This window comes from Leuresthes tenuis, unplaced genomic scaffold (genome assembly GCF_036924035.1).
Source record: "Leuresthes tenuis unplaced genomic scaffold, fLeuTen1.0.hap1 SCAF_18, whole genome shotgun sequence".
Classification (NCBI taxonomy): Eukaryota; Metazoa; Chordata; class Actinopteri; order Atheriniformes; family Atherinopsidae; genus Leuresthes; species Leuresthes tenuis.
In genome coordinates this window covers 26879396-26951484 of record NW_027325372.1, presented here as the reverse complement: position 1 = coordinate 26951484, position 72089 = coordinate 26879396, and the positions used below count along the sequence as shown (strand labels likewise).

Here is a 72089-nt window from a genome sequence, read left to right as displayed (position 1 = left end):
GTGAAAAGCAGGTGAAGCAAGGTCTGAATTCCCAACCTTACATCATCAAAAGCGAGATCAGAGGTGTTTGGCTGCAAGAAGGCCATAGTTTGCCAAAAGCGGGTAAGGTGCGAATGTCCGACTAAATATCAACAAAATTTGGGGCGGAGGTCTTCGGATGCAAGTGGGTGTGAATGTCCGACTATATTTGGTGAAAAGCAGGTGAAGCAAGGTCTGAATGCCCAACCTTACATCATCAAAAGCGAGATCAGAGGTGTTTGGCTGCAAGAAGGCCATAGTTTGCCAAAAGCGGGTAAGGTGCGAATGACCGACTAAATATCAACAAAAGTGGGGGCGGAGGTCTTCGGATGCAAGTGGGTGTGAATATCCCACCATACAAGTATGGTGGAGAGGAAGCTGTGAATGGCCGACCATAGTAAAAGGCGGGTGAGAGAAGGTGCGAATGTCAAACCATACATAATCAAAACAGGGAGCGGAGGTGTTCTGCTGTAAGAAGGTGTGAATGTCCAACCATAGTTGGTAAAAAGCGGGTAAGAAAAGGTTAAAATACCCGACTGTACACAATCAATAGCGGGAGCGGAGTTGTTCGGCTACTAAAAGGTGTGAAAGTCCGACCATGGTTTGTAAAAAGCGGGTAAGAAAAGGTGCGAATGCCCGACAGTGTATGATCAAAAGAGGGAGTGGAGGTTTTCGGCTGCAAGAAGGTCTGAATGTCCAACCATAATTTGTAAAAACCGGGGAAGAAAAGGCTCGAAAGCCCGACTATACACCATCAAAAGTGGGAGCGGAGGTGTTCAGCTGCAAGAGGGTCTGAATGTCCATCAATAATTGCTAGAAAACATGAAAGAAAATTTTCGAATATCAAACTGCACATGATCATAAGCGGGAGAGGAGGTGTTCAGCTGAGAGAAGGTGTGAAAGTCCGACCTTGGTTTGTAAAAAGCGGGTAAGAAAAGGTTCGTATGCCCGAATATACACCATCAAAAGCGGAAGCGGAGGTGTTCGGCTGCAAGATATTGTGAACGTCCGACCAAAGTTTGTAAAAAGCAGTTAAGAAAAGGTTCAAATATCTAACCAAACATAATCAAAAGCGGGAGCAGAGCTGTTCGACTGGAAGTAGGTGTGAATGTCAGATCATAATTTGCAAAAAGCTGATGAGAAAGGGTGAGAATGCCCGACTATACACCATCAAATGCGGTAGCGGAGTTATTCGGCTGTGAGTAGGTGTGAATCTCCAACCATAATTGCTGAAAAATGTGTTAGAAAAGGTAAAAATGCCGGTCCATACATCATCAAAATCGGGAGAGGTGGTGTTCAGCTGCAAGAAGGTCTAAATGTCCATCAATAATTGCTAGAAAACATGAAAGAAAATTTTCGAAAATCAAACCACACATGATCATAAGTGGGAGAGGAGGTGTTCAGCTGCAAGAAGGTGTGAATGTCCACCCATAATACCTGAAAAATGGGTAAAAAAAAGGTGCGAATGCCCAACCATACATCATCAAAAGCAGGAGTGCATGTGTTCGGCTACAAGAAGGTGTGAACGTCCAACCAAAGTTTGTAAAAAGCAGTTAAGAAAAGGTTCGAATATCCAACCAAACATAATCAAAAGCGGGAGCAGAGCTGTTCGACTGCAAGTAGGTGTGAATGTCAGATCATAATTTGCAAAAAGCTGATTAGAAAGGGTGAGAATGCCCGACTATACACCATCAAATGCGGGAGCAGAGTTGTTCGGCTATGAGTAGGTGTGAATGTCCGACCATAATTGCTGAAAATGTGTTAGAAAAGGTAAGAATGCCGGTCCATACATCATCAAAAGCGAGAGAGGTTGTGTTCGGCTGCAAGTAGGTGTGACTGTTCGACTAAAGTTTGTAAAAAGTGGGTAAGACAAGGTGCGAATGCCTGACAATGTATGATCAAAAGCGGGAGCGGAGGTGTTCAGCTGCAAGAAGGTCTACATGTCCATCAATAATTGCTAGAAAACATGAAAGAAACTTTTCGAAAATCAAACCGCACATGATCATAAGCGGGAGAGGAGGTTTTCGGCTGCAAGAAGGTCTGAATGTCCACCCATAATTACTGAAAAATGGGTAAGAAAAGGTGCGAAAGCCCAACCGCACATGATCATAAGTGGATGAGAAGGTGTTCGACTGCAAGTTGGTGTGAATGTAAGATCATAATTTGTAAAAAGCGGGTAAGAAAAGGTAAGAATGCCCAACCATAAATTATCAAAAGCGGCAGCAGAGTTTCGGCTGGTATTTATCAATGTCTAGATAGATTTCAACAAAAAACAACGTTGTACTTTGCAGTAAAAGAAAGTGCAAATCAAAAGTTTTCGGAATCCGAGAATAAGCTTATTTTCTGCACGATTTCGGATTTTATGTATAAAATTAATTTCTTCACGCAAACTAAGTTAACACTGCTTTGTCCTTCATATGTACCCATTTCTACATATATTTCAAGCATAAACTTCCTCATATTACCCTGAATGAGAAAGAGCCACACTTGTGATTAAGCCATACCTCCCTTTTGAGGAGTTCTGCATGATTTGGGATTTTATCTATAAAATTAATTCCTTCACTCAAACTATGTTAAAACGGCTTTTACCTTCATATTTATCAATGTCTCGATAGATTTAAACAAAAAAACAACGTTGTACTTTGCAATAAAAGAAAGAGCAAATCAAAAGTTTTAGGAATCCGAGAATAAGCTTATTTTCATGAGTTCTGCACGATTTCGGATTTTATGTATAAAATGAATTCATTCACTCAAACCAAGTTAAAACTGCTTTTTCCTTCATATTTATCAATGTCTAGATCGACTTCAACAAAGAACAAAATTGTATTTTGCAGTAGAAGAAAGAGCAACACTGAAGGATCAGGAATCCGAGAATAAGCTTATTTTCTTATGGGCAAGTGGGAACTGCTTTGTCCTTCATATTTATCAATGTGTAGATGGATTTCAACTTCTTCTACTGCAAAGTCCAATGTTTTTCTTTGTTGAAGTCGATCTAGACATTGATGAATATGGAAGGACAAAGCAGTTTTAACTTGGTTTGAGCAAAGCAATTCATTTTATAGCAAAATCCGAAATCGTGAAGAACTCATGAAAGCAGGCTTATACTCGGATTCCTGAAACTTAAGATTTGCTCTTTCTTTTACTGCAAAGTACAACGTTGTTTTTTTTGTTTAAATATTTCTAGACATGGTAAATATGAAGGACAAATCAGTTTTAACATAGTTTGAGTGAAGTAATGCATTTTATAAGCAAAATCCCAAATCATGCAGAACTCACGAAAAGCTTTTTCTCGCTTTTCACTGCTTTTTACAAACTTTGGTCGGACATTCACACCTTCTTGCATCCGAACACCTCCGCTTCCGCTTTTGATGATGTATATTCGGGCATTCGAACCTTTTTTTACCCGCTATTTACAAACTATGGTAGGACATTCAAACCTTCGTGTATCCGTAAACCTCCGCTCTCTCTTTTGATCATACATTGTCGGACATTCGCACCTTTTCTTACCCGCTTTTTACAAACCATGGTCGAACTGTCACACCTTCTTGTAGCCGAACACATCCGCTCCCGCTATTGATTGTGTACAGTCGGGTATTTTAACCTTTTCTTACCCGCTTTTTACCAAGTATGGTCGGACATTCACACCTTCGTACAGCGGAACACCTCCGCTTCCTCTTTTGATGGTGTATGTTCGGGCATTCAAACCTTTTCTTACCCGCTTTTTCCAAACTATGGTCGGCTATTCACAGCTTCCTCTCCACCATACTTGTATGGTGGGATATTCACACCCACTTGCATCCGAAGACCTCCGCCCCAAATTTTGTTGATATTTAGTCGGACATTCGCACCTTACCCGCTTTTGGCAAACTATGGCCTTCTTGCAGCCAAACACCTCTGATCTCGCTTTTGATGATGTAAGGTTGGGCATTCAGACCTTGCTTCACCTGCTTTTCACCAAATATAGTCGGACATTCACACCTTCTTGCAGCCGAACACTTCCGCTCCACCTTTTAGTGTTCTATCACACCTTTTTTTTCACCGCATTTTATACATTATGGTTGGAAATTTTCAACCACTTTCATCCGAAGACCTCTCCTCCCGCTTTTGTTAATATATTTGAACTTTAGTTTGACATTCAAACCTTCTTGCAGCTGAACCACCTCCGCTCCCTGTTTTGATCATATATGGTCTGGCAATACTACCTTTTCTTACCCGTTTGTGAGTAATTATGGCTGGACATTCACACCTACTTGCAGCCGAACACAACCTCTCTCGCTTTTGATGATGTATGGACCGGCATTTTTACCTTTTCTAACACATTTTTCAGCAATTATGGTCGAAGATTCACACCTACTCACAGCCGAACAACTGCGCTCCCGCATTTGATGATGTATAGTCGGGCATTCTCACCCTTTCTCATCAGCTTTTTGCAAATTATGATCTGACATTCACACCTACTTGCAGTCGAACAGCTCTGCTCCCGCTTTTGATTATGTTTGGTTGGATATTCGAACCTTTTCTTAACTTCTTTTTACATATTTTGGTTGGACGTTCACACCTTCTTGTAGCCGAACACTTCCACTCCTGCTTTTGATGATGTATGGTTGGGCATTCACACCTTTTTTTTGCCCATTTTTCAGGAATTATGGGTGGACATTCACACCTTGCAGCTGAACACCTCCTATCCCACTTATGATCATGTGCGGTTTGATTTTCGAAAAGTTTCTTTCATGTTTTCTAGCAATTATTGATGGACATGTAGACCTTCTTGCAGCTGAACACCTCCGCTCCCGCTTTTGATCATACATTGTCAGGCATTCGCACCTTGTCTTACCCACTTTTTACAAACTTTAGTCGAACAGTCACACCTTTTTGCAGCCGAACACCACCTCTCCCGCTTTTGATGATGTATGGTCCAGCATTCTTACCTTTTCTAACACATTCTTCAGCAATTATGGTCGGACATTCACACCTACTCAGAGCCGAACACCTCCGCTCCCGCATTTGATGGTGTATAGTCGGGCATTCTCACCCTTTCTCATCAGCTTTTTACAAATTATGATCTGACATTCACACCTGCTTTTGATGATGTATTGTTAGGCATTCGCACCTTTTTTTTTACCCATTTTTCATGAATTATGGGTGGACATTCACACCTTCTTGCAGCCGAACACCTCCTCTCCCGCTTATGATCATGTGCGGTTTGATATTCGAAAATTTACTTTCTTGTTTTAAAGCAATTATTGATGGACATTCAAACCTTTTTTTTGATGGTGTATAGTCGGGCTTTCGAGCCTTTTCTTCCTGGTTTTTACAAACCATGGTCGGACTTTCACACCTTCTTGTAGCCGAACAACTCCGCTCCCGCTATTGATTGTGTACAGTCGGGTATTTTAACCTTTTCTTACCCGCTTTTTACCAACTATGGTCGGACATTCACACCGTCTTACAGCGGAACACCTCTGCTCCCGCTTTTGATGGTGTATAGTCGGGCATTCGAAGCTTTTCTTACCCGCTTTTTACAAACTATGGTGGGACATTCAAACCTTCTTGTATCCGAAAACTTCCGCTCTCTCTTTTGATCATACATTGTCGGACATTCGCACCTTTTCTTACCCGCTTTTTACAAACCATGGTCGGACTTTCACATCTTCTTGTAGCCGAACACATCCGCTCCCGCTATTGATTGTGTACAGTCGGGTATTTTAACCTTTTCTTACCCGCTTTTTACCAAGTATGGTCGGACATTCACACCTTCGTACAGCGGAACACCTCCGCTCCCTCTTTTGATGGTGTATGTTCGGGCATTCAAACCTTTTCTTACCCGCTTTTTCCAAACTATGGTCGGCTATTCACAGCTTCCTCTCCACCATACTTGTATGGTGGGATATTCACACCCACTTGCATCCGAAGACCTCCGCCCCAAATTTTGTTGATATTTAGTCGGACATTCGAACCTTACCCGCTTTTGGCAAACTATGGCCTTCTTGCAGCCAAACAACTCTGATCTTGCTTTTGATGATGTAAGGTTGGGCATTCAGACCTTGCTTCACCTGCTTTTCACCAAATATAGTCGGACATTCACACCTTCTTGCAGCCGAACACTTCCGCTCCACCTTTTAGTGTTCTATCACACCTTTTTTTTCACCGCATTTTATACATTATGGTTGGAAATTTTCAACCACTCTCATCCGAAGACCTCTCCTGCCGCTTTTGTTAATATATTTGAACTTTAGTTTGACATTCAAACCTTCTTGCAGCTGAACCACCTCCGCTCCCTGTTTTGATCATATATGGTCTGGCTACTACCTTTTCTTACCCGTTTGTGAGTAATTATGGCTGGACATTCACACCTACTTACAGTCGAACACAACCTCTCTCGCTTTTGATGATGTATGGACCGGCATTTTTACCTTTTCTAACACATTTTTCAGCAATTATGGTCGGAGATTCACACCTACTCACAGCCGAACAACTGCGCTCCAGCATTTGATGATGTATAGTCGGGCATTCTCAACCTTTCTCATCAGCTTTTTGCAAATTATGATCTGACATTCACACCTACTTGCAGTCGAACACCTCTGCTCCCGCTTTTGATTATGTTTGGTTGGATATTCGAACCTTTTCTTAACTTCTTTTTACATATTTTGGTTGGACGTTCACACCTTCTTGTAGCCGAACACTTCCACTCCTGCTTTTGATGATGTATGGTTGGGCATTCACACCTTTTTTTTGCCCATTTTTCAGGAATTATGGGTGGACATTCACACCTTGCAGCTGAACACCTCCTATCCCACTTATGATCATGTGCGGTTTGATTTTCGAAAAGTTTCTTTCATGTTTTCTAGCAATTATTGATGGACATGTAGACCTTCTTGCAGCTGAACACCTCCGCTCCCGCTTTTGATCATACATTGTCAGGCATTCGCACCTTGTCTTACCCACTTTTTACAAACTTTAGTCGAACAGTCACACCTTTTTGCAGCCGAACACCACCTCTCCCGCTTTTGATGATGTATGGTCCAGCATTCTTACCTTTTCTAACACATTCTTCAGCAATTATGGTCGGACATTCACACCTACTCAGAGCCGAACACCTCCGCTCCCGCATTTGATGGTGTATAGTCGGGCATTCTCACCCTTTCTCATCAGCTTTTTACAAATTATGATCTGACATTCACACCTGCTTTTGATGATGTATTGTTAGGCATTCGCACCATTTTTCATGAATTATGGGTGGACATTCACACCTTCTTGCAGCCGAACACCTCCTCTCCCGCTTATGATCATGTGCGGTTTGATATTCGAAAATTTACTTTCTTGTTTTAAAGCAATTATTGATGGACATTCAAACCTTCTTTTTGATGGTGTATAGTCGGGCTTTCGAGCCTTTTCTTCCTGGTTTTTACAAACCATGGTCGGACTTTCACACCTTCTTGTAGCCGAACAACTCCGCTCCCGCTATTGATTGTGTACAGTCGGGTATTTTAACCTTTTCTTACCCGCTTTTTACCAACTATGGTCGGACATTCACACCGTCTTACAGCGGAACACCTCTGCTCCCGATTTTGATGGTGTATAGTCGGGCATTCGAAGCTTTTCTTACCCGCTTTTTACAAACTATGGTGGGACATTCAAACCTTCTTGTATCCGAAAACTTCCGCTCTCTCTTTTGATCATACATTGTCGGACATTCGCACCTTTTCTTACCCGCTTTTTACAAACCATGGTCGGACTTTCACATCTTCTTGTAGCCGAACACATCCGCTCCCGCTATTGATTGTGTACAGTCGGGTATTTTAACCTTTTCTTACCCGCTTTTTACCAAGTATGGTCGGACATTCACACCTTCGTACAGCGGAACACCTCCGCTCCCTCTTTTGATGGTGTATGTTCGGGCATTCAAACCTTTTCTTACCCGCTTTTTCCAAACTATGGTCGGCTATTCACAGCTTCCTCTCCACCATACTTGTATGGTGGGATATTCACACCCACTTGCATCCGAAGACCTCCGCCCCAAATTTTGTTGATATTTAGTCGGACATTCGAACCTTACCCGCTTTTGGCAAACTATGGCCATCTTGCAGCCAAACAACTCTGATCTTGCTTTTGATGATGTAAGGTTGGGCATTCAGACCTTGCTTCACCTGCTTTTCACCAAATATAGTCGGACATTCACACCTTCTTGCAGCCGAACACTTCCGCTCCACCTTTTAGTGTTCTATCACACCTTTTTTTTCACCGCATTTTATACATTATGGTTGGAAATTTTCAACCACTCTCATCCGAAGACCTCTCCTGCCGCTTTTGTTAATATATTTGAACTTTAGTTTGACATTCAAACCTTCTTGCAGCTGAACCACCTCCGCTCCCTGTTTTGATCATATATGGTCTGGCTACTACCTTTTCTTACCTGTTTGTGAGTAATTATGGCTGGACATTCACACCTACTTACAGTCGAACACAACCTCTCTCGCTTTTGATGATGTATGGACCGGCATTTTTACCTTTTCTAACACATTTTTCAGCAATTATGGTCGGAGATTCACACCTACTCACAGCCGAACAACTCCGCTCCCGCATTTGATGATGTATAGTCGGGCATTCTCACCCTTTCTCATCAGCTTTTTGCAAATTATGATCTGACATTCACACCTACTTGCAGTCGAACAGCTCTGCTCCCGCTTTTGATTATGTTTGGTTGGATATTCGAACCTTTTCTTAACTTCTTTTTACATATTTTGGTTGGACGTTCACACCTTCTTGTAGCCGAACACTTCCACTCCTGCTTTTGATGATGTATGGTTGGGCATTCACACCTTTTTTTTGCCCATTTTTCAGGAATTATGGGTGGACATTCACACCTTGCAGCTGAACACCTCCTATCCCACTTATGATCATGGGCGGTTTGATTTTCGAAAAGTTTCTTTCATGTTTTCTAGCAATTATTGATGGACATGTAGACCTTCTTGCAGCTGAACACCTCCGCTCCCGCTTTTGATCATACATTGTCAGGCATTCGCACCTTGTCTTACCCACTTTTTACAAACTTTAGTCGAACAGTCACACCTTTTTGCAGCCGAACACCACCTCTCCCGCTTTTGATGATGTATGGTCCAGCATTCTTACCTTTTCTAACACATTCTTCAGCAATTATGGTCGGACATTCACACCTACTCAGAGCCGAACACCTCCGCTCCCGCATTTGATGGTGTATAGTCGGGCATTCTCACCCTTTCTCATCAGCTTTTTACAAATTATGATCTGACATTCACACCTGCTTTTGATAATTTATTGTTAGGCATTCGCACCTTTTTTTTACCCATTTTTCATGAATTATGGGTGGACATTCACACCTTCTTGCAGCCGAACACCTCCTCTCCCGCTTATGATCATGTGCGGTTTGATATTCGAAAATTTACTTTCTTGTTTTAAAGCAATTATTGATGGACATTCAAACCTTCTTTTTGATGGTGTATAGTCGGGCTTTCGAGCCTTTTCTTCCCGGTTTCTACAAACCATGGTCGGACTTTCACACCTTCTTGTAGCCGAACAACTCCGCTCCCGCTATTGATTGTGTACAGTCGGGTATTTTAACCTTTTCTTACCCGCTTTTTAGCAACTATGGTCGGACATTCACACCGTCTTACAGCGGAACACATCTGCTCCTGCTTTTGATGGTGTATAGTCGGGCATTCGAAGCTTTTCTTACCCGCTTTTTACAAACTATGGTGGGACATTCAAACCTTCTTGTATCCGAAAACCTCCGCTCTCTCTTTTGATCATACATTGTCGGACATTCGCACCTTTTCTTACCCGCTTTTTACAAACCATGGTCGGACTTTCACATCTTCTTGTAGCCGAACACATCCGCTCCCGCTATTGATTGTGTACAGTCGGGTATTTTAACCTTTTCTTACCCGCTTTTTACCAACTATGGTCGGACATTCACACCTTTGTACAGCGGAACACCTCCGCTCCCTCTTTTGATGGTGTATGTTCGGGCATTCGAACCTTTTCTTACCCGCTTTTTCCAAACTATGGTCGGCTATTCACACCCACTTGCATCCGAAGACCTCCGCCCCAAATTTTGTTGATATTTAGTCGGACATTCGCACCTTACCCGCTTTTGGAAAACTATGGCCTTCTTGCAGCCAAACACCTCTGATCTCGCTTTTGATGATGTAAGGTTGGGCATTCAGACCTTGCTTCACCTGCTTTTCACCAAATATAGTCGGACATTCACACCTTCTTGCAGCCGAACACTTCCGCTTTTAGTGTTCTATGAGGCATTCACATATTTTTTTTCACCGTATTTTATAGATTATGGTTGGAAATTCTCACCCACTCTCATCCGAAGACCTCTCCTCCCGCTTTTGTTAATATATAGTCGGGCATTCGAACCTTTTCTTACCCGCTTTTTACAAATTATAGTCGAACATTCACACCTACTTGCAGCTGAATACTTCCGCTCCACCTTTTAGGTATGTATGGTTGGCATTTGCACCTCTTTTTATACTGATTGCTGAAGATTAAGTTGTACTTTCTCAAACTACAACATTTTTTTATTTGTTGAAACTTGATTTGAAGTGGATAAATAAGGAGGACAAACAGTTTTAAGTCAGGCTGATAGAAGGAATTAATTTTATAGCAAAATCTGTACTTCGTCATATGTCGAGAGATGCTTTTTGCTGAAGAAGTTCTTTCTCATTCTACAAAGTACAACGTTGTTTATCGTTGAAACTTGATTAGACATGAATAAATATGAAGGACAAAGCAGTCTTAACTTGGTTTGAGTTAAGGAATTCGTTTTATAGGAGAATCCGAATTCGTGCATAACTCATAAAATAGAGCTTATTTTCGGATTCCTGAAGAATGATTCTGGTTCTTTCTCATAATACAAAGTTTGTTGTTTATTGTTGAAACTTCATCAGAAGTGAAGAAATAAATGAATGCCTATCAACAAATGTGGGATCTAAACTCTAGTGCTTCCTCTAAAATAATTTCCTTTCTCAATTTAGAAATGTGTGTGTGTAAGTCACAACACCCGTGACACCAAAACGGCTTTCTTTTCTCTACACTCTGCACTATGAGCACACACACCAAATCAGAAAGGCTTTTTTCTCTCTTTTCTACATTATGGACTGTGGGGACACAAAACCGCTCTCTCTTTTTTTTTTTGATTGTGTGCCAGGGCGTTGTCTCACGTATTAGATTATGCTTACGATACGAATGGGTTTATCAGTCACTTCAGAATCCATACATACTGATCCTCCCGTAATAAAATGGTCGGATCTTATCAAACACACTTTGTTTCTTGTGACAATCAAGTCAGCGAAACAGCGTATACACGTCAAGACACTGAATCAAGTTTGCCACAAGAACTCATAAGTTTGGCAGTATTGCTCTGCCATCAGCAATGATACACCCATTTTATTTTCGTGAGACATGTGCAAGCACCTGTTCATCTACTGTTCTATCACTATGAATTAGTGATCTATTATCAATAAGGATACTTCTACAACTACTATCAAAGTATGTCCGGACTTCTTATGTTGTCAGTTGCTATATATGAATAAGTGGGTAGCTACTGACAAGCATTAAGCATGTCACACAGCCCAAACATATAACATTTCAGGACACACCACACAGTTAACAACCACAGTGAAGCGTGTCAAAGCCCAAACATGTAACATTCAACAGGACACTTACACAACACATTCAAATCAAACAGTCAGACCACATACAAGAACATATACCCCAGCCGGCATTGCTCCCTGCCTATTTTCGTACAGCACACTATGTGTGCGCACACCTTTATTCACAAACTCTTCAACTTATACTCTTTTACCGAAGCTGCTACAGCTCGATTACCACCTTTTAGGTATGTATGGTTGGCATTTGCACCTCTTTTTATACTGATTGCTGAAGATTAAGTTGTACTTTCTCAAACTACAACATTTTTTTATTTGTTGAAACTTGATTTGAAGTGGATAAATAAGGAGGACAAACAGTTTTAAGTCAGGCTGATAGAAGGAATTAATTTTATAGCAAAATCTGTACTTCGTCATATGTCGAGAGATGCTTATTGCTGAAGAAGTTCTTTCTCATTCTACAAAGTACAACGTTGTTTATCGTTGAAACTTGATTAGACATGAATAAATATGAAGGACAAAGCAGTCTTAACTTGGTTTGAGTTAAGGAATTCGTTTTATAGGAGAATCCGAATTCGTGCATAACTCATAAAATAGAGCTTATTTTCGGATTCCTGAAGAATGATTCTGGTTCTTTCTCATAATACAAAGTTTGTTGTTTATTGTTGAAACTTCATCAGAAGTGAAGAAATAAATGAATGCCTATCAACAAATGTGGGATCTAAACTCTAGTGCTTCCTCTAAAATAATTTCCTTTCTCAATTTAGAAATGTGTGTGTGTAAGTCACAACACCCGTGACACCAAAACGGCTTTCTTTTCTCTACACTCTGCACTATGAGCACACACACCAAATCAGAAAGGCTTTTTTCTCTCTTTTCTACATTATGGACTGTGGGGACACAAAACCGCTCTCTCTCTTTTTTTTTTTTATCGTGTGCCAGGGCGTTGTCTCATGTATTAGATTATGCTTAAGATACGAATGGGTTTATCAGTCACATCAGAATCCATACATACTGATCCTCCCGTAATAAAATGGTCGGATCTTATCAAACACACTTTGTTTCTTGTGACAATCAAGTCAGCGAAACAGCGTATACACGTCAAGACACTGAATCAAGTTTGCCACAAGAACTCATAAGTTTGGCAGTATTGCTCTGCCATCAGCAATGATACACCCATTTTATTTTCGTGAGACATGTGCAAGCACCTGTTCATCTACTGTTCTATCACTATGAATTAGTGATCTATTATCAATAAGGATACTTCTACAACTACTATCAAAGTATGTCCGGACTTCTTATGTTGTCAGTTGCTATATATGAATAAGTGGGTAGCTACTGACAAGCATTAAGCATGTCACACAGCCCAAACATATAACATTTCAGGACACACCACACAGTTAACAACCACAGTGAAGCGTGTCAAAGCCCAAACATGTAACATTCAACAGGACACTTACACAACACATTCAAATCAAACAGTCAGACAACATACAAGAACATATACCCCAGCCGGCATTGCTCCCTGCCTATTTTCGTACAGCACACTATGTGTGCGCACACCTTTATTCACAAACTCTTCAACTTATACTCTTTTACCGAAGCTGCTACAGCTCGATTACCACCTTTTAGGTATGTATGGTTGGCATTTGCACCTCTTTTTATACTGATTGCTGAAGATTAAGTTGTACTTTCTCAAACTACAACATTTTTTTATTTGTTGAAACTTGATTTGAAGTGGATAAATAAGGAGGACAAACAGTTTTAAGTCAGGCTGATAGAAGGAATTAATTTTATAGCAAAATCTGTACTTCGTCATATGTCGAGAGATGCTTATTGCTGAAGAAGTTCTTTCTCATTCTACAAAGTACAACGTTGTTTATCGTTGAAACTTGATTAGACATGAATAAATATGAAGGACAAAGCAGTCTTAACTTGGTTTGAGTTAAGGAATTCGTTTTATAGGAGAATCCGAATTCGTGCATAACTCATAAAATAGAGCTTATTTTCGGATTCCTGAAGAATAATTCTGGTTCTAGCCTTTTGGCTAAGATCAAGTGTAGTATCTGTACTTATCAGTTTAATATGTGATATGTCTATGCAAGGACTACATATTAAATGGATTTTTATCAATAGGAGTTGAAAAAGGAGCTTGCTCCGTTCACTCCAAGCATCGACCCAGTACTGCAGTGCCGCTGGGAACGGTGCGCTCTTCTCTGCTCTTGTGAAAAAGCAAACAGCGGTGCAGGATGGAAGTTTCAGGGAGCCCAAGATGAAACTTTCTTTTAATCTGCTGAGAAAAGAGAGTGAATGCGAAGTAGACTTTAACACAGCTCTGGGAGCGAGCCGAGTGTGGGCTAACCGGAAGAATTGCTTGAAAGAAACGCGACACCGAATGAGTGGTCAGAACAAAGCCTCAATACGGTGTTCCCGTGGTGTTTGTGGCTGCCTTGTCTTTTGCACAGAGTAAAAGACAAGGCAGCCATCGAATAGGGCCCGATTGTTCCTACTTGGTCAGCCGAGGAGCAAGGGGGGGGAGCAAGCGTCTCAACCAAGCAAATCTCACCAAGTAGGAACAATCGGGCCCTATTCGATGGCTGCAACACCTGAAAGAGATATTGATGCGAGACCCGATCAAAAGCTTTTTCAAAGTCTAAATTTAAGATGACAAGCCGGGTGTTTCTGTCTCTAGCGTAATCAATGATGTCTCGAATCAGTACGAGGCTGTCGGTGAGTTGTCTCTCTGAGATGGCACAAGCCTGGTCTGGGTGAATTACCTCCTCTAAAACAGAGGACATCCGTGTCGTAAAAACCTTGCTAAAAAGTTTACAGTCAAAGTTTAAAAGTGTGATGGGCCTCCAATTCTTTAGGTCAGTCTTATCATTTTTATCAGAAGTGAAGAAATAAATGAATGCCTATCAACAAATGTGGGATCTAAACTCTAGTGCTTCCTCTAAAATAATTTCCTTTCACAATTTAGAAATGTGTGTGTGTAAGTCACAACACCCGTGACACCAAAACGGCTTTCTTTTCTCTACACTCTGCACTATGAGCACACATACCAAATCAGAAAGGCTTTTTTCTCTCTTTTCTACATTATGGACTGTGGGGACACAAAACCGCTCTCTCTTTTTTTTTTATCGTGTGTCAGGGCGTTGTCTCACGTATTAGATTGTGCTTAAGATACGAATGGGTTTATCAGTCACATCAGAATTCATACATACTGATCCTCCCGTAATAAAATGGTCGGATCTTATCAAACACACTTTGTTTCTTGTGACAATCAAGTCAGCGAAACAGCGTATACACGTCAAGACACTGAATCAAGTTTGCCACAAGAACTCATAAGTTTGGCAGTATTGCTCTGCCATCAGCAATGATACACCCATTTTATTTTCGTGAGACATGTGCAGGCACCTGTTCATCTACTGTTCTATCACTATGAATTAGTTTATCTATTATCAATAAGGATACTTCTACAACTACTCTATCAAAGTATGTCCGGACTTCTTACGTTGTCAGTTGCTATATATGAATAAGTGGGTAGCTACTGACAAGCATTAAGCATGTCACACAGCCCAAACATATAACATTTCAGGACACACCACACAGTTAACAACCACAGTGAAGCGTGTCAAAGCCCAAACATGTAACATTCAACAGGACACTTACACAACACATTCAAATCAAACAGTCAGACAACATACAAGAACATATACCCCAGCCGGCATTGCTCCCTGCCTATTTTCCTACAGCTCACTATGTGTGCGCACACCTTTATTCACAAACTCTTCAACTTATACTCTTTTACCGAAGCTGCTACAGCTCGATTGGCCGAATACCGAATAATCCTAATTCGGTGAATTTGACATCTGCCTTACATGTAACAGATTAGCGGTTTAGCAGTTTTAATTTAGTTTGAGTGAAGGAATTCATTTTATAGCAAAATCCGAAATCGTGAAGAACTCATGAAAGTAAGCTTATTCTCGGATTCCTGAAACTTTAGATTTGCTATTTCTTTTACTGCAAAGTACAACGTTGGTTTTTTTGTTTAAATCTTTCAAGACATGGTAAATATGAAGGACAAAGCAGTTTTAACATAGTTTGAGTGAAGGAATTCATTTTATTGATAAAATCCCAAGAGTCTGCTGAGAAAAGAGAGTGAATGCGAAGTAGACTTTAACACGGCTCTGGGAGCGAGCCGAGTGCGGGCTAACCGGGAGAATTGCTTGAAAGAAACGCGACACCGAATGAGCGGTCAGAACAAAGCCTCAATACGGTTTTCCCGTGGTGTTTTTGTTGCTGCCTTGTCTTTTGCACAGAGTAAAAGGCAAGGCAGCCATCGAATAGGGCCCGATTGTTCCTACTTGGTCAGCCGAGGAGCAAGGGGGGGGGGAGCAAGCGTCTCAACCAAGCAAAGCTCACCATGGGGAAGGTGGCTATGCCAACTAGCCTGATGCCCTGCTCCCGCAGTGACGGATAATCGTACTCTGGTTTCTCTTCATAACGTACAAGTCTTTCGCCTTTTACTAAAGACTTCTGTGGAGAGCAGCACTAATGAGTTGTTTCTATTTTTGGCAGGCTTTACCTTTGCGGGTGAAGCCCTTTCTGTCTGTGCAAAAGAAATCTTGTTACTGTGCAGAGTGACTTCTCTGAGTAGAGTCGCCTTACTTGTTGCGACTGTGCCAATGTTCGAAGCTGGAGTGCAAAGTTGTTGCTTGAATGGTGCTTGCTGGAGCGTGCGGGAGTGCAAAGTTATACCATTTAAAAGGGCTGAAGAGTGCTCAGTGCAGCGGGTGGGCGGAGGTGCAACGTGACACTCTGGCCACCTATGGCCATAAAAAGAACACTGCTACAAGTGCGCATTGTGCCAGCAAGGGCCCTCGGACCTGAAACAGTGGACAGTTATCGCTTCTCGGCCTTTTGGCTAAGATCAAGTGTAGTATCTGTTCTTATCAGTTTAATATGTCCTCTATACGAGGACTACATATTAAATGGATTTTTAAGAATAGGAGTTGAAAAAGAAGCTTGCTCCGTTCACAAGCATCGACCCAGTACTGCAGTGCCGCTGGGAACGGTGCGCTCTCCTCTGCTCTTGTGAAAAAGCAAACAGCGGTGCAGGATGGAAGTTTCAGGGAGCCCAAGATGAAACTTTCTTTTAGTCTGCTGAGAAAAGAGAGTGAATGCGAAGTAGACTTTAACACGGCTCTGGGAGCGAGCCGAGTGCGGGCTAACCGGGAGAATTGCTTGAAAGAAACGCCATACCAAATGAGTGGTCAGAACAAAGCCTCAATACGGTGTTCCTGTTGTGTTTTTGTTGCTGCCGCTGTTTGCTTTTTAACAAGAGCGCACCTGTTGAGGGGGGGCCTGGGGGGGCCTGGGTGATGGTGGGTCTCAGGCCCGGGCTGCTGCGACTGGTGTGACCGGGTGGTTTGTTTGTTTGTTTTTTGTTGTTGTTTGTTTGTTTTTTGTAGAGGTCCTCCGGAGTGGGGTTGGGTTGAGTGGGGTGGGGCGGGATGGGTACCTTCTGGGGGTACAGTAGCTCCCAGAATATGGTCGCTGCAGGCCCCGAGCCTGGTGGACATCAGGCCCTCCTGTCCTGTGTTGGCTCCCTTTTAAAAAGTACAGAACTTAGAACAGGTCTAGTCCCTGGCTTTCGGCAGAACTGTCTTCTTTACTTTTTTTTTTTTTCCCCTTATCGTGTTCAGCATTATGGCAGCAGAATTGTAGTCTGAATACCTTTGATGCCAAACAGATTTGCTTTGCCAAGGGAAGTTTTATAAATGTAAAGCTCCCCTTGATGCCCATTTATTTATTTCTGTTTACAATATATGACATGTAATAGAACTGAACCGGACCGGGGGACAAGGAAAGAAGAAGAGGAAAGAAGAGAAAAACAGAACATACATCGCATACAACACAGCTGGGGATATAGATGACCTGAGACGACATGATAATACATCAACTGCTTGGCGACCATGCTACTGGACTAATGAATGTGGTTGTGTGTGTGTGAGAACATGCAACACCCATGGCACAGGACCTACATAATAACCGTGCTTAGTTATGAGTGTATAAGCGTACAGGGCCACAATCCACAGCCCCCCCAAGCAATCAGAAGCAGGCAGAGAGGGCCACAATACCCAGGCCACCAGCAGCCCCCACAGAGCACAGAACCCAGGAAGCCCACCGCAGGGGCAACCACGCATCCACCCAGAAGACTGCAGAGGAAGCCCCCGGAAAGAGCCCCCATAAGCATAGGGCAGAGGCCCTCCGGGAGCCAGGGGCAACAGCCCACCGACGTCGCCAGGTCCCAGCCGCCCAGACATGGGCCGTGCACTGGATCCGGGCCCCAGGAGCCCGAGCGCCCCCAAACCCCCCGGCAGAGGCCCCACCCAATACCCAGGAGGGCCAAGCGCCCCAGACAGCCACACAGTGGGTCAGCGCCTGCCCCAGCACCCCTGGCCAAGTGCCCTGGGAGTCAAGACGTGCCCACAGGTGGGTGAAGTCGCGAGCAGCGGAGAGAGGCCACGCCGCCCCCCCCCATCAGGAGAAGCACAGGCAGGCCAGGCGACAGCAAGTCCAAGATCCAGGCCCAATCATTACCACACACACTTTCATGTCCCATACATCCACACGTCCTCCCTCCCTCGACTCCGCTGGGGTGTAGTGCAGCGGGCACACCAGGGGGCCAGCAGCCCCCCAGCCACCACAGACCCCAAACCAGCAGAACAATTAATTAATCCTCCTGGCCCCTCCCGCCCCGAGCAGCAACCAGGAAGCAGGGGTGTGCGAAGAAGACCCCTCCCCTCACCCTTCTGGCTCTTCAATATTTTCTAATAGTGAGCAATTAAAATTGAGGGGCAGCCAAACTTGTAGAACTGGGAGCGTGGCCCTCTGGGCAGCCTACATACCCAAAGAGCCCCGCCCACCAGATGCCACTCAGTGTAACCACCCCCCAAGACCTAATGTGTGTGTGTGAGTGTGTTTGATAAGTAGTAATGTCTAAGGTGTAATTAAAACAGGGGTGGGAACTGCAGAGTGCAACTACTGCAGAGTCCACTACACCCCACCGAACACACACGCCCCCAAAAACCTTCATGTGTGAGTGTGTGCTGTGTACAGGAGCCAGAAGGGAGAGGGGTATGGGGATATACACTGGGGGCAGCCAGGGACTGGCTGCAATAGGCATCCCCGCTACCAGGGAGCCAACACAGGACAGGAGGGCCTGATGTCCACCAGGCTCGGGGCCTGCAGCGACCATATTCTGGGAGCTACTGTACCCCCAGAAGGTACCCATCCCGCCCCACCCCACTCAACCCAACCCCACTCCGGAGGACCTCTACAAAAAACAAACAACAAAAAACAAACAAACAAACCACCCGGTCACACCAGTCGCAGCAGCCCGGGCCTGAGACCCACCATCACCCAGGCCCCCCCAGGCCCCCCCTCAACAGGTGCGCTCTTGTGAAAAAGCAAACAGTGGCAGCAACAAAAACACAACGGGAACACCGTATTGAGGCTTTGTTCTGACCGCTCATTTGGTATGCCGTTTCTTTCAAGCAATTCTCCCGGTTAGCCCGCACTCGGCTCGCTCCCAGAGCCGTGTTAAAGTCTACTTCGCATTCACTCTCTTTTCTCAGCAGACTAAAAGAAAGTTTCATCTTGGGCTCCCTGAAACTTGCATCCTGCACCGCTGTTTGCTTTTTCACAAGAGTAGAGAAGAGCGCACCGTTCCCAGCGGCACTGCAGTACGGGGTCAATGCTTGGAGTGAACGGAGCAAGCTACTTTTTCAACTCCTATTGCTTAAAATCCATTTAATATGTAGTCCTCGTATAGAGGACATATCAGATATTAAACTGATAAGAACAGATACTACACTTGATCTTAGCCAAAAGGCCGAGAAGCGACAACTGTCCACTGGTTCACGTCCGAGGGCCCTTCCTGGCACAATGCGCACTTGTCCGCTAACACCCCTGTTCTTTTTATGGCCATAGGTGGCCAGAGTGTCACTTTGCACCTCCGCCCACCTGCTGCACTGAGCACTCTTCAGCCCTTTTAAATGGTATAACTTTGCACTCCCGCACGCTCCAGCAAGCACCATTCAAGCAACAACTTTGCACTCCAGCTTCGAACATCGGCACAGTCGCAACAAGTAAGGCGACTCTACTCAGAGAAGTCACTCTGCACAAGATTTCTTTTGCACAGACAGAAAGGGCTTCACCCGCAAAAGTAAAGCCTGCCAAAAATAGAAACAACTCATTAGTGCTGCTCTCCACAGAAGTCTTTAGTAAAAGGCGAAAGACTTGTACGTTATGAAGAGAAACCAGAGTACGAGTATCCGTCACTGCGGGAGCAGGGCATCAGGCTAGTTGGCATAGCCACCTTCCCCATGGTGAGCTTTGCTTGGTTGAGACGCTTGCTCCCCCCCCCCCCCCCCCCCTTGCTCCTCGGCTGACCAAGTAGGAACAATCGGGCCCTATTCGATGGCTGCCTTGTCTTTTACTCTGTGCAAAAGACAAGGCAGCAACAAAAACACCACGGGAAAACCGTATTGAGGCTTTGTTCTGACCGCTCATTCGGTGTTAAGTTTCTTTCAAGCAATTCTCCCGGTTAGCCCGCACTCGGCTCGCTCCCAGAGCCGTGTTTGATAAGATCCGACCATTTTATTACGGGAGGATCAGTATGTATGGATTCTGATGTGACTGATAAACCCATTCGTATCTTAAGCATAATCTAATACATGAGACAACGCCCTGGCACACGATAAAAAAAAAAAAGAGAGAGAGCGGTTTTGTGTCCCCACAGTCCATAATGTAGAAAAGAGAGAAAAAAGCCTTTCTGATTTGGTGTGTGTGCTCATAGTGCAGAGTGTAGAGAAAAGAAAGCCGTTTTGGTGTCACGGGTGTTGTGACTTACACACAAACATTTCTAAATTGAGAAAGGAAATTATTTTAGAGGAAGCACTAGAGTTTAGATCCCACATTTGTTGATAGGTATTCATTTATTTCTTCACTTCTGATAAAAATGATAAGACTGACCTAAAGAATTGGAGGCCCATCACACTTTTAAACTTTGACTGTAAACTTTTTAGCAAGGTTTTAACGACACGGATGTCCTCTGTTTTAGAGGAGGCAATTCACCCAGACCAGGCTTGTGCCATCTCAGAGAGACAACTCACCGACAGCCTCGTACTGATTCGAGACATCATTGATTACGCTAGAGACAGAAACACCCGGCTTGTCATCTTAAATTTAGACTTTGAAAAAGCTTTTGATCGGGTCTCGCATCAATATCTCTTTCAGGTGTTGCAGCCATCGAATAGGGCCCGACCAAGCAAATCTCACCAAGTAGGAACAATCGGGCCCTATTCGATGGCTGCCTTGTCTTTTACTCTGTGCAAAAGACAAGGCAGCCACAAACACCACGGGAACACCGTATTGAGGCTTTGTTCTGACCACTCATTCGGTGTCGCGTTTCTTTCAAGCAATTCTCCCGGTTAGCCCACACTCGGCTCGCTCCCAGAGCAGAGTGTAGAGAAAAGAGAGAAAAGAAAGCCGTTTTGGTGTCACGGGTGTTGTGACTTACACACACACATTTCTGAATTGAGAAAGGAAATTATTTTAGAGGAAGCACTAGAGTTTAGATCCCACATTTGTTGATAGGCATTCATTTATTTCTTCACTTCTGATGAAGTTTCAACAATAAACAACAAACTTTGTATTATGAGAAAGAACCAGACTCATTCTTCAGGAATCCGAAAATAAGCTCTATTTTACGAGTTATGCACGAATTCGGATTCTCCTATAAAACGAATTCCTTAACTCTAACCAAGTTAAGACTGCTTTGTCCTTCATATTTATTCATGTCTAATCAAGTTTCAACGATAAACAACGTTGTACTTTGTACTTCTTCAGCAATAAGCATCTCTCGACATATGACGAAATACAGATTTTGCTATAAAATTAATTCCTTCTATCAGCCTGACTTAAAACTGTTTGTCCTCCTTATTTATCCACTTCAAATCAAGTTTCAACAAATAAAAAAATGTTGTAGTTTGAGAAAAAAACAACTTAATCTTAAGCAATCAGTAGGGTGAGAAAGGGTAAGAAAAGGTGCAAATGCCAACCATACATCACTAAAAGGTGGAGCGGAAGTATTCGGCTGCAAGTAGGTGCGAATGCCTGACAATGTATGATCAAAAGAGGGAGCGGAGGTTTTCGGCTGCAAGGTCTGAATGTCCAACCATAATTTGTAAAAACCGGGGAAGAAAAGGTTTGAATGCCCGACTATACACCATCAAAAGCGGGAGCGGAGGTGTTCGGCTGCAAGTAGGTGTGAATGTTCGACCATAATTTGTAAAAAGCGGGTAAGAAAAGGTTCGAATGCCCGACTATATATTAACCAAAGCAGGAGGAGAGGTCTTCGGATAAGAGTGGGTGAGAATTTCCAACCATAATCTATAAAATGCGGTGAAAAAAAAGGTGTGAATACCCCATAGAACACTAAAAGGTAGAGCGGAAGTGTTCGGCTGCAAGAAGGTGTGAATGTCTGACCATAGTTTGTAAAAAGCGGGTAAGAAAAGGTTCGAATGCCCGAACATACACCATCAAAGGAGGGAGCGGAGGTGTTCCGCTGTAAGAAGGTGTGAATGTCCGACCATAGTTGGCAAAAAGCAGGTAAGAAAAGGTTAAAATACCCGATTGTACACAATCAATAGCGGGAGCAGAGTTGTTCCGCTACTAAAAGGTGTGAAAGTCCGACCATGGTTTGTAAAAAGCGGGTAAGAAAAGGTGCGAATGCCCGACAATGTATGATCAAAAGAGGGAGCGGAGGTTTTCGGCTGCAAGAAGGTCTGAATGTCCAACAATAATTTTGTAAAAACCGGGGAAGAAAAGGCTCGAAAGCCCGACTATACATCATCAAAAGCGGTAGCGGAGGTGTTCAGCTGCAAGAAGGTCTGAATGTCCATCAATAATTGCTAGAAAACATGAAAGAAAATTTTCGAATATCAAACCACACATCATCATAAGCGGGAGAGGAGGTGTTCAGCTGCAAGAAGGTGTGAATGTCCGACCATAGTTTGTAAAAAATGGGTAAGAAAAGGTGCGAATGCTCAACCATACATCATCAACAGCAGGAGTGGATGTGTTCGGCTAAAAGAAGGTTTGAATGTCCGACCATAGTTCGTAAAATGCGGGTAAGAAAAGGTTCGAATACCCGAACATACACCATCAAAAGAGGGAGCGGAGGTGTTCCGCTGTAAGACGGTGTGAATGTCCAACAATAGTTGGTAAAAAGCGGGTAAGAAAAGGTTAAAATACCCGACTGTACACAATCAATAGCGGGAGCGGAGTTGTTCGGCTACAAGAAGGTGTGAAAGTCCGACCATGGTTTGTAAAAAGCGGGTAACAAAAGGTTCGAATGCCCGAATATTTACCATCAAAAGCGGAAGCGGAGGTGTTCGGCTGCAAGATGGTGTGAACGTCCGACCAAAGTTTGTAAAAAGCAGTGAAGAAAAGTTTCGAATATCCAACCAAACATAATCAAAAGCGGGAGCAGAGCTGTTTGACTGCAAGTAGGTGTGAATGTCAGATCATAATTTGCAAAAAGCTGATGAGAAAGGGTGAGAATGCCTGACTATACACCATCAAATGCGGGAGCGGAAGTGTTCGGCTGTGAGTAGGTGTGAATGTCAAACCATAATTGCTGAAAAATGTGTTAGAAAAGACTAGAATGCCGGACCATACATCATCAAAAGCGGGAAAAGTGGTGTTCGGCTGCAAGTAGGTGTGAATGTCCAGCCATAATTACTCACAAACCGGTAAGAAAAGGTAGTATTGCCAGACCATACATTATCAAAACAGGGAGCGGAGGTGGTTCAGCTGCAAGGTGTGAATGTCTGACTAAAGTTTATAAAAAGCGGGTAAGACAAGGTGCGAATGCCTGACAATGTATGATCAAATGAGGGAGCGGAGGTTTTCGGCTGCAAGGTCTGAATGTACAACCATAATTTGTAAAAACCGGGGAAGAAAAGGCTCGAAAGTCCGACTATACACCATCAAAAGCGGGAGCGGAGGTGTTCGGCTGCAAGTAGGTGTGAATGTTCGACCATAATTTGTAAAAAGCGGGTAAGAAAAGGTTTGAATGCCCGACTATATATTAACAAAAGCAGGAGGAGAGGTCTTCGGATAAGAGTGGGTGACAATTTCCAACCATAATCAATAAAATGCGGTGAAAAAAAAGGTGTGAATACCCCATAGAACACTAAAAGGTGGAGCAGAAGTGTTCGGCTGCAAGAAGGTGTGACTGTTCGACTAAAGTTTGTAAAAAGTGGGTAAGACAAGGTGCGAATGCCTGACAATGTATGATCAAAAGCGGGAGCGGAGGTGTTCATTGCAAGAAGGTCTACATGTCCATCAATAATTGCTAGAAAACATGAAAGAAACTTTTCGAAAATCAAACCGCACATGATCATAAGTGGGATAGGAGGTGTTCAGCTGCAAGGTGTGAATGTCCACCCATAATTCCTGAAAAATGGGCAAAAAAAAGGTGTGAATGCCCAACCATACATCATCAAAAGCAGGAGTGGAAGTGTTCAGCTACAAGAAGGTGTGAACGTCCAACCAAAATATGTAAAAAGAAGTTAAGAAAAGGTTCGAATATCCAGCCAAACATAATCAAAAGCGGGAGCAGAGCTGTTCGACTGCAAGTAGGTGTGAATGTCAGATCATAATTTGCAAAAAGCTGATGAGAAAGGGTGAGAATGCCCGACTATACACCATCAAATGCGGGAGCGGAGTTGTTCGGCTGTGAGTAGGTGTGAATCTCCGACCATAATTGCTGAAAAATGTGTTAGAAAAGGTAAAAATGCCGGTCCATACATCATCAAAAGCGAGAGAGGTTGTGTTCGGCTGCAAGTAGGTGTGAATGTCCAGCCATAATTACTCACAAACGGGTAAGAAAAGGTAGTATTGCCAGACCATATATGATCAAAACAGGGAGCGGAGGTGGTTCAGCTGCAAGAAGGTTTGAATGTCAAACTAAAGTTCAAATATATTAACAAAAGCGGGAGGAGAGGTCTTCGGATGAAAGTGGTTGAAAATTTCCAACCATAATGTATAAAATGCGGTCAAAAAAAAGGTGTGATAGAACACTAAAAGGTGGAGCGGAAGTGTTCGGCTGCAAGAAGGTGTGAATTTCCGACTATATTTGGTGAAAAGCAGGTGAAGCAAGGTCTGAATGCCCAACCTTACATCATCAAAAGCAAGATCAGAGTTGTTTGGCTGCAAGAAGGCCATAGTTTGCCAAAAGCGGGTAAGGTGCGAATGTCCGACTAAATATCAACAAAATTTGGGGCGGAGGTTTTCGGATGCAAGTGGGTGTGAATATCCCACCATACAAGTATGGTGGAGAGGAAGCTGTGAATAGTCGACCATAGTTTGGAAAAAGCGGGTAAGAAAAGGTTTGAATGCCCGAACATACACCATCAAAAGAGGGAGCGGAGGTGTTCCGCTGTACGAAGGTGTGAATGTCCGACCATACTTGGTAAAAAGCGGGTAAGAAAAGGTTAAAATACCCGACTGTACACAATCAATAGCGGGAGCGGATGTGTTCGGCTACAAGAAGGTGTGACAGTCTGACCATGGTTTGTAAAAAGCGGGTAAGAAAAGGTGCGAATGTCCGACAATGTATGATCAAAAGAGAGAGCGGAGGTTTTCGGATACACGAAGGTTTGAATGTCCTACCATAGTTTGTAAATAGCGGGTAAGAAAAGGTTTGAATGCCCGACTATACACCATAAAAAGCGGGAGCAGAGGTGTTCCGCTGTACGAAGGTGTGAATGTCCGACCATAGTTGGTAAAAAGCGGGTAAGAAAAGGTTAAAATACCCGACTGTACACAATCAATAGCGGGAGCGGAGTTGTTCGGCTACAAGAAGGTGTGAAAGTCCGACCATGGTTTGTAAAAAGCAGTTAAGAAAAGGTTCGAATATCCAACCAAACATAATCAAAAGCGGGAGCAGAGCTGTTCGACTGCAAGTAGGTGTGAATGTCCAGCCATAATTACTCACAAACGGGGGAAGAAAAGGTAGTATTGCCAGACCATACATGATCAAAACAGGGAGCGGAGGTTCAACTGCAAGATGTGAATGTCTGACTATAGTTTGTAAAAAGCGGGTAAGACAAGGTGCGAATGCCCAACAATGTATGATCAAAAGAGAGAGCGGAGGTGTTCGGCTGCAAGGTCTGAATGTCCAACCATAATTTGTAAAAACCGGGTAAGAAAAGGCTCGAAAGCCCGACTATACATCATCAAAAGCGGGAGCGGAGGTGTCCAGCTGTGAATAGGTGTGAATGTCCGACCATAATTGCTGAAAAATGTGTTAGAAAAGGTAAGAATACTGGACCATACATCATCAAAAGCGGGAGAGATGGTGTCCGGCTGCAAGAATGTGTGAAAGTCCGACAATGGTTTGTAAAAAGCGGGTAAAAAAAGGTTCGAATGCCCGAATATACATCATCAAAAGCGGAAGCGGAGGTGTTCGGATGCAAGAAGGTGTGAACGTCCGACCAAAGTTTGTAAAAAGCAGTGAAAAGCGAGAAAAAGCATTTCGTGAGTTCTGCATGATTTGGGATTTTGCTTATAAAATGCATTACTTCACTCAAACTATGTTAAAACTGATTTGTCCTTCATATTTACCATGTCTAGAAATATTTAAACAAGAAAATAACGTTGTACTTTGCAGTAAAAGAAAGAGCAAATCTAAAGTTTCAGGAATCCGAGTATAAGCCTGCTTTCATGAGTTCTGCACGATTTCGGATTTTGCTATAAAATGAATTGCTTTGCTCAAACCAAGTTAAAACTGCTTTGTCCTTCCATATTCATCAATGTCTAGATCGACTTCAACAAAGAAAAACATTGGACTTTGCAGTAGAAGAAGTTGAAATCCATCTACACATTGATAAATATGAAGGACAAAGCAGTTCCCACTTGCCCATAAGAAAATAAGCTTATTCTCGAATTCCCGATCCTTCAGTGTTGCTCTTTCTTCTACTGCAAAATACAATGTTGTTCTTTGTTGAAGTCGATCTAGACATTGATAAATATGAAGGAAAAAGCAGTTTTAACTTGGTTTTTAGTGAATGAATTAATTTTATACATAAAATCCGAAATCGTGCAGAACTCATGAAAATAAGCTTATTCTCGGATTCCTAAAACTTTTGATTGGCTCTTTCTTTTACTGCAAAGTACAACGTTGTTTTTTTGTTTAAATCTATCGAGACATTGATAAATATGAAGGTAAAAGCCGTTTTAACATAGTTTGAGTGAAGGAATTGATTTTATAGATAAAATCCCAAATCATGCAGAACTCCTCAAAAGGGGCGTATGGCTTAATCACAAGTGTGGCTCTTTCTCATTCAGGGTAGTATGAGGAAGTTTATGCTTGAGATATATGTAGAAATGGGTACATATGAAGGACAAAGCAGTGTTAACTTAGTTTGAGTGAAGGAATTCATTTTATACATAAAATCCCAAATCATGCAGAACGTATGAAAAGAAGCTTATTCTCGGATTCCTGATCCTTCAGTTTTGCTCTTTCTTCTACTGCAAAATACAATGTTGTTCTTTGTTGAAGTCGATCTAGACATTGATAAATATGAAGGAAAAAGCAGTTTTAACTTGGTTTGAGTGAATGAATTCATTTTATACATAAAATCCGAAATCGTGCAGAACTCATGAAAATAAGCTTATTCTCGGATTCCTAAAACTTTTGATTTGCTCTTTCTTTTATTGCAAAGTACAACGTTGTTTTTTTGTTTAAATCTATCGAGACATTGATAAATATGAAGGTAAAAGCCGTTTTAACATAGTTTGAGTGAAGGAATTAATTTTATAGATAAAATCCCAAATCATGCAGAACTCCTCAAAAGGGAGGTATGGCTTAATCACAAGTGTGGCTCTTTCTCATTCAGGGTAATATGAGGAAGTTTATGCTTGAAATATATGTAGAAACGGGTACATATGAAGGACAAAGCAGTGTTAACTTAGTTTGCGTAAAGAAATTCATTTTATACATAAAACCCGAAATCGTGCAGAACTCATGAAAATAAGCTTATTCTCGGATTCCTAAAACTTTTGATTTGCACTTTCTTTTACTGCAAAGTACAACGTTGTTTTTTGTTGAAATCTATCTAGACATTGATAAATACCAGCCGAAACTCTGCTGCCGCTTTTGATAATTTATGGTTGGGCATTCTTACCTTTTCTTACCCGCTTTTTACAAATTATGATCTTACATTCACACCTACTTGCAGTCGAACACCTTCTCATCCACTTATGATCATGTGCGGTTGGGCTTTCGCACCTTTTCTTACCCATTTTTCAGTAATTATGGGTGGACATTCAGACCTTCTTGCAGCCGAAAACCTCCACTCCTCTTTTGATCATACATTGTCGGGCATTCACACCTTGTCTTACGCGCTTTTTACAAACTTTAGTCGGACATTCAAACCTTCTTGCAGCTGAACCACCTCCGCTCCCTGTTTTGATCATACATGGTCTGGCAATAGTACCTTTTCTTACCCGTTTGTGAGTAATTATGGCTGGACATTCACACCTTCTTGCAGCCGAACACAACCTCTCCCGCTTTTGATGATATATGGTCCGGCATTCTTACCTTTTCTAACACATTTTTCAGCAATTATGGTCGGACATTCACACCTACTCACAGACGAACACCTCCGCTCCCACATTTGATAGTGTATAGTCGGGCATTCTCACCCTTTGTCATCAGCTTTTTGCAAATTATGATCTGATATTCACACCTACTTGCAGTCGAACAGCTCTGCTCCCGCTTTTGATTATGTTTGGTTGGATATTCGAACATTTTCTTAATGCTTTTACAAACTTTGGTCGGACGTTCACACCGTCTTGCTGCCGAACACTTCCGCTTCCGCTTTTGATGGTGTATAGTTGGGCATTCGCACCTTTTTTTTACCCATTTTTCAGGTATTATGGGTGGACATTCACACCTTCTTGCAGCTGAACACCTCCTCTCCCACTTATGATCATGTTAGGTTTGATTTTCGAAAATTTTCTTTCATGTTTTCTAGCAATTATTGATGGACATTTAGACCTTCTTGCAGCTGAACACCACCTCTCCCGATTTTGATGATGTATGGACCGGCATTTTTACCTTTTCTAACACATTTTTCAGCAATTATGGTTGGAGATTCACACCTACTCACAGCCGAATAACTCCGCTACCGCATTTGATGGTGTATAGTCGGGCATTCTCACCCTTTCTCATCAGCTTTTTGCAAATTATGATCTGACATTCACACCTACTTCCAGTTGAACAGCTCTGCTCCCACTTTTGATTATGTTTGGTTAGATATTCGAACCTTATCTTAACTGCTTTTTACAAACTTTGGTCGGACGTTCACAATATCTTGCAGCCGAACACCTCCGCTTCCGCTTTTGATGGTGTATATTCGGGCATACGAACCTTTTCTCACCCGCTTTTTACAAACCAAGGTCGGACTTTCACACCTTCTCTTAGCAGAACAACTCCGCTCCCTCTTTTGATTGTGTACAGTCGGGTAATTTAACCTTTTCTTACCCGATTTTTACCATCTATGGTCGGACATTCACACCGTCTTACAGCGGAACACCTCCACTCCCTCTTTTGATGATGTATGGTTAGGCATTCGCACCTTTTCTTACCCATTTTTCAGTAATTATGTGTAGACATTCACACCTTCTTGCAGCTGAACACCTCCTCTCCCGCTTATGATCATGTGCAGTTTGATATTCGAAAATTTTCTTTCATGTTTTCTAGCAATTATTGATGGACATTCAGACCGTCTTGAAGCTGAACACCTCCGCTCCCACTTTTGATGGTGTATAGTCGGGCTTTCGAGCCTTTTCTTCCCCGGTTTTTACAAATTATGGTTGGACATTCAGACCTTCTTGCAGCCGAAAACCTCCACTCCCTCTTTTGATCATACATTGTCAGGCATTCGCACCTTGTCTTACCCACTTTTTACAAACTTTAGTCGAACAGTCACACCTTTTTGCAGCCGAACACCACCTCTCCCGCTTTTGATGATGTATGGTCCAGCATTCTTACCTTTTCTAACACATTCTTCAGCAATTATGGTCGGACATTCACACCTACTCAGAGCCGAACACCTCCGCTCCCGCATTTGATGGTGTATAGTCGGGCATTCTCACCCTTTCTCATCAGCTTTTTACAAATTATGATCTGACATTCACACCTGCTTTTGATAATTTATTGTTAGGCATTCGCACCTTTTTTTTACCCATTTTTCATGAATTATGGGTGGACATTCACACCTTCTTGCAGCCGAACACCTCCTCTCCCGCTTATGATCATGTGCGGTTTGATATTCGAAAATTTACTTTCTTGTTTTAAAGCAATTATTGATGGACATTCAAACCTTCTTTTTGATGGTGTATAGTCGGGCTTTCGAGCCTTTTCTTCCCGGTTTCTACAAACCATGGTCGGACTTTCACACCTTCTTGTAGCCGAACAACTCCGCTCCCGCTATTGATTGTGTACAGTCGGGTATTTTAACCTTTTCTTACCCGCTTTTTAGCAACTATGGTCGGACATTCACACCGTCTTACAGCGGAACACATCTGCTCCTGCTTTTGATGGTGTATAGTCGGGCATTCGAAGCTTTTCTTACCCGCTTTTTACAAACTATGGTGGGACATTCAAACCTTCTTGTATCCGAAAACCTCCGCTCTCTCTTTTGATCATACATTGTCGGACATTCGCACCTTTTCTTACCCGCTTTTTACAAACCATGGTCGGACTTTCACATCTTCTTGTAGCCGAACACATCCGCTCCCGCTATTGATTGTGTACAGTCGGGTATTTTAACCTTTTCTTACCCGCTTTTTACCAACTATGGTCGGACATTCACACCTTTGTACAGCGGAACACCTCCGCTCCCTCTTTTGATGGTGTATGTTCGGGCATTCGAACCTTTTCTTACCCGCTTTTTCCAAACTATGGTCGGCTATTCACAGCTTCCTCTCCACCATACTTGTATGGTGGAATATTCACACCCACTTGCATCCGAAGACCTCCGCCCCAAATTTTGTTGATATTTAGTCGGACATTCGCACCTTACCCGCTTTTGGAAAACTATGGCCTTCTTGCAGCCAAACACCTCTGATCTCGCTTTTGATGATGTAAGGTTGGGCATTCAGACCTTGCTTCACCTGCTTTTCACCAAATATAGTCGGACATTCACACCTTCTTGCAGCCGAACACTTCCGCTTTTAGTGTTCTATGAGGCATTCACATATTTTTTTTCACCGTATTTTATAGATTATGGTTGGAAATTCTCACCCACTCTCATCCGAAGACCTCTCCTCCCGCTTTTGTTAATATATAGTCGGGCATTCGAACCTTTTCTTACCCGCTTTTTACAAATTATAGTCGAACATTCACACCTACTTGCAGCTGAATACTTCCGCTCCACCTTTTAGGTATGTATGGTTGGCATTTGCACCTCTTTTTATACTGATTGCTGAAGATTAAGTTGTAGTTTCTCAAACTACAACATTTTTTTATTTGTTGAAACTTGATTTGAAGTGGATAAATAAGGAGGACAAACAGTTTTAAGTCAGGCTGATAGAAGGAATTAATTTTATAGCAAAATCTGTACTTCGTCATATGTCGAGAGATGCTTATTGCTGAAGAAGTTCTTTCTCATTCTACAAAGTACAACGTTGTTTATCGTTGAAACTTGATTAGACATGAATAAATATGAAGGACAAAGCAGTCTTAACTTGGTTTGAGTTAAGGAATTCGTTTTATAGGAGAATCCGAATTCGTGCATAACTCATAAAATAGAGCTTATTTTCGGATTCCTGAAGAATGATTCTGGTTCTTTCTCATAATACAAAGTTTGTTGTTTATTGTTGAAACTTCATCAGAAGTGAAGAAATAAATGAATGCCTATCAACAAATGTGGGATCTAAACTCTAGTGCTTCCTCTAAAATAATTTCCTTTCTCAATTTAGAAATGTGTGTGTGTAAGTCACAACACCCGTGACACCAAAACGGCTTTCTTTTCTCTACACTCTGCACTATGAGCACACACACCAAATCAGAAAGGCTTTTTTCTCTCTTTTCTACATTATGGACTGTGGGGACACAAAACCGCTCTCTCTCTTTTTTTTTTTTATCGTGTGCCAGGGCGTTGTCTCATGTATTAGATTATGCTTAAGATACGAATGGGTTTATCAGTCACATCAGAATCCATACATACTGATCCTCCCGTAATAAAATGGTCGGATCTTATCAAACACACTTTGTTTCTTGTGACAATCAAGTCAGCGAAACAGCGTATACACGTCAAGACACTGAATCAAGTTTGCCACAAGAACTCATAAGTTTGGCAGTATTGCTCTGCCATCAGCAATGATACACCCATTTTATTTTCGTGAGACATGTGCAAGCACCTGTTCATCTACTGTTCTATCACTATGAATTAGTGATCTATTATCAATAAGGATACTTCTACAACTACTATCAAAGTATGTCCGGACTTCTTATGTTGTCAGTTGCTATATATGAATAAGTGGGTAGCTACTGACAAGCATTAAGCATGTCACACAGCCCAAACATATAACATTTCAGGACACACCACACAGTTAACAACCACAGTGAAGCGTGTCAAAGCCCAAACATGTAACATTCAACAGGACACTTACACAACACATTCAAATCAAACAGTCAGACAACATACAAGAACATATACCCCAGCCGGCATTGCTCCCTGCCTATTTTCGTACAGCACACTATGTGTGCGCACACCTTTATTCACAAACTCTTCAACTTATACTCTTTTACCGAAGCTGCTACAGCTCGATTACCACCTTTTAGGTATGTATGGTTGGCATTTGCACCTCTTTTTATACTGATTGCTGAAGATTAAGTTGTACTTTCTCAAACTACAACATTTTTTTAATTGTTGAAACTTGATTTGAAGTGGATAAATAAGGAGGACAAACAGTTTTAAGTCAGGCTGATAGAAGGAATTAATTTTATAGCAAAATCTGTACTTCGTCATATGTCGAGAGATGCTTATTGCTGAAGAAGTTCTTTCTCATTCTACAAAGTACAACGTTGTTTATCGTTGAAACTTGATTAGACATGAATAAATATGAAGGACAAAGCAGTCTTAACTTGGTTTGAGTTAAGGAATTCGTTTTATAGGAGAATCCGAATTCGTGCATAACTCATAAAATAGAGCTTATTTTCGGATTCCTGAAGAATAATTCTGGTTCTAGCCTTTTGGCTAAGATCAAGTGTAGTATCTGTACTTATCAGTTTAATATGTGATATGTCTATGCAAGGACTACATATTAAATGGATTTTTATCAATAGGAGTTGAAAAAGGAGCTTGCTCCGTTCACTCCAAGCATCGACCCAGTACTGCAGTGCCGCTGGGAACGGTGCGCTCTTCTCTGCTCTTGTGAAAAAGCAAACAGCGGTGCAGGATGGAAGTTTCAGGGAGCCCAAGATGAAACTTTCTTTTAATCTGCTGAGAAAAGAGAGTGAATGCGAAGTAGACTTTAACACAGCTCTGGGAGCGAGCCGAGTGTGGGCTAACCGGAAGAATTGCTTGAAAGAAACGCGACACCGAATGAGTGGTCAGAACAAAGCCTCAATACGGTGTTCCCGTGGTGTTTGTGGCTGCCTTGTCTTTTGCACAGAGTAAAAGACAAGGCAGCCATCGAATAGGGCCCGATTGTTCCTACTTGGTCAGCCGAGGAGCAAGGGGGGGGAGCAAGCGTCTCAACCAAGCAAATCTCACCAAGTAGGAACAATCGGGCCCTATTCGATGGCTGCAACACCTGAAAGAGATATTGATGCGAGACCCGATCAAAAGCTTTTTCAAAGTCTAAATTTAAGATGACAAGCCGGGTGTTTCTGTCTCTAGCGTAATCAATGATGTCTCGAATCAGTACGAGGCTGTCGGTGAGTTGTCTCTCTGAGATGGCACAAGCCTGGTCTGGGTGAATTACCTCCTCTAAAACAGAGGACATCCGTGTCGTAAAAACCTTGCTAAAAAGTTTACAGTCAAAGTTTAAAAGTGTGATGGGCCTCCAATTCTTTAGGTCAGTCTTATCATTTTTATCAGAAGTGAAGAAATAAATGAATGCCTATCAACAAATGTGGGATCTAAACTCTAGTGCTTCCTCTAAAATAATTTCCTTTCACAATTTAGAAATGTGTGTGTGTAAGTCACAACACCCGTGACACCAAAACGGCTTTCTTTTCTCTACACTCTGCACTATGAGCACACATACCAAATCAGAAAGGCTTTTTTCTCTCTTTTCTACATTATGGACTGTGGGGACACAAAACCGCTCTCTCTTTTTTTTTTATCGTGTGTCAGGGCGTTGTCTCACGTATTAGATTGTGCTTAAGATACGAATGGGTTTATCAGTCACATCAGAATTCATACATACTGATCCTCCCGTAATAAAATGGTCGGATCTTATCAAACACACTTTGTTTCTTGTGACAATCAAGTCAGCGAAACAGCGTATACACGTCAAGACACTGAATCAAGTTTGCCACAAGAACTCATAAGTTTGGCAGTATTGCTCTGCCATCAGCAATGATACACCCATTTTATTTTCGTGAGACATGTGCAGGCACCTGTTCATCTACTGTTCTATCACTATGAATTAGTTTATCTATTATCAATAAGGATACTTCTACAACTACTCTATCAAAGTATGTCCGGACTTCTTACGTTGTCAGTTGCTATATATGAATAAGTGGGTAGCTACTGACAAGCATTAAGCATGTCACACAGCCCAAACATATAACATTTCAGGACACACCACACAGTTAACAACCACAGTGAAGCGTGTCAAAGCCCAAACATGTAACATTCAACAGGACACTTACACAACACATTCAAATCAAACAGTCAGACAACATACAAGAACATATACCCCAGCCGGCATTGCTCCCTGCCTATTTTCCTACAGCTCACTATGTGTGCGCACACCTTTATTCACAAACTCTTCAACTTATACTCTTTTACCGAAGCTGCTACAGCTCGATTGGCCGAATACCGAATAATCCTAATTCGGTGAATTTGACATCTGCCTTACATGTAACAGATTAGCGGTTTAGCAGTTTTAATTTAGTTTGAGTGAAGGAATTCATTTTATAGCAAAATCCGAAATCGTGAAGAACTCATGAAAGTAAGCTTATTCTCGGATTCCTGAAACTTTAGATTTGCTATTTCTTTTACTGCAAAGTACAACGTTGGTTTTTTTGTTTAAATCTTTCAAGACATGGTAAATATGAAGGACAAAGCAGTTTTAACATAGTTTGAGTGAAGGAATTCATTTTATTGATAAAATCCCAAGAGTCTGCTGAGAAAAGAGAGTGAATGCGAAGTAGACTTTAACACGGCTCTGGGAGCGAGCCGAGTGCGGGCTAACCGGGAGAATTGCTTGAAAGAAACGCGACACCGAATGAGCGGTCAGAACAAAGCCTCAATACGGTTTTCCCGTGGTGTTTTTGTTGCTGCCTTGTCTTTTGCACAGAGTAAAAGGCAAGGCAGCCATCGAATAGGGCCCGATTGTTCCTACTTGGTCAGCCGAGGAGCAAGGGGGGGGGGAGCAAGCGTCTCAACCAAGCAAAGCTCACCATGGGGAAGGTGGCTATGCCAACTAGCCTGATGCCCTGCTCCCGCAGTGACGGATAATCGTACTCTGGTTTCTCTTCATAACGTACAAGTCTTTCGCCTTTTACTAAAGACTTCTGTGGAGAGCAGCACTAATGAGTTGTTTCTATTTTTGGCAGGCTTTACCTTTGCGGGTGAAGCCCTTTCTGTCTGTGCAAAAGAAATCTTGTTACTGTGCAGAGTGACTTCTCTGAGTAGAGTCGCCTTACTTGTTGCGACTGTGCCAATGTTCGAAGCTGGAGTGCAAAGTTGTTGCTTGAATGGTGCTTGCTGGAGCGTGCGGGAGTGCAAAGTTATACCATTTAAAAGGGCTGAAGAGTGCTCAGTGCAGCGGGTGGGCGGAGGTGCAACGTGACACTCTGGCCACCTATGGCCATAAAAAGAACACTGCTACAAGTGCACATTGTGCCAGCAAGGGCCCTCGGACCTGAAACAGTGGACAGTTATCGCTTCTCGGCCTTTTGGCTAAGATCAAGTGTAGTATCTGTTCTTATCAGTTTAATATGTCCTCTATACGAGGACTACATATTAAATGGATTTTTAAGAATAGGAGTTGAAAAAGAAGCTTGCTCCGTTCACAAGCATCGACCCAGTACTGCAGTGCCGCTGGGAACGGTGCGCTCTCCTCTGCTCTTGTGAAAAAGCAAACAGCGGTGCAGGATGGAAGTTTCAGGGAGCCCAAGATGAAACTTTCTTTTAGTCTGCTGAGAAAAGAGAGTGAATGCGAAGTAGACTTTAACACGGCTCTGGGAGCGAGCCGAGTGCGGGCTAACCGGGAGAATTGCTTGAAAGAAACGCCATACCAAATGAGTGGTCAGAACAAAGCCTCAATACGGTGTTCCTGTTGTGTTTTTGTTGCTGCCGCTGTTTGCTTTTTAACAAGAGCGCACCTGTTGAGGGGGGGACTGGGGGGGCCTGGGTGATGGTGGGTCTCAGGCCCGGGCTGCTGCAACTGGTGTGACCGGGTGGTTTGTTTGTTTGTTTTTTGTTGTTGTTTGTTTGTTTTTTGTAGAGGTCCTCCGGAGTGGGGTTGGGTTGAGTGGGGTGGGGCGGGATGGGTACCTTCTGGGGGTACAGTAGCTCCCAGAATATGGTCGCTGCAGGCCCCGAGCCTGGTGGACATCAGGCCCTCCTGTCCTGTGTTGGCTCCCTTTTAAAAAGTACAGAACTTAGAACAGGTCTAGTCCCTGGCTTTCGGCAGAACTGTCTTCTTTACTTTTTTTTTTTTTCCCCTTATCGTGTTCAGCATTATGGCAGCAGAATTGTAGTCTGAATACCTTTGATGCCAAACAGATTTGCTTTGCCAAGGGAAGTTTTATAAATGTAAAGCTCCCCTTGATGCCCATTTATTTATTTCTGTTTACAATATATGACATGTAATAGAACTGAACCGGACCGGGGGACAAGGAAAGAAGAAGAGGAAAGAAGAGAAAAACAGAACATACATCGCATACAACACAGCTGGGGATATAGATGACCTGAGACGACATGATAATACATCAACTGCTTAGCGACCATGCTACTGGACTAATGAATGTGGTTGTGTGTGTGTGAGAACATGCAACACCCATGGCACAGGACCTACATAATAACCGTGCTTAGTTATGAGTGTATAAGCGTACAGGGCCACAATCCACAGCCCCCCCAAGCAATCAGAAGCAGGCAGAGAGGGCCACAATACCCAGGCCACCAGCAGCCCCCACAGAGCACAGAACCCAGGAAGCCCACCGCAGGGGCAACCACGCATCCACCCAGAAGACTGCAGAGGAAGCCCCCGGAAAGAGCCCCCATAAGCATAGGGCAGAGGCCCTCCGGGAGCCAGGGGCAACAGCCCACCGACGTCGCCAGGTCCCAGCCGCCCAGACATGGGCCGTGCACTGGATCCGGGCCCCAGGAGCCCGAGCGCCCCCAAACCCCCCGGCAGAGGCCCCACCCAATACCCAGGAGGGCCAAGCGCCCCAGACAGCCACACAGTGGGTCAGCGCCTGCCCCAGCACCCCTGGCCAAGTGCCCTGGGAGTCAAGACGTGCCCACAGGTGGGTGAAGTCGCGAGCAGCGGAGAGAGGCCACGCCGCCCCCCCCCCATCAGGAGAAGCACAGGCAGGCCAGGCGACAGCAAGTCCAAGATCCAGGCCCAATCATTACCACACACACTTTCATGTCCCATACATCCACACGTCCTCCCTCCCTCGACTCCGCTGGGGTGTAGTGCAGCGGGCACACCAGGGGGCCAGCAGCCCCCCAGCCACCACAGACCCCAAACCAGCAGAACAATTAATTAATCCTCCTGGCCCCTCCCGCCCCGAGCAGCAACCAGGAAGCAGGGGTGTGCGAAGAAGACCCCTCCCCTCACCCTTCTGGCTCTTCAATATTTTCTAATAGTGAGCAATTAAAATTGAGGGGCAGCCAAACTTGTAGAACTGGGAGCGTGGCCCTCTGGGCAGCCTACATACCCAAAGAGCCCCGCCCACCAGATGCCACTCAGTGTAACCACCCCCCAAGACCTAATGTGTGTGTGTGAGTGTGTTTGATAAGTAGTAATGTCTAAGGTGTAATTAAAACAGGGGTGGGAACTGCAGAGTGCAACTACTGCAGAGTCCACTACACCCCACCGAACACACACGCCCCCAAAAACCTTCATGTGTGAGTGTGTGCTGTGTACAGGAGCCAGAAGGGAGAGGGGTATGGGGATATACACTGGGGGCAGCCAGGGACTGGCTGCAATAGGCATCCCCGCTACCAGGGAGCCAACACAGGACAGGAGGGCCTGATGTCCACCAGGCTCGGGGCCTGCAGCGACCATATTCTGGGAGCTACTGTACCCCCAGAAGGTACCCATCCCGCCCCACCCCACTCAACCCAACCCCACTCCGGAGGACCTCTACAAAAAACAAACAACAAAAAACAAACAAACAAACCACCCGGTCACACCAGTCGCAGCAGCCCGGGCCTGAGACCCACCATCACCCAGGCCCCCCCAGGCCCCCCCTCAACAGGTGCGCTCTTGTGAAAAAGCAAACAGTGGCAGCAACAAAAACACAACGGGAACACCGTATTGAGGCTTTGTTCTGACCGCTCATTTGGTATGCCGTTTCTTTCAAGCAATTCTCCCGGTTAGCCCGCACTCGGCTCGCTCCCAGAGCCGTGTTAAAGTCTACTTCGCATTCACTCTCTTTTCTCAGCAGACTAAAAGAAAGTTTCATCTTGGGCTCCCTGAAACTTGCATCCTGCACCGCTGTTTGCTTTTTCACAAGAGTAGAGAAGAGCGCACCGTTCCCAGCGGCACTGCAGTACGGGGTCAATGCTTGGAGTGAACGGAGCAAGCTACTTTTTCAACTCCTATTGCTTAAAATCCATTTAATATGTAGTCCTCGTATAGAGGACATATCAGATATTAAACTGATAAGAACAGATACTACACTTGATCTTAGCCAAAAGGCCGAGAAGCGACAACTGTCCACTGGTTCACGTCCGAGGGCCCTTCCTGGCACAATGCGCACTTGTCCGCTAACACCCCTGTTCTTTTTATGGCCATAGGTGGCCAGAGTGTCACTTTGCACCTCCGCCCACCTGCTGCACTGAGCACTCTTCAGCCCTTTTAAATGGTATAACTTTGCACTCCCGCACGCTCCAGCAAGCACCATTCAAGCAACAACTTTGCACTCCAGCTTCGAACATCGGCACAGTCGCAACAAGTAAGGCGACTCTACTCAGAGAAGTCACTCTGCACAAGATTTCTTTTGCACAGACAGAAAGGGCTTCACCCGCAAAAGTAAAGCCTGCCAAAAATAGAAACAACTCATTAGTGCTGCTCTCCACAGAAGTCTTTAGTAAAAGGCGAAAGACTTGTACGTTATGAAGAGAAACCAGAGTACGAGTATCCGTCACTGCGGGAGCAGGGCATCAGGCTAGTTGGCATAGCCACCTTCCCCATGGTGAGCTTTGCTTGGTTGAGACGCTTGCTCCCCCCCCCCCCCCCCCCCTTGCTCCTCGGCTGACCAAGTAGGAACAATCGGGCCCTATTCGATGGCTGCCTTGTCTTTTACTCTGTGCAAAAGACAAGGCAGCAACAAAAACACCACGGGAAAACCGTATTGAGGCTTTGTTCTGACCGCTCATTCGGTGTTAAGTTTCTTTCAAGCAATTCTCCCGGTTAGCCCGCACTCGGCTCGCTCCCAGAGCCGTGTTTGATAAGATCCGACCATTTTATTACGGGAGGATCAGTATGTATGGATTCTGATGTGACTGATAAACCCATTCGTATCTTAAGCATAATCTAATACATGAGACAACGCCCTGGCACACGATAAAAAAAAAAAAGAGAGAGAGCGGTTTTGTGTCCCCACAGTCCATAATGTAGAAAAGAGAGAAAAAAGCCTTTCTGATTTGGTGTGTGTGCTCATAGTGCAGAGTGTAGAGAAAAGAAAGCCGTTTTGGTGTCACGGGTGTTGTGACTTACACACAAACATTTCTAAATTGAGAAAGGAAATTATTTTAGAGGAAGCACTAGAGTTTAGATCCCACATTTGTTGATAGGTATTCATTTATTTCTTCACTTCTGATAAAAATGATAAGACTGACCTAAAGAATTGGAGGCCCATCACACTTTTAAACTTTGACTGTAAACTTTTTAGCAAGGTTTTAACGACACGGATGTCCTCTGTTTTAGAGGAGGCAATTCACCCAGACCAGGCTTGTGCCATCTCAGAGAGACAACTCACCGACAGCCTCGTACTGATTCGAGACATCATTGATTACGCTAGAGACAGAAACACCCGGCTTGTCATCTTAAATTTAGACTTTGAAAAAGCTTTTGATCGGGTCTCGCATCAATATCTCTTTCAGGTGTTGCAGCCATCGAATAGGGCCCGATTGTTCCTACTTGGTGAGATTTGCTTGGTTGAGACGCTTGCTCCCCCCCCTTGCTCCTCGGCTGACCAAGTAGGAACAATCGGGCCCTATTCGATGGCTGCCTTGTCTTTTACTCTGTGCAAAAGACAAGGCAGCCACAAACACCACGGGAACACCGTATTGAGGCTTTGTTCTGACCACTCATTCGGTGTCGCGTTTCTTTCAAGCAATTCTCCCGGTTAGCCCACACTCGGCTCGCTCCCAGAGCAGAGTGTAGAGAAAAGAGAGAAAAGAAAGCCGTTTTGGTGTCACGGGTGTTGTGACTTACACACACACATTTCTGAATTGAGAAAGGAAATTATTTTAGAGGAAGCACTAGAGTTTAGATCCCACATTTGTTGATAGGCATTCATTTATTTCTTCACTTCTGATGAAGTTTCAACAATAAACAACAAACTTTGTATTATGAGAAAGAACCAGACTCATTCTTCAGGAATCCGAAAATAAGCTCTATTTTACGAGTTATGCACGAATTCGGATTCTCCTATAAAACGAATTCCTTAACTCTAACCAAGTTAAGACTGCTTTGTCCTTCATATTTATTCATGTCTAATCAAGTTTCAACGATAAACAACGTTGTACTTTGTACTTCTTCAGCAATAAGCATCTCTCGACATATGACGAAATACAGATTTTGCTATAAAATTAATTCCTTCTATCAGCCTGACTTAAAACTGTTTGTCCTCCTTATTTATCCACTTCAAATCAAGTTTCAACAAATAAAAAAATGTTGTAGTTTGAGAAAAAAACAACTTAATCTTAAGCAATCAGTAGGGTAAGAAAGGGTAAGAAAAGGTGCAAATGCCAACCATACATCACTAAAAGGTGGAGCGGAAGTATTCGGCTGCAAGTAGGTGCGAATGCCTGACAATGTATGATCAAAAGAGGGAGCGGAGGTTTTCGGCTGCAAGGTCTGAATGTCCAACCATAATTTGTAAAAACCGGGGAAGAAAAGGTTTGAATGCCCGACTATACACCATCAAAAGCGGGAGCGGAGGTGTTCGGCTGCAAGTAGGTGTGAATGTTCGACCATAATTTGTAAAAAGCGGGTAAGAAAAGGTTCGAATGCCCGACTATATATTAACCAAAGCAGGAGGAGAGGTCTTCGGATAAGAGTGGGTGAGAATTTCCAACCATAATCTATAAAATGCGGTGAAAAAAAAGGTGTGAATACCCCATAGAACACTAAAAGGTAGAGCGGAAGTGTTCGGCTGCAAGAAGGTGTGAATGTCTGACCATAGTTTGTAAAAAGCGGGTAAGAAAAGGTTTGAATGCCCGAACATACACCATCAAAGGAGGGAGCGGAGGTGTTCCGCTGTAAGAAGGTGTGAATGTCCGACCATAGTTGGCAAAAAGCAGGTAAGAAAAGGTTAAAATACCCGATTGTACACAATCAATAGCGGGAGCAGAGTTGTTCCGCTACTAAAAGGTGTGAAAGTCCGACCATGGTTTGTAAAAAGCGGGTAAGAAAAGGTGCGAATGCCCGACAATGTATGATCAAAAGAGGGAGCGGAGGTTTTCGGCTGCAAGAAGGTCTGAATGTCCAACAATAATTTTGTAAAAACCGGGGAAGAAAAGGCTCGAAAGCCCGACTATACATCATCAAAAGCGGGAGCGGAGGTGTTCAGCTGCAAGAAGGTCTGAATGTCCATCAATAATTGCTAGAAAACATGAAAGAAAATTTTCGAATATCAAACCACACATCATCATAAGCGGGAGAGGAGGTGTTCAGCTGCAAGAAGGTGTGAATGTCCGACCATAGTTTGTAAAAAATGGGTAAGAAAAGGTGCGAATGCTCAACCATACATCATCAACAGCAGGAGTGGATGTGTTCGGCTAAAAGAAGGTTTGAATGTCCGACCATAGTTCGTAAAATGCGGGTAAGAAAAGGTTCGAATACCCGAACATACACCATCAAAAGAGGGAGCGGAGGTGTTCCGCTGTAAGACGGTGTGAATGTCCAACAATAGTTGGTAAAAAGCGGGTAAGAAAAGGTTAAAATACCCGACTGTACACAATCAATAGCGGGAGCGGAGTTGTTCGGCTACAAGAAGGTGTGAAAGTCCGACCATGGTTTGTAAAAAGCGGGTAACAAAAGGTTCGAATGCCCGAATATTTACCATCAAAAGCGGAAGCGGAGGTGTTCGGCTGCAAGATGGTGTGAACGTCCGACCAAAGTTTGTAAAAAGCAGTGAAGAAAAGTTTCGAATATCCAACCAAACATAATCAAAAGCGGGAGCAGAGCTGTTTGACTGCAAGTAGGTGTGAATGTCAGATCATAATTTGCAAAAAGCTGATGAGAAAGGGTGAGAATGCCCGACTATACACCATCAAATGCGGGAGCGGAAGTGTTCGGCTGTGAGTAGGTGTGAATGTCAAACCATAATTGCTGAAAAATGTGTTAGAAAAGACTAGAATGCCGGACCATACATCATCAAAAGCGGGAAAAGTGGTGTTCGGCTGCAAGTAGGTGTGAATGTCCAGCCATAATTACTCACAAACCGGTAAGAAAAGGTAGTATTGCCAGACCATACATTATCAAAACAGGGAGCGGAGGTGGTTCAGCTGCAAGGTGTGAATGTCTGACTAAAGTTTATAAAAAGCGGGTAAGACAAGGTGCGAATGCCTGACAATGTATGATCAAATGAGGGAGCGGAGGTTTTCGGCTGCAAGGTCTGAATGTACAACCATAATTTGTAAAAACTGGGGAAGAAAAGGCTCGAAAGTCCGACTATACACCATCAAAAGCGGGAGCGGAGGTGTTCGGCTGCAAGTAGGTGTGAATGTTCGACCATAATTTGTAAAAAGCGGGTAAGAAAAGGTTCGAATGCCCGACTATATATTAACAAAAGCAGGAGGAGAGGTCTTCGGATAAGAGTGGGTGACAATTTCCAACCATAATCAATAAAATGCGGTGAAAAAAAAGGTGTGAATACCCCATAGAACACTAAAAGGTGGAGCAGAAGTGTTCGGCTGCAAGAAGGTGTGACTGTTCGACTAAAGTTTGTAAAAAGTGGGTAAGACAAGGTGCGAATGCCTGACAATGTATGATCAAAAGCGGGAGCGGAGGTGTTCATTGCAAGAAGGTCTACATGTCCATCAATAATTGCTAGAAAACATGAAAGAAACTTTTCGAAAATCAAACCGCACATGATCATAAGTGGGATAGGAGGTGATCAGCTGCAAGGTGTGAATGTCCACCCATAATTCCTGAAAAATGGGCAAAAAAAAAGGTGTGAATGCCCAACCATACATCATCAAAAGCAGGAGTGGAAGTGTTCAGCTACAAGAAGGTGTGAACGTCCAACCAAAATATGTAAAAAGAAGTTAAGAAAAGGTTCGAATATCCAGCCAAACATAATCAAAAGCGGGAGCAGAGCTGTTCGACTGCAAGTAGGTGTGAATGTCAGATCATAATTTGCAAAAAGCTGATGAGAAAGGGTGAGAATGCCCGACTATACACCATCAAATGCGGGAGCGGAGTTGTTCGGCTGTGAGTAGGTGTGAATCTCCGACCATAATTGCTGAAAAATGTGTTAGAAAAGGTAAAAATGCCGGTCCATACATCATCAAAAGCGAGAGAGGTTGTGTTCGGCTGCAAGTAGGTGTGAATGTCCAGCCATAATTACTCACAAACGGGTAAGAAAAGGTAGTATTGCCAGACCATATATGATCAAAACAGGGAGCGGAGGTGGTTCAGCTGCAAGAAGGTTTGAATGTCAAACTAAAGTTCAAATATATTAACAAAAGCGGGAGGAGAGGTCTTCGGATGAAAGTGGTTGAAAATTTCCAACCATAATGTATAAAATGCGGTCAAAAAAAAGGTGTGATAGAACACTAAAAGGTGGAGCGGAAGTGTTCGGCTGCAAGAAGGTGTGAATTTCCGACTATATTTGGTGAAAAGCAGGTGAAGCAAGGTCTGAAAGCCCAACCTTACATCATCAAAAGCAAGATCAGAGTTGTTTGGCTGCAAGAAGGCCATAGTTTGCCAAAAGCGGGTAAGGTGCGAATGTCCGACTAAATATCAACAAAATTTGGGGCGGAGGTTTTCGGATGCAAGTGGGTGTGAATATCCCACCATACAAGTATGGTGGAGAGGAAGCTGTGAATAGCCGACCATAGTTTGGAAAAAGCGGGTAAGAAAAGGTTTGAATGCCCGAACATACACCATCAAAAGAGGGAGCGGAGGTGTTCCGCTGTACGAAGGTGTGAATGTCCGACCATACTTGGTAAAAAGCGGGTAAGAAAAGGTTAAAATACCCGACTGTACACAATCAATAGCGGGAGCGGATGTGTTCGGCTACAAGAAGGTGTGACAGTCTGACCATGGTTTGTAAAAAGCGGGTAAGAAAAGGTGCGAATGTCCGACAATGTATGATCAAAAGAGAGAGCGGAGGTTTTCGGATACACGAAGGTTTGAATGTCCTACCATAGTTTGTAAATAGCGGGTAAGAAAAGGTTTGAATGCCCGACTATACACCATAAAAAGCGGGAGCGGAGGTGTTCCGCTGTACGAAGGTGTGAATGTCCGACCATAGTTGGTAAAAAGCGGGTAAGAAAAGGTTAAAATACCCGACTGTACACAATCAATAGCGGGAGCGGAGTTGTTCGGCTACAAGAAGGTGTGAAAGTCCGACCATGGTTTGGAAAAAGCAGTTAAGAAAAGGTTCGAATATCCAACCAAACATAATCAAAAGCGGGAGCAGAGCTGTTCGACTGCAAGTAGGTGTGAATGTCCAGCCATAATTACTCACAAACGGGGGAAGAAAAGGTAGTATTGCCAGACCATACATGATCAAAACAGGGATTGGAGGTTCAGCTGCAAGGTGTGAATGTCTGACTATAGTTTGTAAAAAGCGGGTAAGACAAGGTGCGAATGCCCAACAATGTATGATCAAAAGAGAGAGCGGAGGTGTTCGGCTGCAAGGTCTGAATGTCCAACCATAATTTGTAAAAACCGGGTAAGAAAAGGCTCGAAAGCCCGACTATACATCATCAAAAGCGGGAGCGGAGGTGTCCAGCTGTGAATAGGTGTGAATGTCCGACCATAATTGCTGAAAAATGTGTTAGAAAAGGTAAGAATACTGGACCATACATCATCAAAAGCGGGAGAGATGGTGTCCGGCTGCAAGAATGTGTGAAAGTCCGACAATGGTTTGTAAAAAGCGGGTAAAAAAAGGTTCGAATGCCCGAATATACATCATCAAAAGCGGAAGCGGAGGTGTTCGGATGCAAGAAGGTGTGAACGTCCGACCAAAGTTTGTAAAAAGCAGTGAAAAGCGAGAAAAAGCATTTCGTGAGTTCTGCATGATTTGGGATTTTGCTTATAAAATGCATTACTTCACTCAAACTATGTTAAAACTGATTTGTCCTTCATATTTACCATGTCTAGAAATATTTAAACAAGAAAATAACGTTGTACTTTGCAGTAAAAGAAAGAGCAAATCTAAAGTTTCAGGAATCCGAGTATAAGCCTGCTTTCATGAGTTCTGCACGATTTCGGATTTTGCTATAAAATGAATTGCTTTGCTCAAACCAAGTTAAAACTGCTTTGTCCTTCCATATTCATCAATGTCTACATCGACTTCAACAAAGAAAAACATTGGACTTTGCAGTAGAAGAAGTTGAAATCCATCTACACATTGATAAATATGAAGGACAAAGCAGTTCCCACTTGCCCATAAGAAAATAAGCTTATTCTCGAATTCCCGATCCTTCAGTGTTGCTCTTTCTTCTACTGCAAAATACAATGTTGTTCTTTGTTGAAGTCAATCTAGACATTGATAAATATGAAGGAAAAAGCAGTTTTAACTTGGTTTTTAGTGAATGAATTAATTTTATACATAAAATCCGAAATCGTGCAGAACTCATGAAAATAAGCTTATTCTCGGATTCCTAAAACTTTTGATTGGCTCTTTCTTTTACTGCAAAGTACAACGTTGTTTTTTTGTTTAAATCTATCGAGACATTGATAAATATGAAGGTAAAAGCCGTTTTAACATAGTTTGAGTGAAGGAATTGATTTTATAGATAAAATCCCAAATCATGCAGAACTCCTCAAAAGGGGCGTATGGCTTAATCACAAGTGTGGCTCTTTCTCATTCAGGGTAGTATGAGGAAGTTTATGCTTGAGATATATGTAGAAATGGGTACATATGAAGGACAAAGCAGTGTTAACTTAGTTTGAGTGAAGGAATTCATTTTATACATAAAATCCCAAATCATGCAGAACGTATGAAAAGAAGCTTATTCTCGGATTCCTGATCCTTCAGTTTTGCTCTTTCTTCTACTGCAAAATACAATGTTGTTCTTTGTTGAAGTCGATCTAGACATTGATAAATATGAAGGAAAAAGCAGTTTTAACTTGGTTTGAGTGAATGAATTCATTTTATACATAAAATCCGAAATCGTGCAGAACTCATGAAAATAAGCTTATTCTCGGATTCCTAAAACTTTTGATTTGCTCTTTCTTTTATTGCAAAGTACAACGTTGTTTTTTTGTTTAAATCTATCGAGACATTGATAAATATGAAGGTAAAAGCCGTTTTAACATAGTTTGAGTGAAGGAATTAATTTTATAGATAAAATCCCAAATCATGCAGAACTCCTCAAAAGGGAGGTATGGCTTAATCACAAGTGTGGCTCTTTCTCATTCAGGGTAATATGAGGAAGTTTATGCTTGAAATATATGTAGAAATGGGTACATATGAAGGACAAAGCAGTGTTAACTTAGTTTGCGTAAAGAAATTCATTTTATACATAAAACCCGAAATCGTGCAGAACTCATGAAAATAAGCTTATTCTCGGATTCCTAAAACTTTTGATTTGCACTTTCTTTTACTGCAAAGTACAACGTTGTTTTTTGTTGAAATCTATCTAGACATTGATAAATACCAGCCGAAACTCTGCTGCCGCTTTTGATAATTTATGGTTGGGCATTCTTACCTTTTCTTACCCGCTTTTTACAAATTATGATCTTACATTCACACCTACTTGCAGTCGAACACCTTCTCATCCACTTATGATCATGTGCGGTTGGGCTTTCGCACCTTTTCTTACCCATTTTTCAGTAATTATGGGTGGACATTCAGACCTTCTTGCAGCCGAAAACCTCCACTCCTCTTTTGATCATACATTGTCGGGCATTCACACCTTGTCTTACGCGCTTTTTACAAACTTTAGTCGGACATTCAAACCTTCTTGCAGCTGAACCACCTCCGCTCCCTGTTTTGATCATACATGGTCTGGCAATAGTACCTTTTCTTACCCGTTTGTGAGTAATTATGGCTGGACATTCACACCTTCTTGCAGCCGAACACAACCTCTCCCGCTTTTGATGATATATGGTCCGGCATTCTTACCTTTTCTAACACATTTTTCAGCAATTATGGTCGGACATTCACACCTACTCACAGACGAACACCTCCGCTCCCACATTTGATAGTGTATAGTCGGGCATTCTCACCCTTTGTCATCAGCTTTTTGCAAATTATGATCTGATATTCACACCTACTTGCAGTCGAACAGCTCTGCTCCCGCTTTTGATTATGTTTGGTTAGATATTCGAACATTTTCTTAATGCTTTTACAAACTTTGGTCGGACGTTCACACCGTCTTGCAGCCGAACACTTCCGCTTCCGCTTTTGATGGTGTATAGTTGGGCATTCGCACCTTTTTTTTACCCATTTTTCAGGTATTATGGGTGGACATTCACACCTTCTTGCAGCTGAACACCTCCTCTCCCACTTATGATCATGTGTGGTTTGATTTTCGAAAATTTTCTTTCATGTTTTCTAGCAATTATTGATGGACATTTAGACCTTCTTGCAGCTGAACACCACCTCTCCCGATTTTGATGATGTATGGACCGGCATTTTTACCTTTTCTAACACATTTTTCAGCAATTATGGTTGGAGATTCACACCTACTCACAGCCGAATAACTCCGCTACCGCATTTGATGGTGTATAGTCGGGCATTCTCACCCTTTCTCATCAGCTTTTTGCAAATTATGATCTGACATTCACACCTACTTCCAGTTGAACAGCTCTGCTCCCGCTTTTGATTATGTTTGGTTAGATATTCGAACCTTATCTTAACTGCTTTTTACAAACTTTGGTCGGACGTTCACAATATCTTGCAGCCGAACACCTCCGCTTCCGCTTTTGATGGTGTATATTCGGGCATAAGAACCTTTTCTTACCCGCTTTTTACAAACCAAGGTCGGACTTTCACACCTTCTCTTAGCAGAACAACTCCGCTCCCTCTTTTGATTGTGTACAGTCGGGTAATTTAACCTTTTCTTACCCGATTTTTACCATCTATGGTCGGACATTCACACCGTCTTACAGCGGAACACCTCCACTCCCTCTTTTGATGATGTATGGTTAGGCATTCGCACCTTTTCTTACCCATTTTTCAGTAATTATGTGTAGACATTCACACCTTCTTGCAGCTGAACACCTCCTCTCCCGCTTATGATCATGTGCAGTTTGATATTCGAAAATTTTCTTTCATGTTTTCTAGCAATTATTGATGGACATTCAGACCGTCTTGCAGCTGAACACCTCCGCTCCCACTTTTTGATCATACATTGTCGGGCATTCGCACCTTTTCTTACCCGCTTTTTACAAACCATGGTCGGACTTTCACAACTTTTAGTAGCCGAACAACTCCGCTACCGCTATTGATTGTGTACAGTCGGGTATTTTAACCTTTTCTTACCCGCTTTTTACCAACTATGGTTGGACATTCACACCTTCTTACAGCAGAACACCTCCGCTCCCTGTTTTGATTATGTATGGTTTGACATTCGCATCTTCTCTCACCCGCCTTTTACTATGGTCGGCCATTCACAGCTTCCTCTCCACCATACTTGTATGGTGGGATATTCACACCCACCTGCATCCGAAGACCTCCGCCCCCACTTTTGTTGATATTTAGTCGGTCATTCGCACCTTACCCGCTTTTGGCAAACTATGGCCTTCTTGCAGCCCAACACCTCTTATCTCGCTTTTGATTATGTAAGGTTGGGCATTCAGACCTTGCTTCACCTGCTTTTCACCAAATATAGTCGGACATTCACACCCACTTGCATCCGAAGACCTCCGCCCCAAATTTTGTTGATATTTAGTCGGACATTCGCACCTTACCCGCTTTTGTCAAACTATGGCCTTCTTGCAGCCAAACACCTCTGATCTCGCTTTTGATGATGTAAGGTTGGGCATTCAGACCTTGCTTCACCTGCTTTTCACCAAATATAGTCGGACATTCACACCTTCGTGCAGCCGAACACTTCCGCTCCACCTTTTAGTGTTCTATCACACCTTTTTTTCACCGCATTTTATACATTATGGTTGGAAATTTTCAATCACTCTCATCCGAAGACCTCTCCTCCCGCTTTTGTTAATATATTTGAACTTTAGTCGGACATTCAAACCTTCTTGCAGCTGAACCACCTCCGCTCCCTGTTTTGATCATATATGGTCAGGCAATACTACCTTTTCTTACCCGTTTGTGAGTAATTATGGCTGGACATTCACACCTACTTGCAGCCGAACACAACCTCTCTCGCTTTTGATGATGTATGGACCGGCATTCTTACCTTTTCTAACACATTTTTCAGCAATTATGGTCGGAGATTCACACCTACTCACAGCCGAACAACTCCGCTCCCGCATTTGATGGTGTATAGTCGGGCATTCTCACCCTTTCTCATCAGCTTTTTGCAAATTATGATCTGACATTCACACCTACTTGCAGTTGAACAGCTCTGCTCCCGCTTTTGATTATGTATGGTTGGATATTCGAACCTTTTCTTAACTGCTTTTTACAAACTTTGGTTGGACGTTCACACCTTCTTGTAGCCGAACACATGCACTCCTGCTTTTTATGATGTATGGTTGGGCATTCGCACCTTTTTTTTTACCCATTTTTCAGGTATTATGGGTGGACATTCACACCTTCTTGCAGCTGAACACCTCCTCTCCCACTTATGATCATGTGTGGTTTGATTTTGGAAAATTTTCTTTCATGTTTTCTAGCAATTATTGATGGACATGTAGACCTTCTTGCAGCTGAACACCACCTCTCCCGATTTTGATTATGTATGGACCGGCATTTTTACCTTTTCTAACACATTTTTCAGCAATTATGGTTGGAGATTCACACCTACTCACAGCCGAACAACTCCGCTACCGCATTTGATGGTGTATAGTCGGGCATTCTCACCCTTTCTCATCAGCTTTTTGCAAATTATGATCTGACATTCACACCTACTTGCAGTCGAACAGCTCTGCTCCCGCTTTTGATTATGTTTGGTTAGATATTCGAACCTTTTCTTAACTGCTTTTTACAAACTTTGGTCGGACGTTCACAATATCTTGCAGCCGAACACCTCCGCTTCCGCTTTTGATGGTGTATATTCGGGCATACGAACCTTTTCTTACCCGCTTTTTACAAACCAAGGTCGGACTTTCACACCTTCTCTTAGCTGAACAACTCCGCTCCCTCATTTGATTGTGTACAGTCGGGTAATTTAACCTTTTCTTACCCGCTTTTTACCATCTATGGTCGGACATTCACACCGTCTTACAACGGAACACCTCCGCTCCCTCTTTTGATGATGTATGGTTAGGCATTCGCACCTTTTCTTACCCATTTTTCAGTAATTATGGGTAGACATTCACACCTTCTTGCAGGTGAACACCTCCTCTCCCGCTTATGATCATGTGCAGTTTGATATTCGAAAATTTTCTTTCATGTTTTCTAGCAATTATTGATGGACATTCAGACCGTCTTGCAGCTGAACACCTCCGCTCCCACTTTTGATGGTGTATAGTCGGGCTTTCGAGCCTTTTCTTCCCCGGTTTTTACAAATTATGGTTGGACATTCAGACCTTCTTGCAGCCGAAAACCTCCACTCCCTCTTTTGATCATACATTGTCGGGCATTCGCACCTTTTCTTACCCGCTTTTTACAAACCATGGTCGGACTTTCACACCTTTTAGTAGCCGAACAACTCCGCTCCCGCTATTGATTGTGTACAGTCGGGTATTTTAACCTTTTCTTACCCGCTTTTTACCAACTATGGTTGGACATTCACACCTTCTTACAGCAGAACACCTCCGCTCCCTGTTTTGATTATGTATGGTTTGACATTCGCACCTTCTCTCACCCGCCTTTTACTATGGTCGGCCATTCACAGCTTCCTCTCCACCATACTTGTATGGTGGGATATTCACACCCACCTGCATCCGAAGACCTCCACCCCCACTTTTGTTGATATTTAGTCGGTCATTCGCACCTTACCCGCTTTTGGCAAACTATGGCCTTCTTGCAGCCCAACACCTCTGATCTCGCTTTTGATGATTTAAGGTTGGGCATTCAGACCTTGCTTCACCTGCTTTTCACCAAATATAGTCGGACATTCACACCCACTTGCATCCGAAAACCTCCGCCCCCACTTTTGTTGATATTTAGTCGGACATTCGCACCTTACCCGCTTTTGGCAAACTATCGCCTTCTTGCAGCCAAACAACTCTGATCTCGCTTTTGATGATGTAAGGTTGGGCATTCAGACCTTGCTTCACCTGCTTTTCACCAAATATAGTCGGACATTCACACCTTCTTGCAGCCGAACACTTCTGCTCCACCTTTTAGTGTTCTATCACACCTTTTTTTTCACCGCATTTTATACATTATGGTTGGAAATTTTCAACCACTTTCATCCGAAGACCTCTCCTCCCGCTTTTGTTAATATATTTGAACTTTAGTTTGACATTCAAACCTTCTTGCAGCTGAACCACCTCCGCTCCCTGTTTTGATCATATATGGTCTGGCAATACTACCTTTTCTTACCCGTTTGTGAGTATTTATGGCTGGACATTCACACCTACTTGCAGCCGAACACAACCTCTCTCGCTTTTGATGATGTATGGACCGGCATTTTTACCTTTTCTAACACATTTTTCAGCAATTATGGTCGGAGATTCACACCTACTCACAGCCGAACAACTCCGCTCCCGCATTTGATGATGTATAGTCGGGCATTCTCACCCTTTCTCATCAGCTTTTTGCAAATTATGATCTGACATTCACACCTACTTGCAGTCGAACAGCTCTGCTCCCGCTCTTGATTATGTTTGGTTGGATATTCGAACCTTTTCTTAACTGCTTTTTACAAACTTTGGTTGGACGTTCACACCTTCTTGTAGCCGAACACATGCACTCCTGCTTTTGATGATGTATGGTTGGGCATTCGCACCTTTTTTTTTACCCATTTTTCAGGTATTTTGGTTGGACGTTCACACCTTCTTGTAGCCGAACACTTCCACTCCTGCTTTTGATGATGTATGGTTGGGCATTCACACCTTTTTTTTGCCCATTTTTCAGGAATTATGGGTGGACATTCACACCTTGCAGCTGAACACCTCCTATCCCACTTATGATCATGTGCGGTTTGATTTTCGAAAAGTTTCTTTCATGTTTTCTAGCAATTATTGATGGACATGTAGACCTTCTTGCAGCTGAACACCTCCGCTCTCGCTTTTGATCATACATTGTCAGGCATTCGCACCTTGTCTTACCCACTTTTTACAAACTTTAGTCGAACGGTCACACCTTTTTGCAGCCGAACACCACCTCTACCGCTTTTGATGATGTATGGTCCAGCATTCTTACCTTTTCTAACACATTCAACAGCAATTATTGTCGGACATTCACACCTACTCAGAGCCGAACACCTCCGCTCCCGCATTTGATGGTCTATAGTCGGGCATTCTACAGCGGAAAAGACTCATTCTTATGTTTGGTTAGATATTCGAACCTTTTCTTAACTGCTTTTTACAAACTTTGGTCGGACGTTCACAATATCTTGCAGCCGAACACCTCCGCTTCCGCTTTTGATGGTGTATATTCGGGCATACGAACCTTTTCTCACCCGCTTTTTACAAACCAAGGTCGGACTTTCACACCTTCTCTTAGCTGAACAACTCCGCTCCCTCTTTTGATTGTGTACAGTCGGGTAATTTAACCTTTTCTTACCCGCTTTTTACCATCTATGGTCGGACATTCACACCGTCTTACAGCGGAACACCTCCGCTCCCTCTTTTGATGATGTATGGTTAGGCATTCGCACCTTTTCTTACCCATTTTTCAGTAATTATGGGTAGACATTCACACCTTCTTGCAGCTGAACACCTCCTCTCCTGCTTATGATCATGTGCAGTTTGATATTTGAAAATTTTCTTTCATGTTTTCTAGCAATTATTGATGGACATTCAGACCGTCTTGAAGCTGAACACCTCCGCTCCCACTTTTGATGGTGTATAGTCGGGCTTTCGAGCCTTTTCTTCCCCGGTTTTTACAAATTATGGTTGGACATTCAGACCTTCTTGCAGCCGAAAACCTCCACTCCCTCTTTTGATCATACATTGTCGGGCATTCGCACCTTTTCTTACCCGCTTTTTACAAACCATGGTCGGACTTTCACACCTTCTTGTAGCCGAACAACTCCGCTCCCGCTATTGATTGTGTACAGTCGGGTATTTTAACCTTTTCTTACCCGCTTTTTACCAACTATTGTTGGACATTCACACCGTCTTACAGCGGAACACCTCCGCTCCCTCTTTTGATGGTGTATGTTCGGGCACTCGAACCTTTTCTTACCCGCTTTTTACAAACTATGGTCAGACATTCAAACCTTCTTGTAGCCGAACACATCCACTCCTGCTTTTGATGATGGGTATTCAAACCTACTTGTTGCCCGCTTTTCATTAATTATGGGTGGACATACACACCTTGTCGCAGCCAAACACCTCCGCTCCCTGTTTTGATCATGTATGATTGGACATTCGCACCTTTTCTCACCCGCTTTTTACTATGGTCGGCCATTCACAGCTTCCTCTCCACCATACTTGTATGGTGGGATATTCACACCCACTTGCATCCGAAGACCTCCGCCCCCACTTTTGTTGATATTTAGTCGGTCATTCGCAGCTTACCCGCTTTTGGCAAACTATGGCCTTCTTGCAGCCAAACACCTCTGATCTCGTTTTTGATGATGTAAGGTTGGGCATTCAGACCTTGCTTCACCTGCTTTTCACCAAATATAGTCGAACAGTCACACCTTCTTGCAGCCGAACACTTCTGCTCCACCTTTTAGTGTTCTGTGGGGTATTCACACCTTTTTTTTCACCGCATTTTATTGATTATGGTTGGAAATTCTCACCCACTCTTATCCGAAGACCTCTCCTCCTGCTTTTGTTAATATATAGTCGAGCATTCAAACCTTTTCTTACCCGCTTTTTACAAATTATGGTCGAACATTCTCACCTACTTGCAGCCGAACACCTCCGCTCCCGCTTTTGATGGTGTATAGTCGGGCTTTCGAGCCTTTTCTTCCCCGGTTTTTACAAATTATGGTTGTACATTCAGACCTTGCAGCCGAAAACCTCCGCTCCCTCATTTGATCATACATTGTCAGGCATTCGCACCTTGTCTTACCCGCTTTTTATAAACTTTAGTCAGACATTCACACCTTGCAGCTGAACCACCTCCGCTCCCTGTTTTGATAATGTATGGTATGGCAATACTACCTTTTCTTACCGGTTTGTGAGTAATTATGGCTGGATATTCACACCTACTTGCAGCCGAACACCACTTTTCCCGCTTTTGATGATGTATGGTCCGGCATTCTAGTCTTTTCTAACACATTTTTCAGCAATTATGGTTTGACATTCACACCTACTCACAGCCGAACACTTCCGCTTCCGCATTTGATGGTGTATAGTCGGGCATTCTCACCCTTTCTCATCAGCTTTTTGCAAATTATGATCTGACATTCACACCTACTTGCAGTCGAACAACTCTGCTCCCGCTTTTGATTATGTTTGGTTGGATATTCGAAACTTTTCTTCACTGCTTTTTACAAACTTTGGTCGGACGTTCACACCTTCTTGCAGCCAAACACCTCCGCTTCCGCTTTTGATGGTATATATTCGGGCATTCGAACCTTTTCTTACCCGCTTTTTACAAACCATGGTCGGACTTTCACACCTTCTTGTAGCCGAACAACTCCGCTCCCGCTATTGATTGTGTACAGTCGGGTATTTTAACCTTTTCTTACGCGCTTTTTACCAACTATTGTTGGACATTCACACCGTCTTACAGCGGAACACCTCCGCTCCCTCTTTTGATAGTGTTTGTTCGGGCATTCGAACCTTTTCTTACCCGCATTTTACGAACTATGGTGGGACATTCAAACCTTCTTTTAGCCGAACACATTCACTCCTGCTTTTGATGATGTATGGTTGAGCATTCGCACCTTTTCTTACCCATTTTTTACAAACTATGGTCGGACATTCACACCTTCTTGCAGCTGAACACCTCCTCTCCCGCTTATGATGATGTGTGGTTTGATATTCGAAAATTTTCTTTCATGTTTTCTAGCAATTATTGATGGACATTCAGACCTTCTTGCAGCCAAACACCTCCGCTCCCGCTTTTGATGATGTATAGTCGGGCTTTAGAGCCTTTTCTTCCCCGGTTTTTACAAAATTATTGTTGGACATTCAGACCTTCTTGCAGCCGAAAACCTCCGCTCCCTCTTTTGATCATACATTGTCGGGCATTCGCACCTTCTCTTACCCGCTTTTTACAAACCAGGGTCGGACTTTCACACCTTTTAGTAGCCGAACAACTCCGCTCCCGCTATTTATTGTGTACAGTCGGGTATTTTCACCTCTTCTTACCCGCTTTTTACCAACTATGGTCAAACATTCACACCTTCTTACAGTGGAACACCTCCGCTCCCTCTTTTGATGGTGTATGTTCGGGCATTCGAACCTTTTCTTACCCGCTTTTTACAAACTATGGTCGGACATTAAAACCTTCTTGTAGCCGAACACATCCACTCCTGCTTTTGTTGATGTATGGTTGGGCATTCGTACCTTTTCTTACCCATTTTGCAGTAATTATGGGTGGACATTCACACCTTTTTGCATTTTAACACCTCCTCTCCCGCTTATGATCATGTGCGGTTTGATATTCGAAAATTCTCTTCCATGTTTTCTAGCAATTATTGATGGACATTCAGACCTTCTTGCAGCTGAACACCTCCGCTCCAGCTGTTGATGGTGTATAGTCGGGCTTTCGAGCCTTTTCTTCTCCGATTTTTACAAATTATGGATGGACATTCAGACCTTCTTTCAGCCGAAAACCTCCACTCCCTCTTTTGATCATACATTGTCGGGCATTCGCACCTTTTCTTACCCGCTTTTTACAATTCATGGTCGGACTTTCACACCTTTTAGTAGCGGAACAACTCTGCTCCCGCTATTGATTGTGTACAATAGGGTATTTTAACCTTTTCTTACCTGCTTTTTGCCAATTAAGGTTGGACATTCACACCTTCTTACAGCGGAATACCTCCGCTCCCTCCTTTGATGGTGTATGTTCGGGCATTCGAACCTTTTCTTACCCGCTTTTTACAAACTATGGTCAGACATTCAAACCTTCTTGTAGCCGAACACATCCACTCCTGCTTTTGATGATGGGTATTCAAACCTACTTGTTGCCCGCTTTTCATTAATTATGGGTGGACATACACACCTTGTCGCAGCCAAACACCTTCGCTCCCTGTTAGGATCATGTATGGTTGGGCATTCGTACCTTTTCTTACCCATTTTGCAGTAATTATGGGTGGACATTCACACCTTCTTGCATTTGAACACCTCCTCTCCCGCTTATGATCATGTGCGGTTTGATATTCGAAAATTCTCTTCCATGTTTTCTATCAATTATTGATGGACATTCAGACCTTCTTGCAGCTGAACACCTCCGCTCCAGCTGTTGATGGTGTATAGTCGGGCTTTCGAGCCTTTTCTTCCCAGATTTTTACAAAATATGGGTGGACATTCAGACCTTGTTTCAGCCGAAAACCTCCGCTCCCTCTTTTGATCATACATTGTCGGGCATTCGCACCTTTTCTTACCCGCTTTTTACAAACCATGGTCGGACTTTCACACCTTTTAGTAGCGGAACAACTCTGCTCCCGCTATTGATTGTGTACAATCGGGTATTTTAACCTTTTCTTACCTGCTTTTTGCCAACTATGGTCGGACATTCACACCTTCTTACAGCGGAACACCTCCGCTCCCTCCTTTGATGGTGTATGTTCGGGCATTCGAACCTTTTCTTACCCGCTTTTTACAAACTATGGTCAGACATTCACACCTTCTTGCAGCCGAACACTTCCGCTCTACCTTTTAGTGTTCTATGGGGTATTCACACCTTTTTTTTCACCGCATTTTATAGATTATGGTTGTAAATTCTCACCCACTCTTATCCGAAGACCTCTCCTCCTGCTTTGGTTAATATATAGTCGAGCATTCGAACCTTTTCTTACCCGCTTTTTACAAATTATGGTCGAACATTCACACCTACTTGCAGCCGAACACCTCCGCTCCCGCTTTTGATGGTGTATAGTCGGGCTTTCGAGCCTTTTCTTCCCCGGTTTTTACAAATTATGGTTGGACATTCAGACCTTGCAGCCGAAGACCTCCGCTCCCTCTTTTGATCATACATTGTCAGGCATTCGCACCTACTTGCAGCCGAATACTTCCGCTCCACCTTTTAGTGATGTATGGTTGGCATTTGCACCTTTTCTTACCCTTTCTTACCCTACTGATTGCTTAAGATTAATTTGTTTTTTCTCAAACTACAAAATTTTTTTAATTGTTGAAACTTGATTTGAAGTGGATAAATAAGGAGGACAAACAGTTTTAAGTCAGGCTGATAGAAGGAATTAATTTTATAGCAAAATCTGTATTTCGTCATATGTCGAGAGATGCTTATTGCTGAAGAAGTACAAAGTACAACGTTGTTTATCGTTGAAACTTGATTAGACATGAATAAATATGAAGGACAAAGCAGTCTTAACTTGGTTAGAGTTAAGGAATTCGTTTTATAGGAGAATCCGAATTCGTGCATAACTCGTAAAATAGAGCTTATTTTCGGATTCCTGAAGAATGAGTCTGGTTCTTTCTCATAATACAAAGTTTGTTGTTTATTGTTGAAACTTCATCAGAGTGAAGAAATAAATGAATGCCTATCAACAAATGTGGGATCTAAACTCTACTGTTTCCTCTAAAATAATTTCCTTTCTCAATTCAGAAATGTGTGTGTGTAAGTCACAACACCCGTGACACCAAAACGGCTTTCTTTTCTCTCTTTTCTCTACACTCTGCACTGTGAGCACACACACCAAATCAGAAAGGCTTTTTTCTCTCTTTTCTACATTATGGACTGTGGGGACACAAAACCGCTCTCTCTTTTTTTTTTTGATTGTGTGCCAGGGCGTTGTCTCATGTATTAGATTATGCTTAAGATACGAATGGGTTTATCAGTCACATCAGAATCCATACATACTGATCCTCCCGTAATAAAATGGTCGGATCTTATCAAACACGGCTCTGGGAGCGTGCCGAGTGCGGGCTAACCGGGAGAATTGCTTGAAAGAAACGGCATACCAAATGAGCGGTCAGAACAAAGCCTCAATACGGTGTTCCCGTTGTGTTTTTGTTGCTGCCACTGTTTGCTTTTTCACAAGAGCGCACCTGTTGAGGGGGGGCCTGGGGGGTCTGGAGCGGAGGTTTTCGGCTGCAAGGTCTGAATGTCCAACCATAATTTGTAAAAACCGGGGAAGAAAAGGCTCGAAAGCCCGACTATACACCATCAAAAGCGGGAGCGGAGGTTTTCGGCTGCAAGTAGGTGTGAATGTTCGACCATAATTTGTAAAAAGCGGGTAAGAAAAGGTTCGAATGCCCGACTATATATTAACCAAAGCAGGAGGAGAGGTCTTCGGATAAGAGTGGGTGAGAATTTACAACCATAATCTATAAAATGCGGTGAAAAAAAAGGTGTGAATACCCCATAGAACACTAAAAGGTAGAGCGGAAGTGTTCTGCTGCAAGAAGGTGTGAATGTCTGACCATAGTTTGTAAAAAGCGGGTAAGAAAGGGTTTGAATGCCCGAACATACACCATCAAAGGAGGGAGCGGAGGTGTTCCGCTGTAAGAAGGTGTGAATGTCCGACCATAGTCTGCAAAAAGCAGGTAAGAAAAGGTTAAAATACCCGATTGTACACAATCAATAGCGAGAGCGGAGTTGTTCCGCTACTAAAAGGTGTGAAAGTCCGACCATGGTTTGTAAAAAGCGGGTAAGAAAAGGTGCGAATGCCCGACAATGTATGATCAAAAGAGGGAGCGGAGGTTTTCGGCTGAAACAAGGTCTGAATGTCCATGCATATTTTGTAAAAATCTGGGAAGAAAAGGCTCGAAAGCTCCAGCTGTTGATGGTGTATAGTCGGACACCATCAACAGCTGGAGCGGAGGTGTTCAGCTGCAAGAAGGTCTGAATGTCCATCAATAATTGCTAGAAAACATGGAAGAGAATTTTCGAATATCAAACCGCACATGATCATAAGCGGGAGAGGAGGTGTTCAAATGCAAGAAGGTGTGAATGTCCAACCATAATTACTGCAAAATGGGTAAGAAAAGGTACGAATGCCCAACCATACATGATCCTAACAGGGAGCGGAGGTGTTTGGCTGCGACAAGGTGTGTATGTCCACCCATAATTAATGAAAAGCGGGCAACAAGTAGGTTTGAATACCCATCATCAAAAGCAGGAGTGGATGTGTTCGGCTAAAAGAAGGTTTGAATGTCTGACCATAGTTTGTAAAAAGCGGGTAAGAAAAGGTTCGAGTGCCCGAACATACACCATCAAAGGAGGGAGCGGAGGTGTTCAGCTGCAAGAAGGTCTGAATGTCCATCAATAATTGCTAGAAAACATGGAAGAGAATTTTCGAATATCAAACCGCACATGATCATAAGTGGGAGAGGAGGTGTTAAAATGCAAAAAGGTGTGAATGTCCACCCATAATTACTGCAAAATGGGTAAGAAAAGGTACGAATGCCAAACCATACATCATCAAAAGCAGGAGTGGATGTGTTCGGCTACAAGAAGGTTTTAATGTCCGACCATAGTTTGTAAAAAGCGGGTAAGAAAAGGTTCGAATGCCCGAACATACACCATCAAAAGAGGGAGCGGAGGTGTTCCACTGTAAGAAGGTGTGAATGTCTGACCATAGTTGGTAAAAAGCGGGTAAGAAAAGGTGAAAATACCCGACTGTACACAATCAATAGCGGGAGCGGAGTTGTTCGGCTACTAAAAGGTGTGAAAGTCCGACCCTGGTTTGTATTAAGCGGGTAAGAAAAGGTGCGAATGCCCGACAATGTATGATCAAAAGAGGGAGCGGAGGTGTTCAGCTGCAAGAAGGTCTGAATGTCCATCAATAATTGCTAGAAAACATGAAAGAAAATTTTCGAATATCAAACCACACATCATCATAAGCGGGAGAGGAGGTGTTCAGCTGCAAGAAGGTGTAAATGTCCGACCATAGTTTGTAAAAAATGGGTAAGAAAAGGTGCGAATGCTCAACCATACATCATCAAAAGCAGGAGTGGATGTGTTCGGCTAAAAGAAGGTTTGAATGTCCGACCATAGTTCGTAAAATGCGGGTAAGAAAAGGTTCGAATGCCCGAACATACACCATCAAAAGAGGGAGCGGAGTTGTTCCGCTGTAAGACGGTGTGAATGTCCAACAATAGTTGGTAAAAAGCGGGTAAGAAAAGGTTAAAATACCCGACTGTACACAATCAATAGCGGGAGCGGAGTTGTTCGGCTACAAGAAGGTGTGAAAGTCCGACCATGGTTTGTAAAAAGCGGGTAAGAAAAGGTTCGAATGCCCGAATATATACCATCAAAAGCGGAAGCGGAGGTGTTCGGCTGCAAGAAGGTGTGAACGTCCGACCAAAGTTTGTAAAAAGCAGTGAAGAAAAGTTTCGAATATCCAACCAAACATAATCAAAAGCGGGAGCAGAGCTGTTCGACTGCAAGTAGGTGTGAATGTCAAATCATAATTTGCAAAAAGCTGATGAGAAAGGGTGAGAATGCCCAACTATACACCATTAAATGCGGGAGCGGAAGTGTTCGGCTGTGAGTAGGTGTGAATGTCAAACCATAATTGCTGAAAAATGTGTTAGAAAAGACTAGAATGCCGGACCATACATCATCAAAAGCGGGAAAAGTGGTGTTCGGCTGCAAGTAGGTGTGAATGTCCAGCCATAATTACTCACAAACCCGTAAGAAAAGGTAGTATTGCCAGACCATACATTATCAAAACAGGGAGCGGAGGTGGTTCAGCTGCAAGGTGTGAATGTCTGACTAAAGTTTATAAAAAGCGGGTAAGACAAGGTGTGAATGCCTGACAATGTATGATCAAATGAGGGAGCGGAGGTTTTCAGCTGCAAGGTCTGAATGTACAACCATAATTTGTAAAAACCGGGGAAGAAAAGGCTCGAAAGCCCGACTATACACCATCAAAAGCGGGAGCGGAGGTGTTCGGCTGCAAGTAGGTGTGAATGTTCAACCATAATTTGTAAAAAGTGGGTAAGAAAAGGTTTGAATGCCCGACTATATATTAACAAAAGCAGGAGGAGAGGTCTTCGGATAAGAGTGGGTGAGAATTTCCAACCATAATCAATAAAATGCGGTGAAAAAAAAGGTGTGAATACCCCATAGAACACTAAAAGGTGGAGCAGAAGTGTTCGGCTGCAAGAAGGTGTGACTGTTCGACTATATTTGGTGAAAAGCAGGTGAAGCAAGGTCTGAATGCCCAACCTTACATCATCAAAAACGAGATCAGAGGTGTTTGGCTGCAAGAAGGCCATAGTTTGCCAAAAGCGGGTAAGGTGCGAATGACCGACTAAATATCAACAAAAGTGGGGGCGGAGGTCTTCGGATGCAAGTGGGTGTGAATATCCCACCATACAAGTATGGTGGAGAGGAAGCTGTGAATTGCCGACCATAGTAAAAAGCGGGTGAGAAAAGGTGCGAATGTCCAATCATACATGATCAAAACAGGGAGCGGAGGTGTTTGGCTGCGACAAGGTGTGTATGTCCACCCATAATTAATGAAAAGCGGGCAACAAGTAGGTTTGAATACCCATCATCAAAAGCAGGAGTGGATGTGTTCGGCTACAAGAAGGTTTGAATGTCTGACCATAGTTTGTAAAAAGCGGGTAAGAAAAGGTTCGAGTGCCCGAACATACACCATCAAAAGAGGGAGCGGAGGTGTTCAGCTGTGAATGTCCAACAATAGTTGGTAAAAAGCGGGTAAGAAAAGGTTAAAATACCCGACTGTACACAATCAATAGCGGGAGCGGAGTTGTTCGGCTACAAGAAGGTGTGAAAGTCCGACCATGGTTTGTAAAAAGCGGGTAAGAAAAGGTGCGAATGCCCGACAATGTATGATCAAAAGAGGGAGTGGAGGTTTTCGGCTGCAAGAAGGTCTGAATGTCCAACCATAATTTGTAAAAACCGGGGAAGAAAAGGCTCGAAAGCCCGACTATACACCATCAAACGTGGGAGCGGAGGTGTTCAGCTTCAAGACGGTCTGAATGTCCATCAATGATTGCTAGAAAACATGAAAGAAAATTTTCGAATATCAAACTGCACATGATCATAAGCAGGAGAGGAGGTGTTCAGCTGCAAGAAGGTGTGAATGTCTACCCATAATTACTGAAAAATGGGTAAGAAAAGGTGTGAATGCCTAACCATACATCATCAAAAGAGGGAGCGGAGGTGTTCCGCTGTAAGACGGTGTGAATGTCTGACCATAGATGGTAAAAAGCGGGTAAGAAAAGGTTAAATTACCCGACTGTACACAATCAAAAGAGGGAGCGGAGTTGTTCAGCTAAGAGAAGGTGTGAAAGTCCGACCTTGGTTTGTAAAAAGCGGGTAAGAAAAAGTTCGTATGCCCGAATGTACACCATCAAAAGCGGAAGCGGAGGTGTTCGGCTGCAAGATATTGTGAACGTCCGACCAAAGTTTGTAAAAAGCAGTTAAGAAAAGGTTCGAATATCTAACCAAACATAAGAATGAGTCTTTTCCGCTGTAGAATGCCCGACTATAGACCATCAAATGCGGGAGCGGAGGTGTTCGGCTCTGAGTAGGTGTGAATGTCCGACCATAATTGCTTAAAAATGTGTTAGAAAAGGTAAGAATACTGGACCATACATCATCAAAAGCGGGAGAGGTGGTGTTCGGCTGCAAGGTGTGAAAGTCCGACAATGGTTTTTAAAAAGCGGGTAAAAAAAGGTTCGAATGCCCGAATATACATCATCAAAAGCGGAAGCGGAGGTGTTCGGATGCAAGAAGGTGTGAACGTCCGACCAAAGTTTGTAAAAAGCAGTGAAAAGCGAGAAAAAGCATTTCGTGAGTTCTGCATGACTTGGGATTTTGCTTATAAAATGCATTACTTCACTCAAACTATGTTAAAACTGATTTGTCCTTCATATTTACCATGTCTAGAAATATTTAAACAAAAAAACAACGTTGTACTTTGCAGTAAAAGAAAGAGCAAATCTAAAGTTTCAGGAATCCGAGTATAAGCCTGCTTTCATGAGTTCTGCACGATTTCGGATTTTGCTATAAAATGAATTGCTTTGCTCAAACCAAGTTAAAACTGCTTTGTCCTTCCATATTCATCAATGTCTACATCGACTTCAACAAAGAAAAACATTGGACTTTGCAGTAGAAGAAGTTGAAATCCATCTACACATTGATAAATATGAAGGACAAAGCAGTTCCCACTTGCCCATAAGAAAATAAGCTTATTCTCGGATTCCTGATCCTTCAGTGTTGCTCTTTCTTCTACTGCAAAATACAATGTTGTTCTTTGTTGAAGTCGATCTAGACATTGATAAATATGAAGGAAAAAGCAGTTTTAACTTGGTTTGAGTGAATGAATTCATTTTATACATAAAATCCGAAATCGTGCAGAACTCATGAAAATAAGCTTATTCTCGGATTCCTAAAACTTTTGATTGGCTCTTTCTTTTACTGCAAAGTACAACGTTGTTTTTTTGTTTAAATCTATCGAGACATTGATAAATATGAAGGTAAAAGCCGTTTTAACATAGTTTGAGTGAAGGAATTGATTTTATAGATAAAATCCCAAATCATGCAGAACTCCTCAAAAGGGGCGTATGGCTTAATCACAAGTGTGGTTCTTTCTCATTCAGGGTAGTATGAGGAAGTTTATGCTTGAAATATATGTAGAAATGGGTACATATGAAGGACAAAGCAGTAACTTAGTTTGAGTGAAGGAATTCATTTTATACATAAAATCCCAAATCATGCAGAACGTATGAAAAGAAGCTTATTCTCGGATTCCTGATCCTTCAGTTTTGCTCTTTCTTCTACTGCAAAATACAATGTTGTTCTTTGTTGAAGTCGATCTAGACATTGATAAATATGAAGGAAAAAGCAGTTTTAACTTGGTTTGAGTGAATGAATTTATTTTATACATAAAATCCGAAATCGTGCAGAACTCATGAAAATAAGCTTATTCTCGGATTCCTAAAACTTTTGATTTGCTCTTTCTTTTATTGCAAAGTACAACGTTGTTTTTTTTGTTTAAATCTATCGAGACATTGATAAATATGAAGGTAAAAGCCGTTTTAACATAGTTTGAGTGAAGGAATTAATTTTATAGATAAAATCCCAAATCATGCAGAACTCCTCAAAAGGGAGGTATGGCTTAATCACAAGTGTGGCTCTTTCTCATTCAGGGTAATATGAGGAAGTTTATGCTTGAAATATATGTAGAAATGGGTACATATGAAGGACAAAGCAGTGTTAACTTAGTTTGCGTGAAGAAATTCATTTTGTACATAAAATCCGAAATCGTGCAGAACTCATGAAAATAAGCTTATTCTCGGATTCCTAAAACTTTTGATTTGCACTTTCTTTTACTGCAAAGTACAACGTTGTTTTTTGTTGAAATCTATCTAGACATTGATAAATACCAGCCGAAACTCTGCTGCCGCTTTTGATAATTTATGGTTGGGCATTCTTACCTTTTCTTACCCGCTTTTTACAAATTATGATCTTACATTCACACCTACTTGCAGTCGAACTCCTTCTCATCCACTTATGATCATGTGCGGTTGGGCTTTCGCACCTTTTCTTACCCATTTTTCAGTAATTATGGGTGGACATTCAGACCTTCTTGCAGCCGAAAACCTCCGCTCCTCTTTTGATCATACATTGTCGGGCATTCACACCTTGTCTTACCCGCTTTTTACAAACTTTAGTCGGACATTCAAACCTTCTTGCAGCTGAACCACCTCCGCTCCCTGTTTTGATCATATATGATCTGGCAATAGTACCTTTTCTTACCCGTTTGTGAGTAATTATGGCTGGACATTCACACCTTCTTGCAGCCAAACACAACCTTTCCCGCTTTTGATGATATATGGTCCGGCATTCTTACCTTTTCTAACACATTTTTCAGCAATTATGGTCGGACATTCACACCTACTCACAGACGAACACCTCCGCTCCCACATTTGATAGTGTATAGTCGGGCATTCTCACCCTTTCTCATCAGCTTTTTGCAAATTATGATCTGATATTCACACCTACTTGCAGTCGAACAGCTCTGCTCCCGCTTTTGATTATGTTTGGTTGGATATTCGAACATTTTCTTAATGCTTTTTACAAACTTTGGTCGGACGTTCACACCGTCTTGCAGCCGAACACCTCCGCTTCCGCTTTTGATGGTGTATAGTTGGGCATTCGCACCTTTTTTTTACCCATTTTTCAGGTATTATGGGTGGACATTCACACCTTCTTGCAGCTGAACACCTCCTCTCCCACTTATGATCATGTGTGGTTTGATTTTCGAAAATTTTCTTTCATGTTTTCTAGCAATTATTGATGGACATTTAGACCTTCTTGCAGCTGAACACCACCTCTCCCGATTTTGATGATGTATGGACCGGCATTTTTACCTTTTCTAACACATTTTTCAGCAATTATGGTTGGAGATTCACACCTACTCACAGCCGAATAACTCCGCTACCGCATTTGATGGTGTATAGTCGGGCATTCTCACCCTTTCTCATCAGCTTTTTGCAAATTATGATCTGACATTCACACCTACTTCCAGTTGAACAGCTCTGCTCCCGCTTTTGATTATGTTTGGTTAGATATTCGAACCTTTTCTTAACTGCTTTTTACAAACTTTGGTCGGACGTTCACAATATCTTGCAGCCGAACACCTCCGCTTCCGCTTTTGATGGTGTATATTCGGGCATACGAACCTTTTCTTACCCGCTTTTTACAAACCAAGGTCGGACTTTCACACCTTCTCTTAGCTGAACAACTCCGCTCCCTCTTTTGATTGTGTACAGTCGGGTAATTTAACCTTTTCTTACCCGCTTTTTACCATCTATGGTCCGACATTCACACCGTCTTACAGCGGAACACCTCCGCTCCCTCTTTTGATGATGTATGGTTGGGCATTCGCACCTTTTCTTACCCATTTTCAGTAATTATGGGTAGACATTCACACCTTCTTGCAGCTGAACACCTCCTCTCCCGCTTATGATCATGTGCAGTTTGATATTGGAAAATTTTCTTTCATGTTTTCTAGCAATTATTGATGGACATTCAGACCGTCTTGCAGCTGAACACCTCCGCTCCCACTTTTGATGGTGTATAGTCGGGCTTTCGAGCCTTTTCTTCCCCGGTTTTTACAAATTATGGTTGGACATTCAGACCTTCTTGCAGCCGAAAACCTCCACTCCCTCTTTTGATCATACATTGTCGGGAATTCGCAACTTTTCTTACCCGCTTTTTACAAACCATGGTCGGACTTTCACACCTTTTAGTAGCCGAACAACTCCGCTCCCGCTATTGATTGTGTACAGTCGGGTATTTTAACCTTTTCTTACCCGCTTTTTACCAACTATGGTTGGACATTCACACCTTCTTACAGCAGAACACCTCTGCTCCCTGTTTTGATTATGTATGGTTTGACATTCGCACCTTCTCTCACCCGCCTTTTACTATGGTCGGCCATTCACAGCTTCCTCTCCACCATACTTGTATGGTGGGATATTCACACCCACCTGCATCCGAAGACCTCCACCCCCACTTTTGTTGATATTTAGTCGGTCATTCGCACCTTACCCGCTTTTGGCAAACTATGGCCTTCTTGCAGCCCAACACCTCTGATCTCGCTTTTGATGATGTAAGGTTGGGCATTCAGACCTTGCTTCAACTGCTTTTCACCAAATATAGTCGGACATTCACACCCACTTGCATCCGAAGACCTATCCTCCCGCTTTTGTTAATATATTTGAACTTTAGTCGGACATTCAAACCTTCTTGCAGCTGAACCACCTCCGCTCCCTGTTTTGATCATATATGGTCTGGCAATACTACCTTTTCTTACCCGTTTGTGAGTAATTATGGCTGGACATTCACACCTACTTGCAGCCGAACACAACCTCTCTCGCTTTTGATGATGTATGGACCGGCATTCTTACCTTTTCTAACACATTTTTCAGCAATTATGGTCGGAGATTCACACCTACTCACAGCCGAACAACTCCGATCCCGCATTTGATGGTGTATAGTCGGGCATTCTCACCCTTTCTCATCAGCTTTTTGCAAATTATGATCTGACATTCACACCTACTTGCAGTTGAACAGCTCTGCTCCCGCTTTTGATTATTTATGGTTGGATATTCGAACCTTTTCTTTACTGCTTTTTACAAACTTTGGTTGGACGTTCACACCTTCTTGTAGCCGAACACATGTACTCCTGCTTTTGATGATGTATGGTTGGGCATTCGCACCTTTTTTTTACCCATTTTTCAGGTATTATGGGTGGACATTCACACCTTCTTGCAGCTGAACACCTCCTCTCCCACTTATGATCATGTGTGGTTTGATTTTCGAAAATTTTCTTTCATGTTTTCTAGCAATTATTGATGGACATTTAGACCTTCTTGCAGCTGAACACCACCTCTCCCGATTTTGATGATGTATGGACCGGCATTTTTACCTTTTCTAACACATTTTTCAGCAATTATGGTTGGAGATTCACACCTACTCACAGCCGAACAACTCCGCTACCGCATTTGATGGTGTATAGTCGGGCATTCTCACCCTTTCTCATCAGCTTTTTGCAAATTATGATCTGACATTCACACCTACTTGCAGTCGAACAGCTCTGCTCCCGCTTTTGATTATGTATGGTTGGATATTCGAACCTTTTCTTAACTGCTTTTTACAAACTTTGAGTGGACGTTCACACCTTCTTGTAGCCGAACACATGCACTCCTGCTTTTGATAATGTATGGTTGGGCATTCGCACCTTTTTTTTACCCATTTTTCAGGTATTATGGGTGGACATTCACACCTTCTTGCAGCTGAACACCTCCTCTCCCACTTATGATCATGTGTGGTTTGATTTTCGAAAATTTTCTTTCATGTTTTCTAGCAATTATTGATGGACATGTAGACCTTCTTGCAGCTGAACACCACCTCTCCCGATTTTGATTATGTATGGACCGGCATTTTTACCTTTTCTAACACATTTTTCAGCAATTATGGTTGGAGATTCACACCTACTCACAGCCGAACAACTCCGCTACCGCATTTGATGGTGTATAGTCGGGCATTCTCACCCTTTCTCATCAGCTTTTTGCAAATTATGATCTGACATTCACACCTACTTCCAGTCGAACAGCTCTGCTCCCGCTTTTGATTATGTTTGGTTAGATATTCGAACCTTTTCTTAACTGCTTTTTACAAACTTTGGTCGGACGTTCACAATATCTTGCAGCCGAACACCTCCGCTTCCGCTTTTGATGGTGTATATTCGGGCATACGAACCTTTTCTTACCCGCTTTTTACAAACCAAGGTCGGACCTTCACACCTTCTCTTAGCTGAACAACTCCGCTCCCTCTTTTGATTGTGTACAGTCGGGTAATTTAACCTTTTCTTACCCGCTTTTTACCATCTATGGTCAGACATTCACACCGTCTTACAGCGGAACACCTCCGCTCCCTCTTTTGATGATGTATGGTTAGGCATTCGCACCTTTTCTTACCCATTTTTCAGTAATTATGGGTAGACATTCAAACCTTCTTGCAGCTGAACACCTCCTCTCCCGCTTATGATCATGTGCAGTTTGATATTCGAAAATTTTCTTTCATGTTTTCTAGCAATTATTGATGGACATTCAGACCGTCTTGCAGCTGAACACCTCCGCTCCCACTTTTGATGGTGTATAGTCGGGCTTTCGAGCCTTTTCTTCCCCGGTTTTTACAAATTATGGTTGGACATTCACACCTTCTTGCAGCCGAAAACCTCCACTCCCTCTTTTGATCATACATTGTCGGGCATTCGCACCTTTTCTTACCCGCTTTTTACAAACCATGGTCGGACTTTCACACCTTTTAGTAGCCGAACAACTCCGCTCCCGCTATTGATTGTGTACAGTCGGGTATTTTAACCTTTTCTTACCCGCTTTTTACCAACTATGGTTGGACATTCACACCTTCTTACAGCAGAACACCTCCGCTCCCTGTTTTGATTATGTATGGTTTGACATTCGCACCTTCTCTCACCCGCCTTTTACTATGGTCGGCCATTCACAGCTTCCTCTCCACCATACTTGTATGGTGGTATATTCACACCCACTTGCATCCGAAGACCTCCGCCCCCACTTTTGTTGATATTTAGTCGGTCATTCGCACCTTACCCGCTTTTGGCAAACTATGGCCTTCTTGCAGCCAAACACCTCTGATCTCGCTTTTGATGATGTAAGGTTGGGCATTCAGACCTTGCTTCACCTGCTTTTCACCAAATATAGTCGGACATTCACACCTTCTTGCAGCCGAACACTTCCGCTTTTAGTGTTCTATGAGGCATTCACATATTTTTTTTCACCGTATTTTATAGATTATGGTTGGAAATTCTCACCCACTCTCATCCGAAGACCTCTCCTCCCGCTTTTGTTAATATATAGTCGGGCATTCGAACCTTTTCTTACCCGCTTTTTACAAATTATGGTCGAACATTCACACCTACTTGCAGCTGAATACTTCCGCTCCACCTTTTAGGTATGTTTGGTTGGCATTTGCACCTCTTTTTATACTGATTGCTGAAGATTAAGTTGTTCTTTCTCAAACTACAAATTTTTTTTAATTGTTGAAACTTGATTTGAAGTGGATAAATAAGGAGGACAAACAGTTTTAAGTCAGGCTGATAGAAGGAATTAATTTTATAGCAAAATCTGTATTTTGTCATATGTCGAGAGATGCTTATTGCTGAAGAAGTTCTTTCTCATTCTACAAAGTACAACGTTGTTTATCGTTGAAACTTGATTAGACATGAATAAATATGAAGGACAAAGCAGTCTTAACTTGGTTTGAGTTAATGAATTCGTTTTATAGGAGAATCCGAATTCGTGCATAACTCATAAAATAGAGCTTATTTTCGGATTCCTGAAGAATGAGTCTGGTTCTTTCTCATAATACAAAGTTTGTTGTTTATTGTTGAAACTTCATCAGAAGTGAAGAAATAAATGAATGCCTATCAACAAATGTGGGATCTAAACTCTAGTGCTTCCTCTAAAATAATTTCCTTTCTCAATTTAGAAATGTGTGTGTGTAAGTCACAACACCCGTGACACCAAAACGGCTTTCTTTTCTCTACACTCTGCACTATGAGCACACACACCAAATCAGAAAGGCTTTTTTCTCTCTTTTCTACATTATGGACTGTGGGGACACAAAACCGCTCTCTCTCTTTTTTTTTTTTTATCGTGTGCCAGGGCGTTGTCTCACGTATTAGATTATGCTTAAGATACGACTGGGTTTATCAGTCACATCAGAATCCATACATACTGATCCTCCCGTAATAAAATGGTCGGATCTTATCAAACACACTTTGTTTCTTGTGACAATCAAGTCAGCGAAACAGCGTATACACGTCAAGACACTGAATCAAGTTTGCCACAAGAACTCATAAGTTTGGCAGTATTGCTCTGCCGTCAGCAATCATACACCCATTTTATTTTCGTGAGACATGTGCAAGCACCTGTTCATCTACTGTTCTATCAATATGAATTAGTGATCTATTATCAATAAGGATACTTCTACAACTACTATCAAAGTATGTCCGGACTTCTTATGTTGTCAGTTGCTATATATGAATAAGTGGGTAGCTACTGACAAGCATTAAGCATGTCACACAGCCCAAACATATAACATTTCAGGACACACCACACAGTTAACAACCACAGTGAAGCGTGTCAAAGCCCAAACATGTAACATTCAACAGGACACTTACACAACACATTCAAATCAAACAGTCAGACAACATACAAGAACATATACCCCAGCCGGCATTGCTCCCTGCCTATTTTCGTACAGCACACTATGTGTGCGCACACCTTTATTCACAAACTCTTCAACTTATACTCTTTTACCGAAGCTGCTACAGCTCGATTGGCCGAATACCCTTTGATCCTATTTCGGTGAATTTGACATCTGCCTTACATATAACAGATTAGCGGTTTAGCAGTTTTAATTTAGTATGAGTGAAGGAATTCATTTTATAGCAAAATCCGAAATCGTGAAGAACTCATGAAAGTAAGCTTATTCTCGGATTCCTGAAACTTTAGATTTGCTCTTTCTTTTACTGCAAAGTACAAAGTTGTTTTTTTTGTTTAAATCTTTCTAGACATGGTAAATATTAAGGACAAAGCAGTTTTCACATAGTTTGAGTGAAGGAATTAATTTTATGGATAAAA

The 72089-nt window shown here is 42.7% G+C and overlaps 8 non-coding genes and 2 pseudogenes across 8 annotated transcripts; 6 read left to right on the top strand and 4 right to left on the bottom strand.

The window, feature by feature from the left end:
* Positions 1 to 13700: 13700 nt before the first annotated feature.
* LOC140276116 (U2 spliceosomal RNA) lies at positions 13701 to 13887 on the top strand. The gene has a single exon (XR_011908800.1). It is a non-coding gene; the product is annotated as a U2 spliceosomal RNA (small nuclear RNA).
* Positions 13888 to 16157: 2270 nt separating this feature from the next.
* LOC140276294 (U5 spliceosomal RNA) lies at positions 16158 to 16271 on the top strand. Its single transcript, XR_011908901.1, has one exon. It is a non-coding gene; the product is annotated as a U5 spliceosomal RNA (small nuclear RNA).
* Positions 16272 to 16579: 308 nt separating this feature from the next.
* On the top strand, positions 16580 to 16760 carry LOC140276177 (U2 spliceosomal RNA; annotated as a pseudogene).
* A 2633-nt stretch (positions 16761 to 19393) lies between these two features.
* Positions 19394 to 19584, bottom strand: LOC140275933 (U2 spliceosomal RNA). Its single transcript, XR_011908633.1, has one exon. It is a non-coding gene; the product is annotated as a U2 spliceosomal RNA (small nuclear RNA).
* A 310-nt stretch (positions 19585 to 19894) lies between these two features.
* LOC140276289 (U5 spliceosomal RNA) lies at positions 19895 to 20008 on the bottom strand. The gene has a single exon (XR_011908896.1). It is a non-coding gene; the product is annotated as a U5 spliceosomal RNA (small nuclear RNA).
* Positions 20009 to 33000: 12992 nt separating this feature from the next.
* LOC140276115 (U2 spliceosomal RNA) lies at positions 33001 to 33187 on the top strand. Its single transcript, XR_011908799.1, has one exon. It is a non-coding gene; the product is annotated as a U2 spliceosomal RNA (small nuclear RNA).
* Positions 33188 to 35457: 2270 nt separating this feature from the next.
* LOC140276293 (U5 spliceosomal RNA) lies at positions 35458 to 35571 on the top strand. The gene has a single exon (XR_011908900.1). It is a non-coding gene; the product is annotated as a U5 spliceosomal RNA (small nuclear RNA).
* Positions 35572 to 35879: 308 nt separating this feature from the next.
* Positions 35880 to 36060, top strand: LOC140276176 (U2 spliceosomal RNA; annotated as a pseudogene).
* A 2634-nt stretch (positions 36061 to 38694) lies between these two features.
* Positions 38695 to 38885, bottom strand: LOC140275932 (U2 spliceosomal RNA). The gene has a single exon (XR_011908632.1). It is a non-coding gene; the product is annotated as a U2 spliceosomal RNA (small nuclear RNA).
* A 310-nt stretch (positions 38886 to 39195) lies between these two features.
* LOC140276288 (U5 spliceosomal RNA) lies at positions 39196 to 39309 on the bottom strand. The gene has a single exon (XR_011908895.1). It is a non-coding gene; the product is annotated as a U5 spliceosomal RNA (small nuclear RNA).
* Positions 39310 to 72089: the final 32780 nt, after the last annotated feature.